This window comes from Anarhichas minor, unplaced genomic scaffold, assembly GCF_050575085.1.
Source record: "Anarhichas minor isolate MPS153535 unplaced genomic scaffold, ASM5057508v1 ptg000049l, whole genome shotgun sequence".
Taxonomy (NCBI): domain Eukaryota; kingdom Metazoa; phylum Chordata; class Actinopteri; order Perciformes; family Anarhichadidae; genus Anarhichas; species Anarhichas minor.
The window spans coordinates 1,854,969-1,915,916 of record NW_027466495.1 but is presented as its reverse complement, the minus strand read 5'-3'; the positions used below and the strand labels follow the sequence as shown (position 1 = coordinate 1,915,916).

Here is a 60,948-nt window from a genome sequence, read left to right as displayed (position 1 = left end):
ACATAGGTGAGGGTGTTGTATTTGAGACTAATGAAGACAAATGATAGTGCAGATTGCGGATCGGGTAAAAGTGCTGGAAGTGTGCATGGTACATTTCCTGGCCTTTGAAACTGAACGCATTCAGTTGTGAATTCTCTTAATGGCTTTCAGGGACATTTCCTCATCTATTTACACTTAAATGGAAATAAAGTTCTATGTTTTTTTTTCTGTATTATAAACTTACAGAGATCCGGCAAATAATTACTGATGACAACAAAGAGAAACAAATGGGAAATTTGACTACCATGACTTCCATTTACAAACTGCTCCATTTTTTTGTGATGAAATATTCTTAACTTTAGGTTAACTTATAGCGGTTCAGTTTCTGTACTACCTAGGTCACATATACAGGGGGTAGATTGTAACAGGTGTTCAAAGGTGGGGAGTTTTGTCACTGAATGTTGGATACGCCCTCCTTTTTTGTATTAATTTATTAGGTTTGTTTGTGGCATTTTGGCAGCTGATAGACTGGAAACATGGGTAAAACAGGGGAACGACAACAAAGGTTCCCAGTTGGAATCAAAGTAGGGACAGCGGTACGGTCGAAATCCCTCGAAAAGCCAGCTAGTGAACTTTGGAATATTCTATCACAGATGTATGTTGCCACAGGTCAAGAATGAACCTTCATGCTCAAGCTACAATTCTACAAAATAAAAGCTTATTTCATCATTTAGCAAGCCGTACAATGCAGCTGTATGTTCCTTTCTGGATTGTTCTTAAAAGCTTACAAGGCATTGGCCGCGTCATTATATCGCTAAATTTGCTTGAGAAAACAAACATATGACATGACTTTGATTATGAAGTCTACGGAAATGGAATTCACGGGGAATTTCTGGATCTTGGCAGGCAATGTAACATAGCAGGGATTCCACTACAGCCCACTTCACACAATGAGAGATCAGATGCACGGCTGCAAGGCTTCGCGAAAAGCTGTCTCTTTTATTGTGGGGATGCTATAACATTTTGAAGCACTACATGTTTGTCTTCAAGTTTTATAGATCTGATATTTTGTTGTTGCACTGAAGCGTTTCTTTGCTGAACGAGCTTAACTTGGAGAACAAAACATTTCTCACATTTAGTTAATTACGTGCATTTGTCAACTTGCTGCAAATTTCTAACAACAGTCAAAGCAGCTGAATGAAAGGCATGTTTTGAATGCTAATTGAATTGGAGTTTAACGGTTTGAAATATAAAGGGCGTTTTGCATTTACTTGAAAATTAGCTTTACAGATTCTGTTCACATGACTAAATGCTCATTTCTTTGGATGGGATCTCATTCATCTTGTTCCCCTTTTCTTCAGAACACGATGCATTCTGTTGAAATTGGTACACTGTTCTTTAAAGGACAGAAAATAAAAGCATACCCGTGATAATGCAGACACAACAGGGTGTACATTTTCAAGAAATGTGTGCCGTTCAGCCCGGGGGAATGAAACCTGTCAAGTCATGTGCAAGTGTCCTCTAATGATATAATGTGTCAGTAAGGCCCTGCAGCCACATCTGTTGGCTGCCTATCGACAAACAGAAATGTGCTGACTCTCTCACTTGCAAAAGAGCAACACTGCTTCTTCGGCCGATGTCTGTGTTTGTCCCAGAAGTCGTTAAATATATTCTCCGAGCAAGGTAGCAATTAAGCGATATTAATCCGATTTCATTGTCATAAACGATGATGGATGCTCTGTGGTTTTAAATTTGCCCGTAGGAAAGTAAATGAACATAGCAACATATCGGGAGCGCATAAATCAGTTTGGCTCCTCGCAAACATGTCCGTGCAAGTTTGATGGAAAGTTTTTTCCTTAAATACCCCCACAGCTTCGACCTGATGGATTCCTATGTTGGCTGCTGACACTTGTGTGATCTCTTTTGCTTTTGACATTCTCTCGGGCATACGCTGAGTGGATTTGCTCTTTAATCAAACAACACAGAGTGCTTCATAACAAGCAGAAGTGTTCATTCATCGTTGAGAAAGGATTGTCTTTTCTTGAGAGAAACTGTTCATATGCAGTTATTTTGTATTCGCATTTGACGACGTTGCAAAAATAGCTGCACATGTCTGATCCTGTATACGCACAATATGCGTTAGGTTTGATATTGTGTTTGGCTTTGTGTAGGTGTGATAGGTGTTTTAAAATTCCAACCACTGCCCCTCCCGACTCTGCATAAACTGATTCCTGTTTATATAAAATATTTTCCCCTGAGGTGCATTTGCAGAATAAGCCAGACTCAGGCATGTGTTGCTTCATCTTTTGGCGACAGGCAACATTGTCACCCAGTTGCATTTCTTTCTTGATTACCAATGTGACAGTCAACCAGATGCGTTTCAGATAGCCATCAATTGAATCCAGTCTGAGAGTCACCCACGGGTGCTTCTTTTTCGTCTTTTTCAATTTGCATTGACGTAACGGCCGCAGAGTACTGCGGATAAAAAGCGTTTGCGGGGGAAAGAAGTTTCTGTTCCCTCCTTGCCTGATTTTACAATGACTAGAGGACATGGTTACACCTGTTTTAAAGCCTGGAATCCACTCAGGAAGTAAAAAGCCAACAGAACTATCTGGCATCTGGGATCTCCAGGAAAAGCAGCAATGTGCAAACACTTTAACAGCACAAACAGACGTGGGCCACATTCCCTGGTCAGGGGCATGTAAACATGGTTTAAAGCACTGCTGAGGTGTTCAGCATGTTGTGGTCTCGTTTAGAGGCAACTGGAAGTCTTCATAAATCAAGCAGAGGGAGCAGGGTAGCTGCATTTAAAGTGCAGCACCTTAAGTACTGACACAGCAGTGGCCACAGAACAGGTTCATTTATAGCTGCTGTTAGATAAAAAAAGGAAAACATTGTTTAAAGTCACCTTTGGAATGTAGACCTTCATTGAGCTCCAGAACTAATACTCTTTTAAATTAATTGTCACAACTTTAAAATAAGCACGTTCAGGGCTCCCTTCAACTGTGGGAACGTGACTGTTTGGTACGGACCGTCTTTTACTATTCATGGGTCGGTCTGAGAATGCAACCTTGCAAGAATGTCCCCACAATCCTAACATCGCTCCCTCAGCAGTATGTGTTTGGCATCTTCAAGTCGATACTGGAGCGCTACGCCACAGATAAGATTATGGGGCAAAACAATGCCTTTAGGCTTCAGATCAAAAAGTTGCCCAATACGTAACTCCACACAGGTGGAATTTTAAGACTTCATCAAGCCTTTGTTGCAGAATGACAACAATTCTAGCTTAAGGTGAGATAATGGTTGTGTGATGCAAGTAGTGACTTGATAAGATGCCAGATCAAAGACTGCAGAAAGCTCTCTGGGACAACAGGCTTGAATATGTCATTTTAAAGCTCCAGATGAAGTATATCTCCCGCTGCAACACCACACATTACAATTCACAACAATTGCGGCCCAGTCTTAAATAGGGGTTAAAGCCTGGGTCGTAAATGTAGGATTGATAACAGGCTCTAAAAATGTCATCCTCAGAATAAAAAAAAAGGGAGCTCGGCATGAATCAAAAGTTAGACATCCAAGTCGAAGCCTGAGCAAGTACCACTCTTAGAAAAAGGTTATTCACGGGACGGCATTTCATTTGGCACTTGCTTCAATTTAATAGCGCAGGCCGGTTTGCTGAGCGAAGACAGAAAATGGGCTCAAATAACAGCGAGGGCCGGAGGCGTAAATGGGCTTTCATCACTGGCTCATTTCTCCATCCAACCTTAAAAATCAGTAGGATGGCTTTGTTTTTACACCAGCAATGAGAGATGGCAGTCAATAACACAGACCACTACAACATGTGGAACAAGCACATTGCAGTGTGTTTGCAAGACCTTTGGTTACGTTACAGTACTGTGTTTTTTTAGCCCCACTAGTGGCATGGCTCGAAGATTGTCGTTTTTTTCCTCCACTTAGGTTCTACACTTGTATATCTCGATAACTGTTTGACGGATTGCCTTCACATTTTGTACATACAGTCATGGTCCTGAGAGGATGAGGCCTGCTGACATTGGTGATCCCCAGACATTTTCATCTAGTACGTCCATGAGGTTGTTGTTGTTGTTTTTAACAAAATCTATCGGATGGATCTGGTACAGCTATCGTATATGTATCCAAAGGATGAATCCTAATAACTGAAGTGATCCCCTGACTTTGCATGTAGCACCACAAACCGCTCCAATATTCACTTCTCAAGTGAAATCTTTCAACATCTGTTTGATGGATTCACACTATATTTTGGTACTGATGTCATGGCTGAATGCTAATATGTAAGCATGCTAATATGCTAAACTAAGGCCACATCCACCTTTTAGCCCTGACTGAAACCTTTGTTCCAGCCGCATTGCAAAAGTTAGCGGGCAAGGCGCTGACTGTGGCCAATCAAATGAGCGCAAGTTCACATTCTTGTTCGATTACAGACGAGAGTTACGGAGTATGTTCTCATAAAATGTTCAGTTAAATGAGGTATTTGTATTGAGATGACGGAACCAGACTTGGCCTGCATCATTTGATTTCATGCTGTCCTGGCTCTATGCAGGTTTTCTGTCCATGAAAGCTGGTTCCACAGCCCTGCCTCCTTCCACAAGGTCAGACATGTGCAGCTCTCACGGGCAAACAAAGGTGATTCTTCCACCCTGGGTTCTGCAAACATTTTAAAGGGATGTGTCACCGCATTACTTTTCACACAGCTCATAAACGGATGATTACACACTCTGCCTTATCAGGCCTCAGCCGCGGTGATGTCATTTGAAGCTGTAACAGAAATGCAAACGTACGAAGGGAAACACATGAGGTGTGTTTAAGACAAGCGGTGGCCTTATGGTGAGGCCTCGTCCTGTTATCAGAGACAGTGTAGTTTACTGAGATGGGTCATTTAAAACTGTCTCGTGTGCCGTGATGTCAAGAGTCTGAGCGGAGTAGACTGTTTGTATTGCTAACATGTAATAACTGCAGTTAACGGGCTAAACACCAAACATTTAATGTCAGTGTTTGGTGTTCCCTCATCGAACATGTGCTCTGTTGTCTGTGCAAACACCAGCCTCAGCCCTCACAGTCAACTTTGTGCAAACACGCCAAAGGTGAGGCGGAAATCCGATCTCGCATGATGTCATCTTTGGTTAACTCCCAGCTCTATTTCAACAAGAACACAAGGAGTGTGTGCTGAGCTGTCACTATCCTCGTGATGGGGGACGATGTAAATCCTGATAACATTCAGCGACCTGCTTGCAAAGTAATGACTCTGGTATAAGTTTAAGATATGAAGAAGAAGGGAAGTATGTGTTGTTTTTTTTGGAAAACAGAATTGTCAGCATCTAAATGAAGGAGGGGAGTTATATATTTTTTTGTTTGTTTTGGAAACAAGACACCAGAGTGAGATATGTCAAACTAGAGCAAACAAATGAATACAAGCAGGGCTGGATACAATTTGACATGCAAAAGTTTAGTTTTTTTCGAGCTCCCTTTTCATTCTACTAGCAACAATTCCTCATTCTTAGTTTGAGTTGTAAGACTTGTCTATCAGTCTGAGGAAACATTTCCCTTAATGTTTACACACATTGTCTGTGGTTAGCACAAATCCTACTCCAATAAAGTTTAGTCACACGTACTAATCTTATAAAAACAAGCCGTTTTTCAATACATCTATTGAAGACAGAAATGGTCAGCTGTTGCCGCCAACAATCTCCACCCAATTAGTCAAGCAGTTACACCTCTGCCTTGACAGGAGGGACTGTGAAAGAGCAACTAGTATATGCTGACTCAAACAATGCACACAGAGTCCTCTGTGTGCGCCTGTGATGTGCTAATCTTTTTGACAGCTAATAAGTAAAGACTTGAGGCAACAGAGTGACAAGGTCAAATGATTGCCTCAGAAACCTTTTTTTTTTTTTTTACTGAGTACGTCTTTCCTTCAAAGCTGGTGAAGGGAAAGTGTTGTCTTGTAGAGCAGTGTGTTCATCAAGCAGCAATTTTCCGCCAATGCCACAGTGGAAATTTAATCATGTTTGCTTGTTTGTTTATGCAAAGGCAGGCTCGGAAAGGTGACCCTTTAAAGACGTCCCGGTCTCCAAGACAAAAAGTCACTCACCGTGTAAAGGAGATGTCTGATTATGCCCGACTCTTTTCCGTGACGTTGAAGAGTCCACAAGGCGGATCGGGTAGTCAGGAGGTGAATGTTGTTGTTTAACCAAGCATGTGTGCTCAAAGTTGCATGTGTTCTTGTCAGGGCAGGTTTGAGGATGGCAAAAAGATTTGAACACTGAGTTGGAAAAACAAATTTAAAAAAAACGCTCACTTTCCTCATACCGTCACGTATCAACTTTCCTCTGTGAGACTACTGACAAGAGTAAAATCTACAGCCATGCTGGTGGCTCTGTGAGCATGTGCTTAGAGGCACCAGCTAAATGTTCATGCAAGCATGGCAACACGCTCACAGTGGTGAGGCTAGCATGTAGATGTTTAGCAGGTATAATGTTTACAATGTTTTGCAGTTTAAGTTGGACAAAACGTCGGTGTTCTTCACGCGCCGTTGATCATGAATAGCTGTACGAAATACATGGCAATCCATCCGATAGTGGTTGAGATATCTCAGTCTAGACCAAAGCGGTTGACCAACTGACAGACATTGCCATCCCGAGGCAATGCTGCTAGCGTTGTTACAATTATTGTCAGTCATAACGCGACAGGATCAAAACTACAGTCACTTCGGGAATTTTTTCTGTCAGGTCCATTCTAGTCAGTTTAAGACTTAAGCAAAAAGCCCTTTTAACAGTTTAACCGGCTTGATGGCGTCCCATTTGGCATGTTTGCTGAGTCGCCATGGCCCAATCATCAACTAGGTTTCTGCTTGCTTAACCTCTATACAGCCAGTGTGGAGCTAGCATGAATCATGATGTATGAGTTTTAAAATGTTTGAACGGGCAGCGACAAACTTATCTCACAGGCTGCAACTAAAGCTGCGTGGTCGGACGCTTTAGTTGTGGAGTCGACATTTTGCATGGAGCCGGAGAGAAAAAAAGTGTCTTTGTTATAACTTTCGTTTATAAGATCAACAAAGAAGTCTTGTTCGTGGTAAAATCCCATGAAAATGTACAGAGAGGCCTGATTGACATCTTGATAATACAGTCTTTCAAAGTGATTTAGCTTTGGCGCCATTGACGTGGAACTTAACACCATCCGCCCACATTCAAGCCGAGCATGACGCAGCGGTAACATCCGATCTCACATCTAAAAGGCTTGTGCAGACATGTCTTGTGTGTAAACCAACCAGCGTCTCCTGAACCTGGAGGGAGGCCGGGTAACCTCGAAAGCCACAGGGGCCGTTAAAACAACAGGTGTCAGAGGAGAGCTCAGCTGTTGAGTGCAGGCGGCAGCTAGCTTGTGGTTTAGCTAGCAGCAGCTGCAGGTAGCTGTGTCGAGCATTGACCTCAGGGTGAAGGAGTCACCCAACTGTTGAGCATATGTACTTTGACTTTTAAAGAGTTCTTTTTTTTCGAACAGCCCACTGAATCTGAACAAACCACAGACCTCATTAGACACAGGGCTTCAAAGGTCTCCTGTGACCCCGTGTGATTAATTGGTGGCCCCCATGTTTGCTGTAAACCGACTTAAGACAAGGACTTCATGCATAGGACTCCACAAAAACCACCTGGCAGGCTGGCTGTGAAGCAGCTGTGCTTGGCAGTGTACAGACAGGTGGGACGCCATATATTAATGGGGAACTCTCTCTATCCAGGCTTTATTAAGTCTTAAGTGACAACACAAAGTCTATTCAAGCAAGTCCACATGTGCTGTTCCACATGGCCATATTATCCCATATCTGTAAATCTTTATCATGTGCATTTAGCGTCGACGCGTTTTAGCTTACTTAAAACCATTTGCCTTTCATATGAATGGGACCTACTGCGATAGTAAATTGCTTTAATCTCCTGGATGGAAAATATATTCATGTGATGTATGGTAGAAGTAATGTATACTGTACAAGCAGTTAGATTGAGTAACAGCTGGTGCGCTCGGAAAGTTGCCCTGCGTTTCACTATGCTCAACTGTTATTTATTTAAGAACTTTGTTTTTTCATATTTAAGTTTGTAGTCACTCTGCTGAGATTTAAGAGCTTGTTTTCTTTGAGGATTTAATTGTGTAAGGGTGAACAAAAAAGTGGAACACATTGATTGAATCCAAAGGTCACTTTTATTTAATTCAGTGTGAATAATATTCGACACTGTCACATTGACAGTGCTAGAGACACATAACATAAGGTGATAAGACGGAGAACAGACAACTTGCTCATAAACTAGACCACACAACACAAGCCTACTGACTTCAGGAACTACACACCAGATGACTTTGTTTCGGGTAAACAAAAAGGTCAAAATCAGCTCAGGTCCATTATATAGTAATTTGACTAATTAAACACGTCCACTCAAGCCTAGGTAGCAGGTCATTTTCTTTGCTTTGCACTTTCATGAAGGGAACATTAATTAATACTTTAAAAAAAATCAAAATACTGAGATAATACCTTATATATCGGCTTTAGCAGCACTATATTTCAGTGAGTAGGTCATACATACACGCAAAATTCCTCATCTTGTCAAATGTGCACTCAAACCACGCTTCTTAGTTTTAAGGATTTCACATCTTTCTGTGTATTTACAATATCCAGACTTCTGGCCATGAGCACCTAAAAATGCTCTATTGGCTACTCTCTCTAAAACAAGTTGATTAACACACCAGTTACAGCAGCATCGGCCTTTCAGGAAAATCAGCACGATGAACTGCCAACAGCAGTGCAATGTAAAAGACAAATAATGCTGTTATCAGCTAATACAGCCATTAGCTAAATTCTGCTTTTCTGTTAATTACCTCATCGGCATTTTCATGCTGTTTCATGCTCTAAATTTAGTGGGAGGTGACCCCTATAAGTAGATACAATTTGGCCTCTCCTCTATTCAGATTTTGCTCTTGTGTACTCTCTGTTGTAAAATAATGATCTCACAAGCCATTCATTTCTATACAGGAAACGGCAAAATACTTGAGCCACTATGTTCAGTGAATACTTCAATCCAGAGCCACGGAATGTAACTGAGTTGGACTATAATTCTAATACTATTTACAACCTCTTTGAGATTCATACAATGAATCAAACCACTGCATGGCAAACTATTTATGATTTCATGCACCTAGCTTTCATACTATTTTGGGTGACTGTTTCAGTGATAAAAGCAATTGTATTATGAGACGTACTGCACATAAGTCTACTGGCTGTAAGCTTACGTGGATCACAGTGTTCAAAGCTACATTAAGCTCCTCCATGATTATCAGAAAATGTTGTTCCTATTTCAGTGTACGTGTTGTCACAGATGAACATCTGGTGATTTTCGGAGAATCTGCCAGTCGTGAAATACTTGCCAGTTTGAGTAAGTTTCAGTCTCTATAGATGTAGATTAACATTGTGTTTGATAAGAAGTGTAAAAACAGTTGTGAGGATTGTGTGTGTTTATGGGTTATTGCATATGTGCGTCTATGATAGCACAGTGAGCGTGACGGTTCCTTTGGTCCTTTTCAGGATGCCAACGGCTTCTTCATGAGTGACGCCCTCCAGAGTCTGCCCGTTAACGGCCATTATTTGGTCCCCTCGCTTCAGGCGGCCGTCCTCCGCTGCTGCCCCCTAAGCGCACACATGCGAGTGGAGTTTTTTGCTTAATAACACACAATTTGTCAATCTTGCTAAATATAAAACAGAGATTTGTGCGACGTACCTTTCCAAAAACAGTTTTAACATAGATCGGCAAGTCTCCATGGGGGCTGCCGTACCCTCCGACTATACTGAAACCCAGTCCGTCTGGTCCTCTTTCCAGATTGATGGTCTTATACTGAGGTGGGCTGATGGAAAGACAGACAGTTAGGGAATATACTGACTACATTCCCTTCAACAAAAAGAAAGGGAAAGAAACGGCAATCATTTGAATGCAACTTAGACTGACTGACATTATAGTGGTAAGACAGATGTTACAACACAGTAAAATGTTCTTTCTGTGTAATAAACAGTTCATACCCGGGGTCATCCTGGAAGATGCAGCTGGGCGTGAGACCTCCAGCTGCTGCCTGCTCCTGAGAGGGACCCGTCACAGTGGTGTCACCGCCCGCTACCACCTACAGGTGCAAACAAACGCACACACTTTTATGGAATGGTAGACTTGCGACACAAAGACTGATAGCATGGTGGTAGTGCTGGATGAGGGAGACAAGCTTTATGGCACTTCAAAGTCCTCCGCTGGTAGCCTTCGACTGTTCTTTTCAGGTGGAAACTTGAACACAGATATAGTGAGCAATAAAGTACATGCTCACCTACAGGTTATCTAACTGTGTCTGCAGGTTTATCTCATTACAACAGAGAGGTGTATGTGAGTGTGTGTGTGTGTGTGTGCGCTTTGAGACCTGCAGCTGTATTGTGCCTGTGGCGTTCTTGAGCAGAGTGACAGCCTGTGAGTGGGTCATGCCTTCAGCAGAGGTTCCACAGATACTGACAATGCGGTCCCCAATCTGGAAAAGTGAGAGTTTAGTCAAATTTAAAAGGACACATGGGAGAAAAGCAACTTGGCACATTGAACGGTGAAGCAGGAACATCAGTGTTTGGGGTTGGAAACAATGATAACAACAATGAAAATCGAACAAAAGTTGGCTCTGTGACCTTTTTTCTGTAACAAACGGAAACTCAAAATGTTTCCCTTATTCCCTAAATCCAGAATGCATATGTATCACCACAGAAGTGCCATTTTAACGAAAGTCTGGACGACTCTGCACGATAACAGGATGTGGCTAATACTATTTGAAAATTGAATTCACCACGCCACACAAAAGCGAAACTACGCTTGTGTTCGGCTGAGTAATTTCATTATGTAGCGTTCTCGTCTCTCATTCTGGCTGAGAGGATAAAGCAGCGTGAATATACTATTCAATATTCCCCCCCCCCCATTTATTTCAATGAGCCCTTCTGTAGGCTTCATGATCTGAATGCAGGAGTGGGAGATTTATTATCCGCGTTAGCGATGGCTATTGTCCCCCTCCGGTCTGTGTCACACAGAGCTACAATTGTCAGTTTCTCTGTCATTTAACTGCGAAGTTCACTGCAAAGGGCTGTAGCTCTTGACCTTTAGGAGTCACACACTGAGTAAAGTGAGTGGGAATGAGATCGCTGTACGTAATTAAGATTCACATTAAATCCCACACGACAATGACTGGCATGCAAATTATTTCGTTTTGTATTCCGCTGGAAGCCGAATAAAGGTTACCGAGAGGGAGTGACGCAAATGTCGTACCTTGAGCTTCTGTGTCTGAGCAGCCAGGCCGACGGGGTTCATCATGGCGATAAAGATGGGGATATCACCCAGGGGGCTGCCCACGCCCCCCGCTATGCTGATACCCAGAGAATCACTGGGACCTTTAATGAACTGAACTGTTCTGGTGTCCTGGTGCTCTGGAGCTGTGAGAAAAGCAAACAGGCAAAAATGTTAGGAGGCCTTGTCCACAATTTACATAATTAATAGGACCTTTTGAGAAGACTTACAATCCGGACTCCGACTCAGTTTGTCATGGTCACCGGGAAGGTTCCCAGAGTCGGAACATGACAGAGAGGCCACCTTGGTGCTGCCTGTTTCACTCATCTGAAACACAGATATTCAGCGCTGTTGCTTGTTTTGTTTCAAAATCAAATATTCAATCAATCAAATATTATCCTTGAAAGCAGTGAAAATACAGTACCTGACTGCTTTGAGACAGCCTTCTTTCTGAGTGGAAGGGGCCTGCCTTGAACCTCCCTACATCCAGGTTTATAGGCCCCACACAGCACTATAACACAAGGCACAGTATTTTGACGACAGTCATCCAACAGTGTTAAAGCAGGGGTTGTCATTCACTAAGTATGCTTCCCTCTGAGGGCCAGTGCGACGGGTGTACCTTGAGCAGTGCAGCTACGGCCTCCTGAGTGGTCGACCTGACATCCTCACCATTGACTGAAATGATCTGGTCGCCCTGCATCAGGCGGCCGTCGGTGTCCACCAATCCTCCTTTCACAATATCGGACACAAACACTCCTGTGTCATTCCTGGGAGGAAAGGTTGAAAGGCAGACATGACAGTGAGATAACATGTGCTGTGAGAGTCGTCGTGTATTTTTCTCTTCTAGTTGACCGTAGCTGTATCGCACTGCTGACTCTCTTTGAGCATGTAATGGATAATACACTATTGATCCAGCACATTTTTTCCTGTGGACCTTTGCAGAAATGTGGCTTATGCTCCTTGGGAAGAAGCAGACTGCTGGTGAGATGGAATATTTAATAGCAAAGAGTGTGTTCACCCCCCCCCCCCCCCCAACTGTGACCTCGATAAATTTGTTTTCCATCTTGAATCCTGCATAATGCTTACTGTGGACACGTTGCAGTCGGGCACAAAAAGTGAGAAGCTATCACATATTATTTAATGACAAAACTTAATTTCCTCTTGTACGTGTATTGGTGACAGTTCTAAGAATCCTCCTTCGCAGTGATAGGTTACCCGAATCTAAGCTTCAACACCTTTGACAAACCGGTTGGTTTTGTCTCAGGAAAATACAGTTTGTTCTTGTTTGTCTAAAAGCAAAGACGAACATAGTCACAACATATTTGCTTGCTCTGAGCACTGACCTCTGGGACACTAAGTTAACTGCAGGGAAGATAAAATAGCTTGTGTCTTTTCCCCCCCAGAAGCACATCGCTACTGTTGACTTTGCATATCTAAAGTGCAAATCTCCACGTGGATAAAACGAACAAAAGCCGAGAAGCTGTGAAGCAAGGCGAACTGATCGTAGAATCCTGAGTGCCAGAGACTGTTGGCTGTCACAAGTCCTCACCACTAATTGCTAGCTCGCACTTTTCCATTTCAGCTGAGGGTTTTTCGGTTGTCTGTCACGTTGTTGCCTTTTCCATCCTGTTGAGCATTTTAGTTGTTTTTTCCCCTTGTGTAGCAAAACCATCATAGGCGAAGATTTACAACTACTGCTGTCCGAGCTGTTCAACCCATGACCCCTTTTTACCCTGCACTTTGACAAATCCAGAATAAAACCAGTTGTACACACACGTAACCACCAGTGCATATGCATGTGTGGTCTGTGTAAGCCATTCCTAAGGGTTTTCCCAGAGGTGAGATCTATCACCACACTCCACACACCTGTCAGTAACTGTCAGCATGTGGACCAGCAGGCCTTTTTCCCTCATGTGCTTTAACCCGTGAATGCTACTGCGAGCATAGAAGCCTCAGTGGAGTTTGTGTGTAAGACGGTTTCCAATTTGCCAGTGCTAGGAAAACTGGCAACGCTGGAGTCATGATCCCCGACTAGAGCCACTGAAACTGATCCCAGGGCTAATAAGAAGCTTTGCCGGTCCTCATTAGAGGGATCATAAGAGGTATTTAAAGTTTGAAGTGATGCAGAGAAAACACACACCTATTTCTGCTGACACATTTCTGTGATGTTTATTTATCATGTCAGCAATCCAGCCAGGCAACCATGAAATAGGATTTTAAAACATTATGGTTTATCACGTATTGGTAGATCTAACAAATCCTGCTGTGTTTGTGTGTGTGTGTACAAGATCTATCTCTACACCACCCACTTTCTAAATAGAGACAGCAATTACCTCTGATCCCATGATCTGCATTAAAAAAGAAGGTTTGTACAGTTAATGTCAAACTATGTTCCCTCTCAGATTACTAGTATGTTCGTAATATCACCAATACCATTTTATACATATATACTATTTATAGTTGTCGTCTGGCTGTACCGACTTTGATTCAAGAGACGAGCCAAATACAATATAATATCAAAATGACCAGCATTCTAGTACTGTCAGTAGTTTGCTACTAGATCTAATAATACATCTCTCTCACCTCCTTCCCACAATGCTCAGGCCCAAGCCCTGGCCGGGCTTCTTGTGGAGCTCCACAGTGAACGAGTCCCACAGGTCTTCCTCCTTGTACTGGGCCTCGTCCCTGTAGACCGCCAGCCGGACTCTCTGCGGGGTCTGCCGCAGCACGTTGATGGCTTCGTCGTGAGTGGCGTCGCGCAGGTCGATGCCGTTCACCTGTGACGAGAGAAAGGGAGGTTAGTATTGTAGCAGCGCCCTTTTCTTCTATTCCTGATATAATGCGAATGCAGCAGAGGGCTATAAAAAAAGTACTAACAGCCTAATTGAATGCTAAAACAGAATTTTCCTTAAACTGCTGTGGTTACATTTCTTCTTCAGCAACCCAAACTGCTGAGCTATCTGAACACTGGATCATAATATGACAGTGTTACAACACTTGGATTTAACTTAAGGGAAGCGGCCTTCCCACAGAAGTCTGGGAAAATCTTGAGTGTTCAGTTTAAGGATTTATGTCCATCTTATTTTACCACATTAAAGGGGGGGAAATGCCCCATTAGCGTTCACCATGGACATGCAAACGATTTTTTTCCTCCCCTAGCAGCAAATGGCATTGCTGAGGACTGGGAAACCACTCTTTTCACTTTTCCTCTCTGACCCTGTTTTCTAAACGCAACAGCTTGGCTCGAGGACAGAGATGAATATCAGAGGGCAATTAAATCAATCAAGTGTGTGCCTATGTGTGTGCGAGTGCATGCATGTGTGCTTTTCAATAAAGGTCTACTCATCGAGCTACCATAACAAAACTCCTGAGCTCCACCCCTGTCCTCCCTCTGTGACAAAGCATGAGGTGAAATGGAGGGCAAATCCAAGTTGAGCTGGGACACTTAGCTCGTCTCTCCATGTAATACATACACTCATACGAGCTGGTACTTTCCCCCGAGTTTTTACTCGGAATCAATTTATTCTTCAGTACTTGTCTCACAAACAATAAATAGTTTGGTTTGATCCTTTTTGTTGCAGCTTTCATATATATTTGAGATGTATATCAACAAATGTATCACACTATTTGATCCTTGACTGTACTTGGGAACCCTAGCTTTCATGTTTCAGATCCTCAGGCCGCCACGTCTCAAGTTATTGAAATGTGTTCAAGCCTCTTTTTAAATCTAGGTCATGTGTGATGCTCATTATACGGCACAGCACCTCCAGGATCTGGTCTCCTGCCCAGAGCCTGCCATCTTTTGAGGCTGCTCCCTCTTCATAAACTTCATGGATAATGATGGCCCCCTGGAGTGAGAGGGAAAAAAAAGAGAGCAAATGAGTACAGAATAGGAGAAGACGGTGAACAGAAACAGTTGGAGGTGAAGTGAGAGCAGTAATGATCTATTTGGGGGAAATGCGAGGCACACAGGACAGCAAATAATGGGGAAAGTAATTATATAAAGACCATGTGGGTAGAGAGAAAGGTATATTTTGTTTATAATTTGACAGCAGACAGTCATTATTTTGAATTCTCATTCTGAATGTGTATGTTCCTGACTCCGAGTGTGTTTTCTCTGCGTTCCAGTGTGTGTGTCATTTGGGGTTCAGAGGTTACATTCCAGGGCTGGATATTGTCTGCTGTGGCCGAGGCCAGACAAAGAGCTGCTCCCCCCCCAAGCCTGACTGAGCAGACAGAATAGATGGGTTGAGGAGAGGACGAGGAGGACGAGGACGAGGAGGACGGCTGTGACAACATAATTTCCTACATTCCTGAGCCGCCGTGGCTATTTTGAACCTGGGTTATACCGCCACCAAAGATTCTAAGTGGGTGGCATGGTGGGTGGTAACTCAAAAGTACAGTCACGTAACTTTTTTCAAGTTTTTACAAATTCACAGTATATTTCAAAAGGATTGTAAAAAGTGCAAATACGTATATATTAACCTTATTTTTGTTGTTGAATCAAATGTAAAAAATGAAGTCATACTTAACTCAAGGAATGTTTTTGGTCAAGTGATATACCCTCAAATAACATTAACATATCTATCTTTCATATTTTTTGTCACCTACCAGCAGGGTGTCACAGCCTCCCACAATGCTAAGGCCCAGGCCCGTGCGGCCCTTGGAGATGTCAATGGTGGTCTCACAGCCGGGGATGATGGGACAGGTCGTCGGGTCACAGGCCAGAGTGGAAGGGGTGGAGGAGCGACTCGGACCTACAATGGAGGAAGCATATAGTAAGCCAATTGATCCATTATTTATCTTCTCGAGTAAGAAGTCAAACTTCTTAATGCGGACTCACTAGTGACTGCTTCCGCCGGCGGTTGACTCGGGGTACTCGTGGTGGCACTAGGCATGCTGGGTCGGCTGGCAAAGACCTCATCCGAGCTATCCGCGTCCTGGCAGGTTGACTGGAGGAAAGAGAAGGAAGACAGGGTCTCATTTGTATAGAAAGTTAGCTTCACTGGACCTTTGGCTTTTCTCAGTAGATAATTGACTGAAAACACAGTGGAATTACTAATCAGGCTTGATCTTTACATCATGACTGTTTGAGGTCATTCTTGCGGACACAGCAGATTTGTAGAATGCTTGCCTTTAGAGGAAATACAACATGATGGTTACAGTTTATCTCCAGCCACACTACCTTTTCCAAAGTGTAGCCTGGCACTGATTCACCATTCACAGCTAAGAGTTTGTCCCCTGGTTTTACGCAGCCCTCCTGTATGAAGCAGATCACAGTTTTGATTAGAAATAAACTGTATAACGTACAGACTCACCATTAGCTGCAGTATGTACTACATACTTTGCCTGCGTCTCCTTTCACTTCAGATATACTCTGAATCTCAACTTCACTGTCGTTTTCCCCCTCCACATATGTGATGCCGATTCCGCCGTCCTCCTATTGGGGAAAAACAATAGTGCGTAAAAAGGGATTCTTTAATATACAGCATTTAGTACGGTACATATAAACACAGCATGCAGACTGACACATGGCTGTAGCGTGTGTTACATAATAGAGCTGCACCAGCTAACCAAAACAAGCATGACTGATGACAATCATCTCCAGAAAGAGAATTAGTCACAGCTTCCCCTTACATCCTTCACACTTCTAATCGTATGTTCCCAGCGGGGCCTTTTTGTGTTTGTGTGTTCGCATCAATGAGCTGCCCAGATGCTGCTGCTGAGTCATTCCCTGTCGCCTGACATACCATATGGACAGTCCCAAACTGGGGCTCCCATCAAAGTCTATTTTTTCACTCACTAGTGCAGTGCCCTTGGCCTGGGTTGTTGGTGCTTGCAGTGTGTTTTTGTGAGTTGCTGATAACCCGACCCCAGCTAGGACTGTACTACAGTCTCAGGGGAACGTTCGCTGTGGGGGTCCCACACTGAAAATTGTTTAATGAGAAGTACATTGAAGTAGGCTTCATTGTGCTGACAATGCTTCTCTTTCATTCTTCACTTAAAAGTACAAATTTGAATTCAGGACTTTTTCTGTGTGGTATTAATAGTTTTACTTTTAATAGTTAAATGTTTTCCCTTAGATTTTGATTACTTCTCTTACCACTGACAATACCAACGTTACCAACTAAATCCGGCCCTGATAACACACTTTCAGGTCAGGGGTTAGTCGACTACCCGCTGCGGACGGCATACTGGACTGTCTGCAGGGGGCCTTGAAGCTCCGCCCCCCCCGCTGCTTTATTCACAGTTTTGCACCTAATTCAAAAAAGTACTCCTTGGGATCCCGAGCAAAACACTAAGTTGTGAAGTAGATCGGAGGAGCAGTTCTCGGGGTATGCGGAGATCAAACAGAAAGACAGACAGACATTCCTTGCTTTATAGTTAGGTTTCTTTTTAAAGGGCCGGTTAACTGGGATCACAACAAAACAAGTTTTCCAAATTACCACTTGTTGTATGTAGTCGGGCAGATGTTTTCAGTTCAATAGGTACGATTTTTGCGATATCCCCGGTGACACTTGTTATTGGTGGTGCTCACAGTATTGAAGAATGACATTAAAAAAACAACTCTGTATCATCCACAGACTTCACTGTAAGCAGTTTTCTGTGGGAATTATGTTCCGGAGAGACGCGTTGCTGCGAGTTTTTGAAATGGGATATTTTTCAATCTAAATAGCTTGGCAAATACAACTGTAAAAATATCCGCATGAGTAGTAAGTAGACACCACAAGGGGTCAAATTATCTTCCCCTTTCTATTTTTTTGGGTGAACTGAACTTTTATGTCCTATTGGAACAGCTCTTCTCCCATTCATGTGTTGTTTTGGTTACTCACCCTTTTATTTGACAATCTTTGCTCTTGGCTGGCAGCTTGTCAGACTTGACTGCTCCTGTATGACCCCCCCCCCCCCCCCCCCCCCTCTTTCTCTGTCATACCCCATTGACCTTTTTTGTGTACATCCTCCCTCATTATAGCATTGCTTCCTCTCTATTATTGTCTTTATTTTGGTTTTTCAAAAGACCATGGTTGCCCTATGTGTGTGTGTGTGATATGTACACGGGGGGTCCAGTGTATCTCACCTTCAGCTTTATGCTGTGATGCACATATTTTGAAGTATCGGCATCACCATTAGCAGCAGTCGCTCCGAGCTGTGAGGAGACAGGCAGTAGTTGATACAGTGGAATTTGTGTTTGTGTCTGCTGGCTGGTGGGAGTACAGTACTGAGTGTGTGGCTTTTGATTGTCCCGGGAGTTACACAGAGGCTTGGGAGAATGGGAACTCCAGGACCACACAAAGAGACTTTTAGGAGCAAACATACATGAAAACAACTCTGGCGCAAAAAGTAAAATACACAAAGGGTACATCAAAAGCAATTATAATGGTTTGTGTGAGAGTTCCATTGCATGTTACGCAGATGGAACTCCACTCCCTAACATCTCCATAATCTTTGTCCGTTGCGGTGTTTTGTGCGTGTGTGTGTGTGTGGCCATGAGTGCAGTGTTACCTCAGTGTGGGGCTCCACTGTGTCTCCCTCGGGTTCTCTCACAGGTCCCACAGCCATCTGGTTCAGCGCCTCCGCGCTCCTGTTCCAAAGAGTCATAAACTCGCGTAAATCGCGGCTCCTCGGCTTTGTGACAGCGGAGCCGTGATTTACGTGGGCCGATCACAGTGTCTGTTTCCAGGGGTCAGGAAAGGGATGTGAGCTTAAGTAGAAGGTTAAGTAGACTGATTTTGGGAGAGGACTCTTTTAAGGAAGGGTCAAGGGTCAAATGTGGCTGACTCTGTGCTGTTGTGTCAGCTGCAATACTTCATACTCAACTGCGTAAGCCATACTAATCTTTATAATGTACTGTTTTTGCAGTTAATGTACAATAAATGAGCATTCACTGTTTTATTTTAACAGGAACATATACATATTCTTTTTTTAATACATTGTTTAGTTGTTCCAGAAGCTATGAAAGCAGGGAGTAAATCATTGCTTTCATATGTAAATGTCACCTTGATTTAAGGCTTTCAAACATTTATATATATATAAATCTTGACATATGTATTGTAATAACATTTAATGGATTACTGGGGGAAAACACGGTTTAAGCAAATATATACGCTTCTTCTTTTTTGATATGTGCATGAGGAAGACTCTGTTCTCCACCTTCAGTTGCATCCTTCTGTTGAGTTACAATAGCTCCCTCTATTGAATTTTGAATAAAATTACAATAGACTTGAACATTTTCAGGTCAGCTGTCTGACAATGACATGTAGTTGCTGTTGCCATGGAAGTGTATTCATCGAGGCTTTAATAGGAAGAAAATGGGTTTAAATACCTGACAAAGATGATTTTGACTTGGGATGGAGAGCTCTTGATTATGGAGGACGCATTCTGGTGACTGTGGCCATAAAGGACTTGCCCATTGATCTGACAGGATACAAAAACATAGAATTATAGACACTTGTTCTCCAAGAGCAAATGTGTGATACAAAGCACTACTAAAAGCCATACATCAGAAATGTATATATGTTATAGATTATATATCTTAAAGGGGTCACATATCCTGCAAACTTCGTTTACACACCCACTTGAGTTGAGAACCGCAGTCAATACACTTCTTACCTCCAGCAGCTCGTCCCCCACTGCCATACGACCGTCCCTGCCGGCCGCCCCGTTGGGGTCTATTCCCACCACGAACACGCTCATGCGAGAGCGGTCCCTGTTCCCCGCCAGGCTGAGGCCCAGGCCCGTCTTGCCTTTCTCCAGCTCAATCATGTGTAGGACACCCGGGAGGCTGCCATAGCGCTGGATTATGTTCTCTGAAAGAGGCGGGTGAAGTCGTAGCAAGACAGATGTAAGCTGACAACGCTGCTGAACAGCGCCAGAATTGTTTCGAGCCTGAACTTCCATATCAGTTTCTGTCTTGTTGCTCAGAAAGAGAGGGCATGTGTTTGGATTGGGGGAGATTGGGTTTTGTGCAAAGGCACAACATGTGAATGGTGAAAGTGTTAAATGTCAGACTGCTGAGTTTCTATCTCTTTGTCTCAATCTTGTCTGCATTGTTATCCCTCCATTTCTCACTCCAGTCCCCCCTTCTTTCTCTCCCCTGTCTCTGGTGTGTTAGATAGCCCCTGTTCAGACCAATGGGATCCTGTTGTTCTGGGCTCCCTGCCACTGTTGGACCATCAGTCCTGTACTAATCTCCACAACTCACCTCCCCAGGCCCAACCTCATCAATCTTATCCCCGCAGGATGGGAACACACTTTCACGCACACACATTCGCCACAGTCCCAGGTGTTCAGAGGCTGGAAGTCTGTCCTTTATGCTGGTTGCCTGAGTTGAATAGGACCGACTGTGTGACCCGTTCTCCTTGAAGCGGAGACTTCATCCTACAGTTGACATTCGAGTGTCTGCAAGATGCTAATGAGTCCTTCAGGTTTTGCTGAGGTACAACCACCTCAAGCGAGTGAGTCTGTGCTGTTTTTATTGCAGACTCTGGATGAATTCATGAGCAGGCGAGAAACAAAATGTACCTTGGAGGACCTCTAGTGGCAGCTAGGCGATACCGCATGCATAACGTAAGTACATTTAAATGCTTTCGGTCTACATTAATGGATACTATTTAGGTAGAACTTCCAGGAGTATACATATATAGTATATATATACCCACACCTTCCTCACAAGTCACATTCCCACCAAGAAGTCATGCAAAGCAGGATTTACTTATAATAGACCATTGTGAAATTAAATAGACAAAAATGTAACACAATAAATGTTTTCACTGTTGTTCCAAACAGAATATATAATTTAACCCCAAGAAAACAGAAACTGAACTCACTCCAATTGTATCCAAACTCGTCCTGCACCTCCTCCTCCTCCTCTTCCTCCACCTCCTCCTCCACCTCCTCCTCCTCATTCTCCTGCTCTGCCTCAGCAGGTCTGCCAGGAATCTCTGTCAGCGTGTCTGTATCAGTCTCTCCCACATGGGGCACCACTGGCAGGAAGAGGACAGGGCTGCTGGGAGATGCCTTCGCCGCGTCACGCTTCACAGGCTGTCGCGCCACAGATGGGAGTTGAAAAACGGGTTTATTAGTGAACGGTAAAGAGAGAGAAGAAGGTTGTGTCTTTGTTCTTTAAGTTTGAATCAGCTTGATATGAGGTTTACAGAAATATAGGAAGGCGACATGAGCGCCGGTGATGGAATCAATAGAAGTCATTTGCTTGGTTTAGATAAACAGCTTCATCGCTCTCAGCAGGATATTAGCTGTAGGCTGAAAATTAATTATGGGATATGGTCCCAAATAGATGCCAGAGGCTCAAATCAGAATTAGGTTAATTGGAAAATAGCTTTATTTATAGTATAATTGTGCTTACTAAGTCAAAAATGCGACATTTAATGACTTCATTATTACTGATGTAATTACTTATCATCAAATTAGTACTAAAAATCAAATATTCACCAATCATATGTTCACTTACCTGAAAAACAAGAACAACAAATCAGACTTGATCACTAAAAAAAAAAAATCTCTAATTTGTTTTTGTCATTTTATTGAGGTGAGTATCAATTCTGTTGTCTTTTAAAAGGAAGTAATAAAATGCAAAAGACAAAAAGGTCAGAACATGTTCTGATTTCACAAAAAAATGCACAAAGGACATCAGACGGCGAGAGATGTTAGGATATGTAGGAGTGTATGCGGGTACAGCATGGCAGAATATATTCAGCGCATGAACTGTGTCACGCCAAATCGACATATCTGCACGAGCATACACAGAAAGGGAAAGTGGAAAGCACAACACAGAGACCCACAAACCTTAAACGGGGTAGGAGTGAAAGGGTTAGTTGGGGAGAGGCGGAGGAAAAGTCTACTGTGACTGTAACCCTCCTACGGAGAAGAGACAAAGGGCAACAACTTTAGAAGACAGCACATTTCTGACGGATACCTACATCTATTGACAGACATATTGAGTTCTTGGCGAAAAGTTGGACGCAAGTGCTGTTGATGTGATCAAACCTGATTCCGAGTGTGGTGAGCAACACTTTTCCCCAAAGTTGACAAGTGGAACAAGGACAAATACAAAACACTGATTCAAGTTGTCAGTGGAGGGTAATTGAAAACACCAACCTTGTCCTTGTTGTCCCTCGTCTTAGCTGCAGCTCTCTCCTCACTGGAGTCTGTTACCGATGACTGCGGGCGTATAAGTCAGACACGAAGGTAAATCCCTCCACTCTACATCACTCACGATAAGCAAATTCATTTGGGTCACGTATTATGGAGAGCATATTCATAACACCATACAGCGGAGGATACAGAAACGTGTTTAAATCTCATTAATATTAATGAGTTCATACAAAGTCAAAAGTGTTCTGAATGAATAAAATCTGGACCATATGCTGTATCATCAAAAAACCATCTGTTTAGAAATGATACTACTGAAGAAAAAGCCACTTTCTTTTAAATAAAGAAAAACATGAAGAACTTATTTCTTAAAAAACGAAACGGGAAAAAAAAAGTCTTGGCAAAACCATAATCGCTCGCACAAACACACACACAACCAGGCCAACATATTGATGCGTTGAGTGAAAGAGCTTATCCAACTCCACATGACTATCCAAGCTTGAACATTTCTCTGCAATGATTGAGTTTAAAGGACTTTGCCAAAAAAGTCTGGCATTTAAAAAACAACAACGATATTGCAGTTTACAGTTCTTCACATTACACTGTCTTATCAAGTTGTCTTCTTTACACCGGCAGTGAGACACTCGGGAGAATGTTTGAGGGATAATTGACGAAAAAATTGGACCTTGAAAAGCTGGGTACAGGAGAAAAATAAGATTCACTAATAGTAAAAGCTTCGACTAGGATTTCACTTTGTGTTTGTAAAAGGAGGACGCAGCAAAGCACCAGAAGGAGAGGTAGACATAAGGCAACATACGCTAACAGATGAGGGAAAGGTATCGATTCAAAATAGGAATACACACCACACACACACACACACACACACATAAAGTTTAGGATCGTAATTGTTATGTCTGGCAGCACAGGTTTATACAGAAATGCAAGTGAGAAAAAACAAGTGATCCATTTTCTAAGTCCCTTCTAAATAGTTTTCTCCCGTGTGTTTATGACTTAAGAATAGGAGAAAAAAAGGTTTTGCCAGGATAGTCTTTTTAAGTTCCCAATTTTTCTATATTTTTGGTTTCAGTTATGAAAAATGGCGGAAAAAAAAGGTTTTGCAATTTTATTTGGGCTGTAGAAGCTGAAGTGCACCACTATCCCATGTAAATAGGACTAACAGCATTCCTGTTTTCTTGTGTTTAGAGTGCATGGAGAAATAAAAACACTTTCAAAAAAACTTTCACCTGTTTCACACGTGAAGAAAAGGTGGCCTTTTCTTCACCTGCTCTTAAGACAAACACAAGAGAGCAAGCTATTTAGATCTGACTTAAAAACAGATCCCCAGAAATAGTTTTCCCACTTGTCTCTCAGGGCTTCCATATGGTTTACCATAAAGGAAAATAAAAGGTTTGGCATTTGGAACAATTAACATGAAATGTGTTCCAACTCATGGCTATCATGACAATGAATGAAATGCCCCTCGGTGGTAAACCTGCATGCAGACTGAAACTGAATTCCTTTTAATGTTTTAACTCTAGACTCCACACAAACGCTTCTTCTCTCATGTCAAGCAGCTCATTGTTAACACCATTTTAACAAGTCAAAGCAGTACAGTTCAAGTGAAAGACATACTCGTACACAAGCAGGCAGACGTAGACATGGGGAAGCTTTCTAACCTGAGGGAGGGCGGGTGCTAAGTAGGTTTGATTAGTGCAGCAAAGGCTTGACCCGCGGTGGCTATTTAGCTGCAGAAAGGGCAGCGGCGGCCTCTAAGAGCAACACACAGGACCAACAAGCTGACAACATGACGAATATTTAATATGACGGCTGAGCCTTTGTGACAAAATTGAATCGGAGGCCACTCGGGAGGAAAAAAAAAAAAAGAAGAGAGGGCGGAGTGTGTTTGGAGGACAGAGGCACCTCGGGTTTTATTTAAATGAGTAACCATTAAAGCGAGCGGCTTCCTTGAGGACAGCTATTCCTCCACATCAAAAAAAAAATCAGAGCAAAGCCGCTTTCTCTGAAATACTTTAACAAAATGTTTCGAAGATTCCTCCAGGCTACGTTGAGATTATTCACTGCTTACAAGAGAAGGATTTGAAACTTAAAGGGAGACAGCATGGATGTGCTATTATACTCTCTTGGTGGACCCCAGTGGCTGCATTTAAAAGCGGCATTACTGACCTGCCTACAGCACTTAGAGGTATCGTCCAATCAAAATAATATATTTTTTAAACTGTCCAGGCCATCGTTGTGCATTTTAGTGGAGCTGCAACTCAATATCGGTGACTTTATAGTCAATTGAAAAGATGTCTTCTTCCTATATTTGTTGGGTTGAAGCAGTCTCGAGCACATTTTGAGGTACAAATGATTTCCTTATTTGCTTTTTCTATTGTTTACTTGATGAGTTCCTTTATAAAATATGGAGATGCAAGTTCAATAACCTATAATAGTCTGAAAGTGTATTGAATGTCAACATTACACACTGTCAGCACAGAGGTTTTCTAAAAAGAAACAACGTGTTATTGCCGTGACAAAATAGATTTAAACATTTGCTCCGACCTTTTGATGAAAAACTAAACTGTGGGCCGTGTCATTGTTATGGTTTAGTAACTCTGTGATGGAAAACTAAATAGGATGTCTGCGTCTCCCGCGGTTCTTTTTCTTTCCTCCCGGAAGGAACCTCCAATTCTACTTTGTCTTCATTTCCGTCAATACACATATTATGTGCGTATCAAAGTCAAAGATGCAGTTAAAAAGAAAGACTCAGCGAACAGTTTGAGGGACGGAACGAAAGCGGAGGCAGGAGAGATAATGCAACAAAAGATTAACTGTGATGGATAGAGAGCTGATGCAACAGAAAATGAGAGGCAAAAAGAGGGAGACAGATTACCTGACATGTGCGATGTGGCATGCATGTGAAAGAGGTGGTGTGTTTCTCTACGGCAGGCGATGGGGCTCGGTTATATATTGACCCGGGCTGAGAAAGCAGTGCGGAGGAACATATAGATGCAGGTTTGAGGCAACTCATAATGTAGTCAAAATGAAGTATGAACAGTGAACATAAGGAGATGCACTCATTTGTTTTCTTGCTGCATATTAGATTAGATTCCATTCTCATGTATCCTAAAGAAGAAGCTGCAGCCGGCAGACGGCTAGCTTAACTTATCATAAAGACTGGAAATACAGCTAACGCTAGCTTTGCCCTGTCCAAAGGTAACAAAACCTGCTGGGTTATCATGTAAATGTGTGAGCTTTATATAATTATTGCTAAAATTCCTGTTGTTGTTATTAGAAAAAATATTGATTATATCTGCTTCAAGATATTTTTAGAGTCCCCACCGTTGAGTATGATTCTCCTTTTTAACACGACTTCTTCCCCCTCTTCATGTCTTTCCTCTCCATGTGCTACATTACATTACGAGTTGCTACAAGGCTTTAATGAGTGACCAGAATGTTAAGGAAAGCAAGTGGGAATATCTCATAGATCACAATGCAAGTGATTGACTATGAGAGATCTGACACTGGAGCCAAACCAATTAGAGACCCAGCGGGAAACTACTTAGTCACGCTTTAAAAGCCCGAGGGCACTTTCAAACAACAAACGATGTTGATACGCTTTCAATGAGTGTCGCAATTAGAGACCAAAACTTGCTAATATATTTAATATGTCACACAGGGTTTGTTTTTGCACTCATAAAAGATTTCAAAATGGCATTTAACAATCAAACGCAAAACGGGAACTACAGGGGTTGTGTCTTTTTACATTGTGGTTTTTGAAAGTGTCCTAAATGGGCTTTGCGGATTACGTGAAGATGGAAAAGGAAATTGTGACCTTTAGATTATTTACTATCAATTGGTGTTGACGCTATTATAGAGACTTACCCTGGGCCTGTGGATAATACTCTGGACCAAGAAGGACACAGGGTTGCCTGCCCTGCGTATGGCCTCCACTGCCTCCTCGTGACTAGCATCTCTTAGATCTGCTCCATCCACCTGACACAAATTTTAGGGAACAATATGAGTTTTCAGGATTTCAAACCCTCCTCAAGGTTTTGTGGTTCTCTCAAATGACTGCACATTAATCAAATACGTTATATAAGTCATTTGTCCGAAAGGAAAGCTTTCTGATTGATTACAATCTAACTCTCACTTTCATCTGAAATTTTCCTTTACCTCTATGATTCTGTCTCCGGTCTTCAGGGTCCCGTTCTGTCCAGCAGGACTGTCCTCCAGGATGTGCTTGATAAAAATGCCCCTCATCACCTCTCCATTGCTCAGCCGGCTGCCCATCCCTCTGCCCCCGACAATACTGATACCCAAGGACTTGCCTGGCGCTCGGAAGAGCTCCACTCTGAGGAAGGTACGCAGGCTAGAATTTTTAAACATTTTTGCTCTTCAAAACTGTGCCGTAAACTTTTTTTGTATGCTGGACAGAAAATACGATTTTTAGTTTATTTTTGTGTCAACGCTTCAAACTTGAGCAATCATTCTTTCATATAAAGTTCTGCAAAACATGTCTGTCTTCGACATATTCACAAAATTAGATTAGATGCGTAAATAGAGTGGGCACTCACTTCCTAGGTTGGTTCCAGTTGCTATAAGCGGCACTCTCCTCTCCCTCGCCATCTTCCCGCTCAGGGAGGCTCGGAATATCTCTAGATCGACAAAAATGGAAGGAAAAAGTTTGGTAAAATTCTAAAGAAAGCTCGAGGGACAAAAACACTCGTCGTGCTATGTAGCAATGTTTTTTACAAGTGGGTCACTGTTTTATTTCATGCTAAACCACTGATGAGCTGGTGGTAGCGGTAACACGTAGAGAAGCTTAGCTTAGCAAACATGCATGAAAACTTTGCACCGTCAAAAAACTGGCTTTGCATTGTTTTTGGAAAAAAAGGAAATAACGCTTGTTTGTAAGACCTCACGGATACAAACAGAGTACAAACAAATTCAGGTCGGAAAATATTGATGATCCTGGATTTGTGCGTGAAATGTTCGTATGCACGTTGTTTGTGCGTACACACTGTTTGGAGCCCAATGTGCTTTGGTCGCTGAATGGAAACATAAGTGGTTTATTTACAAGGAATCTCAACAGGGCACATTCTAAGGTGACCTGTTTCTAAGTGTAATCGCATAATAACACAAGTTACTGAGGTCGAACATGAGGACATACTTTGGATCTGCTCCTGGGACTGGAGCCGTTTCACAGAAGAGATCCTCTTCAGCCGGCTCTCGGCTGGCCTTGTACTCCTCCAGATACTCTGCTGGAACATATGTAATGCTGAACACACACACACACACACACACACACACACAAGCACAGACACACACACACACAAATAAGTCGAACATTTCTAAAAGCAAACGACTTTCCATCACCTTCCTTAGTGGCAATTATGCCTCTGTTCACTAAACCATCATGGTAATTTGACCCAAAAAAGAGAAGAACTGGCGTTCAAGTGTAAACAGGTATTAAAGCACTCAAACTACCCCCTCTTTCACTGAACAAAAGAGCTTCTTTTAAATCTGCTTATTTACATTCAGAAACGTACTTCAAAACAGATGTTTACCTTCATAAATGTCTGAGCAAATCAAGTCTTCTATCACCTTCTGTGTAATGAACATGTGTCAAATCGGAAAGGCATATCCATCATAGATTCATGGGCAGATTACTAATTTGTGTTAAGAAATGAACCAAAAGAGAGCTGACAAAATCTGACACCCATTTAAAGTCCCATTTCCAAACAATTCAGAGTGAAGTTGATTCTGAAGGGCACATTTAAAGTGAAGCTGACAGATCTTTTTAACATGACAGCATGCAGACAGAGAGGAAAACCAATCCCAGTGAAATAATGAAATGTGATGAGTCACTTTAGAGACAACGTCACAGCGTGCAGCGAGAGACATGGCGGAGCTTAAATACCAACGGTGAAGAGAAAAACAGTGAGTTAAAGAGCGAGTGTTAAATGGTAAGAGAGATGACTGAACATGTTAGTCACAGAAATCAAAAATGATTACGCTATGTTATGCAGCACGTTGAGTCGGTAAGTGGTGCAGTCGATCAAGATTTATCCAGATATTATTTTGACTAAATGTGTTTTATATATATATGTGTGATTTTAAATAAATGTTGGTTAATACACAGTGCAGTGGTCAACATAATCAAAATGTGAATCAGCCAATCGGAATGACATTCAGAACCACATCTTCATCAATTACACTTTGCTGTTCTCATTGTTTTGACACTCTAAATGGAGCTGGCTCTCTAATTCTGCGTCTGGATAAAGCTCTTTAACAGACTGCAATGAAGCCTGTCGGCAGATGGAGACAATGAGAGGAAGGAAACCGGAGATGGCAGCTTCTTGCCGAAAAGAAACACCACCAAGTGTGGAAGTTAGTCATACTCACACATAAAATGGGCACAGATCGTCCTCAGGTGCACAAGCAGATCTAGAATGTGAAGAGTTGGCTTTTATGCACCGGGGCTAACAAACCGTCAAGTTCAGTTCAGCAAGCAGAACTTGTGAAACAACACATCCCAATTTTCTTGTGGAAACAGCAACTCTTTTAATGCAAAATCTGACTTTTGCTGTGTGCATATTCAACTACAATATCATATGCTTTAATTACATCAACATGTATTGTTTGTAAGGCTTAGCAATTAAAGGGGACATAATCAGGTTCATACTTGTATTTTGGGTTTCTACTCGAACATGTTTACATGCTTTAATGTTCAACTGTTCATCTGAATATACCTGTATTCACCCTATGTCTGAAACACTTCGTGCCTGTCTCTTTAAGCCGCACTCCCAAATAAGCCCAGGCTGCCCTGAGTGGCTTGCAAACGTATTTCTCAAGCCGTTGGTGGAGATATTCTAATGAGCCTGCAATTAACATAGGAAGGGGAGCCAAAACATAATAGTTTGTTTGAATTATATGTTTTCTGATCGAGGCAGCCCACAATAAAACTGTTGGTTTTTGTCTTATTTCACAGTTTGTGGGTTGGTAGGCAATCCAGATGCCCAGATGTATGTGCACAAGCACTGAAAAGAAAGTATTTCATGTCCCCTTTTAAGCAATACTGATGTAATTGAGGTTGGACCTTGAGGTATACCTGTTTGGGAAAAATACTGGGCAGCTCTACCAGTTTCTAGAGTTATACCAACACTAAATATCTCACCAGCATTCATTTTTCAAAAGCAAAGACCAACTTCACAAGACCTTGCTCGTTCACAACCAACTAAATTATGTTTGCAATGCAGAAAATTGAAAACTCAGGCACTAAAAGTTGGCACAGACTGCTAAGTACGATTTGTTTTTTTCTTTCTCAGATTTCTAATTGCTAATACAAACTGGTACAACAATATTGTATCCCTGTAGCAAGGGTGTTAAACAACTGCATTGTGAAGAGGAATGCATTTTGCAGTGTACTGTGAATCAGAAAACAATGATGAAATCAGACCAGCAGAATTTAGGGGTCAGTGACAATCAAACTAAAAAGGTAATGGTCTTTAAATCACAGTTGTATCTACAATCATCTACTTCCTTTCAATAATACAGTATATGTGTAAACATGTGTGGCCACTGCTTTCTAATCATAGGCTCTTACCCCAGGTCTGGTCCAATGAGAGAGTGTCGTCTAAGCATGGCGCGAGCCTGAGCGTTGGTCATGCTGGCTGTGGGCTCTCCGTTGATTGCCAGGATGAGATCACCGACACCCAGGCGTCCGTCACGGCTAATGGACCCACCGTGGATTATACTGCGGATCAGCATTCCCAAACCGTCTTTCATGGCGCTCACGGTCATCCCTTTGAGGTATGTTATAAGAAACTGTTACACACTAATACATTTGAATTTGGATTATGATAAACAGTTTAAAGATTTAACATTGAAGGACAATCACTGATAAATGAGCTCTCTTAAAACCACAATGCCACCAATAGACATGTCAGGACTAACTGTTATTATAGATAAGAAGGTCCCCGTACTTAAAATGAATCTGATTCACAATATTGTTATCAATTCGGAAACATGAAAGCTTCCTCTTATCTCAGCAAATTATCCTAGAAACGGTCATATTATTCACAAATATGGGTTTCAATTTATTCTCAGTGGAGTGACTTCAGAGTGTGGCACTATAGTCTGAGACTAGTCTATCTCAAACCTTCTAACTCCCTTGCATGGTGTAAAGGGATTCCTTTGCAAATATCATAAGAAATAAGATCATGTGTTCTATTTAGGAGTGGAATTTGGTTCCACACAGTAAAAAGATTAGAAATACAAAACCCAAAAGTATTACGTGGACATTTTGAATTCAGTATGAAGTAGAAACCTTAATACTAAAAAAGCAAAATGAGGCACGTCTTTCAACGAGGCACTGAGAATTACAAACAGTGTCTTCATAACACCTTCATGTCGAAGCTAAAACTTAGTATTCTCTGAGCCGGTAGCAGCCCCGTGGGTAGGTTTTTGAAATGGAAATACACTGGATAGCAATGAAATTACCCTTTCAGGCTGAAAAAAAAAAATCGTTTTTGTCATTTTGCTTCAAATCTGGCATTTAGAAAAATATGACGCAAAAGTAAAGGCCAAATGCACCTTTCAAGACCAGCAACCTCATTTACACTTCTGTGAAGGATGAGGGGGGGAAATAAATAAAAGAACAAATCAAAAGAATGTGAAGAAATTAACACAAACCTAGGCTGGAGTTGCCCTTGACAACTGTGATCGTCCTTTCAAAATTGCTCCCCGAGGTCAGTGCTTCCTTGTCACCGGCTTCTGCTGATTCTTTCACACCGGTCTCCTCGCCCTTGAGGGTGATAATTCAACACGGTTATTCATAAAAGTAAATTAAAATGTTAGGCCGGATTCCAAACAAAGCAGAGGGGTCTCTAGAGCAAAAAGGTAGGTGGCAGCTGATTGGCTGTGGGAATGAGCTGCAAACAAACTTAGAAGTTAGCGTTTCTAATGTTTGAAAGGAGCCTCACGTCTGACTGGGAGAGAGAGGTTAGATGTTTCCTTCAGAAATATTTCAAAGATCAGGGATGATTATTAAGTCGTGTTTGGAATGCACCTCGACATATCTGTGATCACAGCATGCCGATCAATTATACTCATTCATCAGTCTAACAGGATACTCATTGCTCATCTTATTATTTCCTACAAGCTTATTATACATGAACTCCTCCAGATCTATAGTTTGTTATTAGACGATTATTTTACCTTCATCAAGAGCTTTATATCTCCGAAATCTTCAAAAGACATGGTTGGCTCCTGCTGATAGTGAAGAGACTCCACGGGTTCATCTGGGACAGGCGATCTTGTCCCTATTTCAGCAAACGGGCCGTATGAGTTTGAGCTCTCCGCTGGTTCTTCTTGGGTCGAGTGCTGTGCCAGGAACTGATCAGAACTGCTCAATATGGCATTAAAAGTCGGGGTATGACCTCTCAAGCTCGGCGGAGTGAAAGAGGCCGACTTCTCCGGGGAGAACGCTTGTGTGTCGTCCGGCGCTGCAAAGCAGGGACGCTCATCCAACAAGTCCAGGTGAGCTGTCAGCTAGGGTAAAACAAAGCATAGCAGCTGAATGAACGTTCCGCTGTGATAGATAGACAATTGCCCAACAGGGGGAATTCATCTTGCTCAGTCGCCATCCCGCCCTCCTTGTAATGAGCCATAGAAAAGTCATCAGTGGCCAATAGAGAGCAGCGGAAATTACTGGTGATCTTCAGCTTGCCGTGCACAAAATGTGGTTTTATTGTAACAGCATTTAAGACTATATTAGAACCAGATTGAGTAGTGATGAATCTCAGCCACCACTTCCCTTTGGGAGCCAGAAGAGAAGTATAAATCTTTAGAAAAAAAAAAGGTAAAATATGCAAATACGCAGTACAAGTGGGGCTTAATAAAGCAGACAGGAGAAAAGTAGAGTAGAACAAGAAATAGGATGATTCATTTTAATAAGGTAGTGCTATACATCTGGGGTGAACTGGTCTGTCACAACTAAAGGTATTCAGCTATTCCTGTACAGCAAGTACGAAAATAGTAAAGACATTTACAGGCAAGAGTTTTATTTGTATATGTATAAGTTAGGAATCACTGTATTATAGTATAGTGTCTATAGTATATGGTATGTCTATAGCAGTGGTGTATAGTAACAAAGTAGAAATACTTCGTTACTGTACTTAAGTCGTTTTTTTGGATATCTGTACTTTACTTTACTGTTTATATTTCTGTTGACTTTTACTTTTACTTCACTACATTTTGCAAAGAAAACTGATACTTTGACTCCGATACATTTCCCCTGAAACCTTCGTTACTCGCTACAAAATCAAATCTATCTTTAGAAACAAAATGAATCATGAGACCAGCGTCGGGGACTGTGGTGGAACAGAGACTGCAAGCAAGCAGGTTTGGTGAATCAGTGGTCCTAGCTTGCAGGTTAAATCATTGGTTAATCACGTTAATGCGCAAAACAAGCGCTCTCAAAGCCGCGGTGTTTAGATTCCCAGTGATGCCCAGGATGCTATATGCTATAGCTAGCGAGCGACTACACGAGTAGAATTCCACACAGGACGGGTGGGATGAGGAGAGGTGGATGGGTCCAACAAACACTGGTGTTTCCTCCAGGAGGCCGCAGTTTGTGCCGTGTGTGAAACGAGAAGCCAATGTTGATTTATTTGTGACGTGACTTCCGTACTTAAGCAACGCCACTTCCGTAGATATTTTAACGCAAACCACGATCTTTTCCTAAACCTAACTAAGTAGTTTCATCGCTTAAACATTAGTTGTTTCCTGTGAAGATGGACGTTTATTTTGAAAAGACAGTATGCATGTAACAAGCGAAAACAGACTCATGTTGCTGGACTTTTGCAGGAAAAGTGAGGAGTAACTTTTCGTAAGATATCAATAAAACGGGGATGAATTTATATCATTGTATAAAGAGAGTGACATGAGAAGATCAATCTCATGTCTGTAAGTTAAATCAGCTCTAATCACTCTTTTAAAGTGATTAGTGACTCGTCTAAAACATTTAAAAAAGGAATAACTTCAATAGAATCATTCTATACACTGTAGCTTCTTTACATTCTACATTCTATTAGAATGTAGAATGTAAACATTCTACATTCTACATTCTATTAGAATGTAGAATGTAAAGAAGCTACATTGTAGCTTCTTTACATTCTACATTCTAATAGAATGTAAAGAAGCTACATTGTATTAGAATTGTCTTTTGAAGATGAACAGGACATTTTTCAGTTTCAAGCAATGACTGGGTTGTTACTTTCGGTGCTGCTTTAGTATTGATCATGTTTTGATATTTGAGTCATTTTGTGGATGATCAGATGGAGTTATGATGGTAGCAGTCGCCCAATTGCAGATTCAGCTTGAGCAAAACCTTTGCCTATTGTGTTCAAATCAGGCCCGTAGGAGTTTACAAGGCAGGTGTCCTTTCTCTAAACACTGACCTGATGCATCAAGTGGATATTTTTTGCTGAACATAATATTATGCATTTGCCCTCTACATCCTCTAGTCGGAATGAGGATACTTATAAACGCACTGTTACAACTCCTTCATAGTGTCATATTGCTTTTCGGAGAATTATGATGATAAATTCATCGTAGATGCAAAAGTATACTTATGTACAATATATTATGTTGAACATTGTTGCTCCTGGATGGATCACAGCCAACCCAATTATTGTCAACACAGCTCCATGTCCTTGGTCATGGTGCCACAGCACTTAAAAGAATAAACTTCATAATTCTCAAAATTCTGACCCTTTGCTTTTTTATTAACAGCATTTACTTGTACTTTTACTTTCAATACTTAAGTACATTTAATATCAGAAAATTACTTTTGATACTTAAGTCCAATAAATATCAGATACTTTAAGACTTTTACTCAAGTAGTATTCTAATAGGTGACTTTTACTTTTACTGGAGTCATTTTCCAGTAAGGTATCTTTACTTTTACTCAAGTATGGCTTTTGGGTACTGTATACACCACTGGTCTATAGTATTTAAATGTGTAAATCCCATGACTATACTGTATGTACAAGTCAATTTATAGCATGCAGAGATATTTAACAGTTTCCTAAAACACTCCTTGAGCATCTCTAAAAATTAATTACACATGACATGAAGTCATTACCATAAAAACTATTCAAACATTAAACTTTCACTTTCACACTCAAGGCGTACCCAGATAAAGCTTAAGATGCCATTAAATCCATGACTTTTTTTCTAAATTTCTTTAAAAATTAAAATATTTCATAGTATGAAATTATATTATTGGTCTGGTTTGGTCTGGGAAATGTATCTAATTGGTTGTTTCAAAAGGGCACAGTCTTATAGGGAGAAATTACACTAGAGTGCCTTTTAGTAGACTTCAAATATATTTTTCTATGGTCTTGAACAGAACAACCAATGCACGAGCACATGGATGAGTCTCTTCAAAGTAGTTCCAAGTAGCAGAGCTGTAATCTATCGCCATCACTGGTTTAATGACAGTGTCTTGGACCCCGACTTGGTGGACTCACTCATTTGACCTTTAACAAACAGTTGACCTTTATACAGTAGGTGTGGACCTGAAAGAAGAAATCATTCACATTCCTCAGAAAATATCACCTTAGATACTGTCAAGCAAGTCTGAAAAAAAAAGCTGGTACCACCATTTGCTGTCACTGTCGTCCCTCTAAAATGTATCAACAGACTTGTTGCCTCTCTCTCTTGAGCTTTAGGCGAAGAAACGGTTCATCTTCACAAGAAGACTGAGCTGTCTGACCTCATACAAACATTTTAAACCGGTTTTGTGCAATCCCCCAGCACTATAAAATGCCCCACGTTGTCCTGGCCCATGTCGATTCCTCTATGCTGCCCCATATAACAACAAATAATGTTGTTTCTGCCTTACCAAAGAGAAAATGAACACTTCTCCTGACATTTTGACTCTCGCTAGCAAAACAAAAGAAAGAAAAATGACTACATGCTGTATTGTATAGCTATGGTGAAAAAGGGGCAATTACTGTTGCAGCACCATTTAATGAAATAAGAGGATGATTTCAAGCTGTGCTTTCGGTTTCAGTTGTGGATTTCCTGTGCTTGCTTACCTTGGGCGTGGATGAGTGCAGGTAATCCAGGTCTGCGCTGCAGCTGCTACCATGAAGAGCAATCATGGATGCCTGGAAAGTGTCGTCCTCTGTCCCAGAGTAAGTAAGATCTAACACCTTTTCGTCAGACAGGTCCGCTTCGCAGGTGTCAATCTGTGATAACGAATGGAAGTAGCGTAACCAACGGGGGACACTCGACGGGCCTTAAATATTGATCAATTTGGTGGACTATCTAAGCACAGACAACTTCTCCAGCTACAAAATACAACATATAGGTATCCCTTAATTAATCCCTTAATCTATTTGTCAGGATAATGCTTATATAAGACAACTCTATGCATGACTACAAAACAAACAGACCTCTCTTGGTAAAATTAGGCAGAAGCAAATATCACATGTTTTCCCAAAAGCTAACTAACCAATGCAGGCTCTGCTCGGTAAACGATGCCCTCAGTCAGTCCTTCTTCCTCTCCTTCTTCAACCCAAATATTTATGAAGTCAAATGAATGGATGGTGGATGATGAAGTAATTTCCTGCTCACCATATGGGTGTGGAGAGTGGGAATATCCACATATTCCCTAGGAAAGTGGAGAAATTCTTTCAGTGTCTCCAAGCTTCATTGTAATTAGATTTTTGATTTTATTTATTTTTGTGACCAAATCAAGTACAAATAAATTAGTATGAAATGAAAATGGTGTTAGATGTTAGAAGTTACTCAGATTTGAATACACTTATTCTGGAGTTTAATATTGATCTTGGTGCACAAGTGTTCAAACAGAGAAATAGCTCATAACGGCACATTCATGACTCTTTGAATTACTTCTTAAAATAAAGTGTGTTTTCTTTCGTGTTAGCTCCTGATATTGATTTTGTAAAGCATGCAGCCTGGGTAGATATAAGAAAACCAAGAATGCACACTGTCAGACTCAATTTTGAGAGGCAATACCCCCAATACACCCCTCAGAGGTACATTCCACGTCCTGCAGGAGAGTTGGATTATTCCACATATAGGCTTCCTACAGCTCTGTAATCCAGCTAACCTTGGCAGCCCAGATGTCTCACTGTGTAGACTCAATACAGGAGAAATGTAGCTCTAAAGCTGGAAAAATGCAGTTTTGCAGAGAGAAACATCCCGTACGAAGAGTACAGGGGGCCTGGAGCGATGAACCGACCGACCCAATATTTTGACAGGTGCCCGAGTGTGTTTAAGTGTACAAGAGGGTATGTGTTCTTGGAAAATTCAATAACATAATATATGAAACAAAGGGCGCAGAGCATTTCAGGCTGGTCGCCTCCTCTGAATGAGCAGCGGGTGGAATGCTACACCATGCAGCCAACCTCCACTCTTTTTTTCCTGGATGAAAAATGCATGCCCTCGTAAGCTGAACCCTCACAACTAGATCCTGAGTCACATGATATAGAGACAACCTGACTCACAACCTCGCATACACACAGTGAAGAATCCCCGACATGCTGAAAGATTTACCAAAACGACAAAAACGCAACATGTATAAAACTTGAAGTAACCCCAACAGATACATACAAATACAAAATACTATGTTTAATGCTTACAGGCAGTGGCTTGGCAACTCCTATCTGGACCTTGCCGAGGTTGGCTCCCTTCAGGGCCTGGACAGCGTCCTCCAGGTTGGCGTTCTCTAGGTTGGTGGCGTTAACATACATGAGTCGGTCTCCTGGCAACAGTCTGCCATCCTGTTCGGCCACACCGCTGGGAACCAGAGAGCGAATGACGATCACCGTCTTGGCGGGGTCCAGTGGGTCCTATGGCAAGTCCGGTCCGGTAAAATGAACAAGAAGGTAAACTATCACAGCCTTTATTACAGGGAATTAAATTTATTTGTTGAGTAATATAACTTCCACAAGGAATACAAAGGCCTAAATAAGTAAGGTTAGCGTGATACAGTATGTTCTTTCTGTGGAGATACTTGCATGACTGTCAGAAGAAGCATTTAAATGTGGATGAAAAAAAAAACAATACTCCAAGATATAAAAAATGTCATAAGAGTATGAATTTAAACGTTACGTAAACGTTACGTATCGCTTTCCTTGAGACGGAATTTACTGCTCCATATGTTTATGATGGAAATAAATACAACAGCATATATACATGTACAAATACTTTGTTGTAAAATAGTAACAAATACAACATCTATAAAAGTACCAATACGTTGGTGTTACAACTATAAATCCCAGGAAGATTTCCCACCTGGTAGTCCAGAATGCTGAATCCCAATCCCCCTTCTCCCTTTTCAAGCTCGATGTTCTGGATCTCCAATTCCCACATAGCCAAAGAAGATCCTATCGTCTCCGCTGTCACATTATCCCGTGCCGCTGCCGCTACATTCACCTCTGAGTCTTCAGCAACCAGTACGCTGCTCTGGTCTATTTGTTTCTGCAGAGCAAAATCCCAAAATCTCTATGTAACAGCATGCCTTCGTCACTTTAACTCCCAACCCCATAGACCGCTACCCTCTAGTTGTGTCTCTGGCTCAGGTTACTGGCAGCAGATAAAAGGGAAATATCTTTGGGATGCCAGGGCCTTAGTAGTACATTATCACAGATAAAGCTGGAAAGATGAAAACCCCGTCCCCAAAGGGAAGCCGCTTTTGATGTCTCATATCTCCAGCAAATGTTGCTGGCTACTGCTGCTGCTGCTGAGGTTTCACTAGAATTGGTCTTAATAAACTTTCAGCCTCCCCTGTGTATTGTTACGTCTTTATCCATCATCGTTGACAATGTGGAAAGCCAATGGAGCGATTGACACATCGGCTAAGCTAATAACAGTTGATGGGTTATAACGGAGGAGGACTGCAGGAGTATTGCTCCTCAATCATATTCCCTTGTTAATATGCAGAGGCGGGGAAACATTTTTCATGATTCACATGACTGCATTTCGAGAAGGATGCAGGGAGTTTCCGTACCTACTAATAAGCATCATCTGCTGCAATACCCCGCACGATTATAGCCATGAGCTCATTCAGTCACTTGCTCAACGTTTCTTTCTTAACATAACAATATTTGACACATTCTATGTCATGATGCGTTATGAAATTTCAAAAAATGTACATTTTAAAAAGTAATACATAGGAGTACATTTGCTGTAGTTCAGCAGTGCAAATGCAGTACCTTTAATTGTGATGTTGTTGACAAAGTCTCTGATTCTGGTTGGACAGCATCCATGTCAGTCTGCAGGTGAGGGGCGGGCCTACAGCATGTCATGTTTACGCAAAGTGGAAGCTCCTTCAAGATTCTGACTACTTCCTTGTGGGTTTCACCAATCAGGGATAAACCATTGACCTACAAAAGGAGAGGCTAATATTAGCTTCATTCAAAACTTGGTTCAGTAGCAATGGTTTTTAAAGCAGCGTTGATTGATTTTTTTAATTTTTCTTGTCAGCAAACCGTTGCCTGTTTACACATCCAGCAGGCACTGAGCAACATTGGCATTCATATGGAGGCATGTCTCTGGCCACCTTTTAGCTCAGGTATGTGTATTTGTATTATATCAAAGTAACGTATCAGTGTTAATGGCAAAAAATGGCAAATGCAATATGAAAAGGTCTACACTGTTGATAATGAAATGCTCTCTTTCATTTCGGGGCTGCACACCTCAAGCAGTTCATCTCCACTGAACAGCTTGCCACAGCGACCAACGGGTCCCTCAGGTAGAACAGAGCGGATGTAATGATGCCCACTGTTGGCTTCTAGACTGATGCCCAGCCCACTGTTCTCACTAAACTTCTCCACCTGTGCCACCTGTTAGGGAAACAAGAAGTCACATTTCAGCCAGCATATGAAACAAATTGTATTAATGACTCAATTCATTTTGTTTGTCGACTAAGGTCATCCTTCTTTTTAAGATGCCAGTTTTGAGCTGTTTACCATTATGAAGCAAATGCTCTGAAACCAAGTTCTGGCAAGTACATATCTGATGGATGAGAGAAAAGAATTCACTTTGAAAAATAAACTTACAACAACTTCATTACTTGGACCCAGAATTTCTTGCCACTTCTTCATGAGATCCTCCTCTTCAAAGGGTGTTAGCTCCATCCCTTGGATAACAAGACAAAAGTATGAATACACAAAACAACATCAAAGGCAAGTTTGCCATCAACGATTCGACAGCCAGCAAAGCGAAATACATTTCGAACTATTTGCAAAGTACTTATGTTGACTTCAAGATCAGACCTTCTGAAACAAAAACTTTTCATCTCGGGATTACCTCACCGTGTGTTTTGCTAGTCAGTGTGTTCCTGACGACCGTAACCCTTATCTGTCGGACGTGTGCCCAGTATCTCTGCTGGTGTACTTAAAGAGGAATCCCTGCCTCCGAGCCCCTACCATGTTTGTCTTCTGTAAGCTGATCCGCGGCTGGGCTGACATCAGATCCTTCACTCTTCGTCTGGGGCGGCTTTTCATCTGCGGTGACTGTAAAACACACAATGAATAGTGAGACAGACGGAAGTGGGCAAGCGACACAGACACATGACAGTAGAGACAGCCACTTGAAAAAAACATCTATTTTCCACTAACAGCATATTTCAAATACTGTCTTTATATTTGATACTACTTTATTCTTCCAAAATAGTTTGAGCATCTCCTACTCTTTTTATAATGACGATCACCCACCTAACTAATTTCCTTATTGGTCTGAAGAAGGGTTACGTGCTCTTGCTGATGTTATCCATAATGGCTGATTCTAAACGTTCCAGTACTTCAAACATCTGTTTAATGACCCTGGTACTTTTTTTTTTTACAACTTATTGCCACGGTTTATGTCTTTGGAGTTCCACAGGGCACCAAAGTGGTCGCCCATGAAATGACGACCCATGCGCCCGAGAAAGCCACGGTTTACACTGTTCATCGGCACCGTTTAAGTGCGAACATAAAAACTAATGCTAGCTCATGGTACGCAAGAAGGAGCTCAACAACCTTAACACTGACTTGACAACAATTTAAGTGTGTCATTAATTCATTTTGTTAATCCCAACCATTAAATGACCCGTTCCAACTTTCATCAAACTTGTGATACCATGCCCAGTAAATTAGCTCAAATATGTTCTTACTCACCAAACTATTCTGTGTTTATAACAAGGGAGCTCCAGGGACATAACATCATATATGCTACTGATGTAGTCCTTTTTATTATCTGTAATACTCAAAAGTGCTGGTTTCACAGCAGCCAAGACAATCCTGACCCTCTCGGTCTTGTCGGCTTCTGGCTGCTAGTTTTTCTGCAGGTTTTTTGGGCTAGAACTTCCTGTTGCCAGATCGAATCACTTTCACGCTCCATCTATCACTATTGGCACAACTCATGCAAGTTGCTTTTCCTGCTTCTGTAGTGGCCTGGAGGTCCTGTCAGGACTGGGGACGAGAATCTTTCTGTTTACTCTCTTGTCTGTCTTGTTTAATGGAAACATCGTAAATAATGCGAGGGGGAAAAAAAAGCCATTTTAAAAAGAAGTACATGATAGATACCAGCACACACATGCAGACCTCAGTTGTAACTCAATTGTCAATGTCTTAGCTGTGTGGATACCCTGTCAAACGTTGGGCATCACATGCTGATTTATTATTGGATATAGTTCAGGGTCGAAACAACATGATGGAAAGCTTTGGGTTCTTTCTTTAGAAATGTGGTTGTTGGGTCAGTTCAGCCTGTGCAGTATAACAACGAATGAGACGGGTAGGATCTGACAGGAATTGTTTGATTATGTGTTTACATGTCTGAGAGAATAGTTTTGTCCTCTTAGCCTTTGTCAGTGATAATTACTAATGAGTGCATTTCACTTTCTTAGGAAGGGAAGATGGCCAATGATGTGGGCATACTCATTACATTGCTATTATTAAGAGGAGTCCTCTAACAGGCAAAACGTAATCGGGTTTTTTTCAGTATTAAGATCGGTGTCAAATATTCAATCAAAAATATTAACAAATATATACGTCTGTCAAAAAATAAAGACACCTGCTGCATATTCAGTAGAAGGCCACTTTTCTCATTCTCTAATAAATCACAATGTTGACATCAATTTGGACTCCCTTTCAGTGCAACTCAAGTCAGTGTTTTTATATGCAGCAGGAAAATATTCTGTTTCTGTATTTTAACTATATTGATAAAAGTGACGGAAATTTCCATTTGGAGTCACTCGTTACTGCATCATAAAACCTCCTGTCTGAGACACATTTGCATATCAAATGACAACTTCTTTTTGACAGGGTGATGAGCAACAGGGAATGGGTTTTTCGTCTGTCCTCATTAAATTTCTCTCACTTCATCCTTCCTACCTTGAGCAGCCTCCTCGGCCTTGTTCTTCTCCAGCTCCAGCTCCATCATGACGACAGTGGTGGTGGAAGGGGGCAGGACGGTGACAACGGGGGCCACATTAGGGGGGATCTCCTCAGGCCTGAAGCCCCGCTGGATCAGCTTAAGGTGGACTGTCTGGCCTGTGTGTCTGAGCACTTCCACTGCCTGCTGATTGGTGTATCCCTGGATGTTTACGCAATCCACCTGCAGAGGGCGATCATTTGTGAGCCCATGGATTAAACAAGGGCCTGAACAGCTTGTGCTGACATTGTGAGTGTGAATCGACATTTATATTCTTGTTTGATAGAAGTGGAAGAGTAGAAACCGAGTGCACACATGAGGCGCACATGAACACCAATACACCACTGCAGACAAGAGTTTGTGAGAACTTTAGAAAACAAAGGGCAACGTCAACTCGTGTTTCAAATGATGCAAGAAATTACACTTCGTTGTTAATGTCCTGAAGTAATGAAATGAAAAAACTGAATTGCTCAGTGTGCTAATTCAAGTCTTATATTCAGTCACGGGGGGAAAAAAAACACTTTTATGAATCAGTTAATTGTGAATTAGTCATTATGCATCTCAGAATTTCCCTCCATTGATTAAATGTGATTACTATAATAGATTATATTAAACATTCACTGCATTTGTTGCCTCATGCCACTGAAGACAGAGAAAATACTAATAGCTGCAAAGAGCATAATTGATACTTACAGCTATTATCTGGTCTCCAACATGAATACGGCCATCTTGATCTACGGCACTGTCTTTTGTTATGCTCTTAACAAAAATGCCAGAGGGCTCTGAGGAGTCAGACCAAGAACAGAAAAATTTAAGAGATGGAAGAACATAACCATGAATCATGACATTAGGAGCCGAGGAGAAAAAGCAAACAGATGTTTCATTTGATGTTCAAAGTCAGGGTTAGTGAGCATGTTTAAATATCACAGTACACAACTCGTAAAAAATGACGTGATGAACCCAGTGCACTTGAGCTAACCTTGAAAAACATAGACTTTTAATAATGCAAGGCCATTCAATAGTCAATTCAATAAATATCACAGCTTTAATAACAGGCTGTCTGTGGTCCCATTGTATTGTAGCTTATTGCTACATTTTATAAAAGTGAAAATATGAAGTCTGCGATTCACTCAAAAACAATCAGCTGTTAAAAAAATGCTGAAACACTCTGTAGACCTGGATGTTAATACCGGGTTCATCACAACCAGCAACCGCTTTCATATTCCACGCTTGATCCAGTGATTATAGGCGAGAATGAATTCATCATTGCAACTTATACGAGTATTTAGTGAAGCGCGGAGGCAATTAAACTCCAATATGACACTTTAATTGAAAGGGTCATCTACTCTGAAAAGGGAAGGCTGCCATTTCTCACCTGCATTTTTATCTCCAACATAGCCAGCAATAGTGATCCCCAGTCCCTGGGTGTTCTTGGTAAGGCTCACATCAAATGCTTCGTCCTCCTCTTCCTCGTAGCCCTGTGAAAAAGATGAATGGTAAGGGACAGGTCAACATCCACTGATAACAAGATGAAAGTAAAGGATGATACATTTGACAACAGTAGAAAAGCAAATCATGGCATCTGACTGCACCACATGGGCAGCAAAATACCTTTTTTTCAGCGCTCTGAACCTGTTCACAGCTAATATGTGCAATACAAAGGGTATGATGTCAGTCCTATAGTGAGTCACTACATTTTATTCATGTTTAAATAGGGTTGAGCACTGAGTAGCCATGAAATCGCTGCTTTTGAAACATCTGCTCTGCGGTGTGTGAGTCACAGGCAACCTGCTATTTCTTCAATTCCATTCATTCAGGGCCGTCGAGGTCAGAGAGGATAGAACTGGAGATGACAGACCTGAACTTGAGCTCTGAATCGTCATCTTGACTATTTGTTACAGAGCAACTGCTTTCTGACCACTTACTATACTGATACTCCAAATATTTCAACCAATTTCAATGTGACACATTTTCCACATTGTAAGAATTTGAATCAATTTTCTGCCGTCTTTTTGGTTCTTACCTGTTCATTGACAGTGGGGAGCACCACGGGCATGACAGCAGAGAGGGAGGGGTTCTCATCCACAGGACCCCTGGTAACCACCAGCTTCACCCTGTCACCACACTGCCTGAGGACCTGGGCCACCTGCTCGCTGCCCATGCCGTACAGGTCAGTGTCTCCGATCCTCAGGATGTGGTCCCCACTGCGCAGGCGGCCATCCTGCGGTAGAAAAAAAGTATGTTTTCTGACTTAGTCTGTGTAGCTTCAATAGAACCCATAATGACACTATCGCTACCAAACAAAAGACAAGAGTGACAGTTAATTATGTGCTTGCTTGCAATTCTCATTATACCTAACTGACAAGAGCCATCTCTCTGGAACATTGAAAGTGTCATAAAATACAAAAAAAAAAGCCATTTTATGGCAAACACTGTATAAACAACTATTAACAAGGCTCAACACTCTGAAAGCAAATTCCCAAAGAAAGTAGGGAGGCATTAATGCAATCACCTGATCAGCTATGCCTCCAGGAAGGATGGTTTTGACAATAACCCCAGTGGTCTTTCCTCCCACAATACCGAAGCCAAGTCCAGTGCCATCGTTAACCAGCTCAATCGTTTCCAAGTGCTGCCACTAGGCGTAGCAAAAGACAAGAATCAATAAAGCGAAAGAATTCTGTTTGCGCAATTTTTGTTTTCAATATTTGCAAGTTGGGGGCGTGCAAATGCAAGTTTTTATTCATGACATTCGTGTGAGAGTGTATCTTTACCGCACTGGAGCTGGCTGACAGCGTACTGGCAGCCGAGGGCGTGCGGGACACCGCAGGACTGACCAGCTGAGGTATTGGTCCTCTAGCCACAGCGAGCTGCACCCTCTCTGGCGCACTCTGCAGGATTCCTATAGCCTGCTGGTGGGTCACTCTCTGGTCCAGGAGCTGGCCGTTGATGGCTAGGATCTGGTCAGCTTCTTTGAGCTTCCCATCACTGTGGGGGGGAAAGTAGCATGGAGTGTCGCAGTGAGGGAGAGAGAGGGGTATGGTACGCTAAATGGTGTCAAAGCCTCTGATATCTAATTATTTCATATTATGTTCTTATTTGAGTAACATTAATGTAATGAAAGGTTTGAATTTGAAGAAAACATCTCAAAGTCACAGACTTCGCAAAAAATAATTTAAAAAAAGTTGTAAAAACTTCATTTTCATTTCTAGTAAAATAGGCCATTTTGAAATATTCCAGAACATCTGTATAAGTCCCCGACTGTCTGAAATTAACTTCTCAAATCTTTAATTCTTCAACAAATGGCCAAAATGTTGAAACATTTTCTGGAATGTTGACTTCGTCAGGATACGATTTTAATCTTTGAAGAATGGAATGTTGGGTCTCACATACCAGTCAGCCACACTTCCTGGTTGAATTTCCTGGATGAAGATGCCGAGCTCTCCTCGGTTCTCGCTCTTTAGGCCCACCACGCTGAAGCCGAGACCTCCTGATTCTGGCTTTTGTAGGTCCACTTGAGTCACGCAGCGCCCCTGGGTCGTACACACACACACACACACATATATATATACACATACAGTATCCATACAATTTGGCTCTGTGCTGATTCACTGAAGCATCAAAGCTGCAGGCTGCCTTTAGAAGTCTATTTGAAGTGCCTCAAGAGAAAAGAACGCAGTGTGCAGCCTGTACTTCTCCTCTTTCACTGTCTTCGGATATTTGGTTTGAGTGAAGAAAGACCTAATCAAGAAAATCTACCTGCTTAGAGATGAGGTGCTGACTTTTGTGTGTGTGTTAAAATGAACTGCACAATGATTGCTTTGGCTTTACAGTCGTCCATACCTGCGCCATGGCGTTAACAAGCTGTTCAAATTCGTCACATGAGGTCTTGCCATTGATGAGTGTAGAAGCTGATACGTCTGAGATGGCAACATGGCCGCCATTGGGTTTGACTGCTGCATCGTGATCGCTGAGGTCACTCCCACTCGATACTGGGACACTCTCCTGGAAAAAGTAAACACGGAGTGTGTCACGTTGGAAATTGCAGGTGTGTCACTGACTTATTATTCTAATATGCATTTTCAACTAAATAACTAAATATAAATGTGATGTTGTCGGTTGAATTTCAGCAAAAATGCACCTGCAGAGAGCAGCAATTACTGGCGATAATCCAGCCAAAGACAGTTAAAAGCCCACCAAAAATCATCATGATTTATTCCTCCTGTGGACGTAAGCATTCAGCAAGTTTAATTTGAGACACCAAAACGCTGAAGTCCGGGTGTCTAAACCACTGGGATGACGGATAGTTTGTTATCCCACAATGATTAGCTGGATCTATGGCAGCCTAATCCTTCAGGGTATAATGGCTCTTAGCTGATGTTCCAACAATCACTAGTAGGCTCCAAATACAATATTTCTATGATGGTGGGGGGGAAAGCATCACTGGCCATCTGGATGCCTTACCAGGCTTTGCTTTTAATTACTGCAATGACTTTACTTGTGTGACAGATGAATTACATGAACGAGACAACTACATAAAACCGGGTTTTTTCAATTTCATTAGCCAAAGGGCATAATGTTTATGGCCATCTGAACTGGATTTAAAAGGACGGATATAGCACACAGCGATCATTTCATAAACACTCCATTTGGCATATGGCATCGCCGAGCTAAAGCTGTCCTTGTGAACTGCCGCATTTGCCTTTTGGGAAGTTGACTGCACAAGTTTCAGCTTCGGGAGCATGTACTGTAAATTATGCCTCCTTTAAATACAGTCCCTGCAGTCCCTGTCCTGTCCAAACTGCATTGGACAGGACACATTAGTGCTGCGACTGCAAACACAACCCTATGGGTCGAGCTAACGCAGCATAGCATGCTGCTAAGTTGCTGTCCTCATGCACGAGCTTTGTTAGCTGGGGCCTGGCTAAGAGGATTAAAGTTCCAGTTTGGTTCTTGCACATTTAAGAAATTGTTTCTGCCCCACTTCATACAGTGGCCTCTTTCTCATTGGAGAGCGGGGCCTGGTCGCCATAGCGACATGGGCTGTGCAAGGCCTAACTAGCAGAGCCAGAAGACAGACAGAGTGTGTGTGTGTGGCTCTTGTCTCACAACAAAACACACCCTCTCTCCAAATTGGTTCTGCTTAAGGGGGACAAACAAGTGCAGTTGGGTTTGGAAGCTCTATAAAAACATAATGCTGGCTTGTTGCAGATTCTGAGATGTGTCTCTTTATCGTTTTTAAACAACATGGAATCGGTCCATTCCAAAATCTGAAGGGAATTTGTGATGAATGGCTGCTTGATAAATGTTGCTTAGTGAAACAAACGCATGCATCAGCAAACACAGACTCACACACACGCGCACATACAGTAGGCGGAATGTACCTCTTTTGAAATAAGCTGAATCACCAGCACACAAAAATGCCAGCACGGCCTTTATAATCTAAATTCCACAAGGGGTAAAAAAGCTCGAGCATCCCTGCCTCCCACTGCATAGCTGAAATATTTTCGTCTGTATTTCTGAAACGCTTACCCTGGCCCCTTTCCACTGTGACTTAAGAGCTCTTTCCCTCCACTCAAATGTTCTATTCTCCATGGAGAGAATCAGCTTGAAAAAGAGTTCCTGACTTAGACCAAGTATCTCTGCTCGTGCACCCATATTATTTCTGGCTCGTGTGAACCCTGACAGCAATTTGGCCACAGCAGCAACACTATTGGGGATGGGGGATTTAAGGGGGTGGGGGGTGAGCCAAAAACAGAATCAGTGAGGTCACCCAGGGAACGGGAAGAGATAAAGGCACTGGCAATTGTGGAGGGCATTGAAAATATTATGTATAATACAGGTAATGCAACGGTTTAAGTTTGTTTACATTGTATGCAAGACTCCAGCACTTGTCGACACCAACACAAGAGCTATGCCTGTCACTTTATATTACCCCTGCCTCAGCCCCAGCTCATCCAACATCATGATAATAAAAAATAGACGGACAAGCTCTTATTCATCATTAAACATGACCACTTCTGTTTATATTACTTCTGTGCTAGCAAAGTATGATGCTGCCATCTGGCATTTTGGCCATTTGTACTCATATACTGACGACGCAGAACTCTAAATGACCATAACCTTCCACGGGGCCTTGGAACCCTGGGAACCCGGCATCACTCATTTGTATGCAGCATTGTCATTCTAATTGAACATGTTCACAGTCTCAAAGGCCCGGTGAGGCTTAAAACAATGAATACTGCATTGTTTGTTAAAACTTGTAATAGATTAAATAGTCCTGTAGTCGTGCTTATTGGATTATTATGAATACCTGGACAAAAAGTGCATACCATGACATCATTTTCAGTTTACCTGGTCTCTGAGATGCTGGACAGACTTCTGCAAGGCCAGGATCTGGTGGAAGAGGGGGCTCTGGAGCACTGATTTGAGCAGGCTGAGCTTCTCCTCGGTGGGCACCTCCCCCCGCTCCTTCAGTTTGGCCTGGAGACGCTCCACCGCCTGCAAGGCACGCTGTGTATCTGCAAGCCATCGCATATTTCAGTGACAGCACCGGCCGGATCGAAGGAGTGGACGCGGGGAGAAGCAGGCGTGGTGGAGATAGAGGTGGAGAGAGGTGATGAGGACAGAGGCTTTTTCAGTTCATGGGCAGAGATAGTGAGACCGGGAGGGGTGTTTGGACATAGGCACATGTATTCATTTAAATTTAATTTATTTTGAATAAGATATACCATATTCCATTTTAACATATGTCTTTATGTTTACAATGACATGTAAATAAGGTGGAAGGAGGAAATCGCATCGCATCACGTATGTCTTCAGCATAGAAATGTTTCCTTTTTTTTTGCCTTGAGGGTCAATGGTGGGTTTCACGGGAGCATTGAATGGGTATCGGCAGTAAAAGAAAAAAGAACCAGACCCCTCCACCGATTGCTTGCTGGACCCAGCATAAGCCCCACAATGGAGCAACTCCAGAGTGGCTTGTTAGTGTGGACGGGCCAGCCCAACGTCATCTGGAGAAAAATAAAGCAATTTCCGAAGCTCACCAACGGTGACTAACACCTAATAGGGCGTGCACAAGGTCCGAAGCACTTTTTGCACTTAGAAGCTTTGTTGTTCGAACAAAGGACGTAAACAAGCCAATAACACTGGGGTCTCAGCGAGTTGTTTTTTTTCTTCTGCTCGCCACTTGTCCTGTATCATTTTCATTGCCCCCACCTCAGTTAGCATAATGAAGAGCCGCCCCCCCCCCCCCCCGAGCATGCCATGTATGTGTGTGTCCATCTGTTTGCATTTGCGTGCGTTCCAAAAGACAGGGTGGTCCTGGAGCAGAGCATAAGTCCTAGTTGGAGTCATTGAAAAAGTATCACATTTCATATTGAATTCTGTACTTTCAAATACACTTTATTTTTAGTATGAGGTAAAACTTCAATAGAAATAATTTTAAACTGAGATTAAATTTTTTTAAATGCCTTTGAGGTCCTATCCTTGGTCATATTGTCCACCTATGTAACAATATATGCAAACACTGTTTCTTTCAAAAACTCTATTTCTTTATATTTTTAATTCAATCACCTTTTCTTCCTGTAAAACAAAAATATGACGTGTGCTTATGTAAGCTAGTACCTCCAATTTCAACCAATAATATCATGACTTCCCTCCATTGATCAATTTGTAACTGTTTAGCGGAAAGGGAGGTGTGTGTGGAGCAAGGGCTGGGCGATATGGCCAAAACCCTCCATCACCATAGTAAGTCATTTCATAACGGTATCTGTCACGATATAGCATGTTTTCAGGTAAAGCCTATTTTGTAATGCTTGACAAATGAAAACTACTGATTATGTTCTCATTTAATTAACAATTTAATGAACATAACTGTTTTGAGTGAAATTATAGAGAAAGAAATAATATTTCCAGCTCTACACTGAGTGTTTATATGCATGCAGACAAATACATAGTAATCAGATTAAGGAAACAAGTGTATTGAAGTGAGTTTTATCTGATTTTCTGAGAAATTTGAGTTAGTACGTGCTTATTATTATCACTTTAGATGACATAATTCACAATATCTTGATAAAGGATTTCATCACAATACAATTCCATTGAAAGTTGATCATTATCATATTGAATTATTGCTATGTGACGCCACAGTCATCTGTACTCTTGGTTGGACATACAGTAAGTATATGGTCAACATGCCAGTCTTGAGAGTGAACACTGATTGTAGCTTTAAACAAAAGAAGCTGGCAAGCACCAATTTAGCTCCATGTTTGACAGTTGGGACACATACATCTCTATGGGGACAAACAAACAATCAAGTATATGGCAACATAATCCGATATGGCAGCATTGGCGGTCCCCCACGCCTTGAACTGAATCCAGTGCCTCTTAACTCTGGTTGAGAGAAACTCACAGCAGAAGCCAAAACACGGATGCTGAGCCAACAAAGATGGACACCCGATTGACAAAACTAAACCCTTCTCCAAGAAAAACACTTATCTAAGAAATTAAGATTCAAATATATAAAAGGCACAGTTAGTGTGTGGAGGCAATATTTCATGTTTGTCGAGTTTATTATGGTTGCGATGAATCTTAAATAAGTTGAGTATTTGGTATAAAAAAGTGATTACTTACCCATTGTTTCTATCATATTTTGAACTCCAGTTGAATGCGGTTTCTCCCCATCAACAGCAATTTCAAACGTACCCCTTTTTCAAGGCCTGCAAAGAACAACACATTGTTTTAGGTCTTTTTCTTTCAGCTAGGATGGATAATGTACTTTAGAAACCTTTTTTGGGATATTTGTTGGAATTCTTATTATAGACCGACAGTAATCAATGCATTCAAAGCTCTAACATATAATGTAATAAGCCCATAAATGTGTGCTTACTCTTGCTGGTTTCGCCAATGTTGCCAACACCAGCTTTAACAACCAGACAACTGAATAGCAAGCCATAAATTCCTTTTTTGTATACTTCCACAACACACTTGATCCAAACAGGAAGTAAGAGCTGGAGAGCTCATTCTCCTCTGAACCAGCCTCTTGGAAACCTCTCTACTCGAAAAAGTCGACATGAAAGAGAAAATGGATTTATTTCCATTCCATCAGGGCCATATTTATCTCTTAAAAATGCTTCATCATAACATCACAGAGTAACCATTGTGCTGAAGAACTGTAGGCTATTTACTCAGTCCACAGCGCAATGGTGTAGCCTGTCTGTTTAAGCACACATCTACTGTAGGTTGTTCGTGTCCGTATATTTGACTAATGCTCTTATTGATGGATCATCAATTTGTAATTTACATTCATTCAGTGCACTTTGGCAGTAGTGGTATGCACGACATGTCTGCTGCCAGTCAGCAGTCTTTTAAGACCCTACTTGCGTGATAGCAGTGCAGCAACAATAATTTTTTTTTATCATATATTAATCTGCGGATTATTTTCTCAATTAATCAACTAATTGTGTTATCTACCAAATGTCAGAAAATAGTAAAAAATGCCCATAAGAATTCCCCACAGACCACGGTGACCATGACGTCACCCATTGGTTGGTGGAGCACAGTTTTGATTTATATGATGTAATAAATCAAGTGAGAAGTAGGGTCATTTTATCGTAGACTTCTACAGAGTCAGACTTCTTTTTGCAAGTCCAGAGATTTTTTTTCTTCTTACAATCAAAGTTTATATGGACTTTTATCTTTTGTACTATTTGGCTCAAAATATATATAAGATATATTGAAGGTCCTCATTCTTTCATGACCCACCGTAACGTCATACATCTGATTTATATACTGTGCGACAGTTCAGTAGACTATACACGTAAACATGTTGCCATTTAATTACTTGTGGTGCACGTATTTGTCACATGCTTGAATCAGAGAAGAATCAGTGAAGCATCACACCTTTGAAGACAAATGATAACGTATGAAGGTGTTTTTGTCATGGCCATCAACTCCCATCTTAGGAACGTCACACTCGACTAGTAGTGGCTTTGTTACAAGCATGACATGACTCTGGGAGACATTACACGATTAAAGGAGATTGGTAAGACAATTAAAAGCCATATATAGAATAGCTACAGTACATGTGGCAACAGGATCACCACAGCACTGGTTTGTTTATGTTGTAAGCGTGGTATGTGGCCGCTGTGTATGTTATTTATCCAACAACTATGAATTAATAGGATGCATTTGTTGTACTGGTGTAAAAAATAAACGTAGTTTTGATTAATTCATACAGGCTAATGCTTCAATTGTGGTCTTGGGCTTTAGCAGTCTGTCTATGTAAGTGGGTTTATATGTTTTCTTATGCTATTACAGTAATATGGCTTTAATAATTATAGGTGTTGCTTTCAGGGACCTCTAACACATTGTCCTTTCAAATGTATTGGAGGTATATGGTTCATATTCTTAAGCAAGGACAGAAGTGATTCACTCTTTAGGTTGCACATATCCAGTTGCTTGTAATGATTCACAGAAGGCCTACGGAACTAATTAGCTCCTGTTACACGGTGGACTTCAACCAAAAATAACAACAACGGGAGCTTTACGGCGGCATTTATCCTCCGAAAATAGTCGTTGGTGAAGTCATGCGTGAGCTTTGCGGTGGCCACAAATAGCTAATAACGGCGTTGTCACGTTATCGTGCAGCTCTTCTCCAAAACAATAGGAAACGGCGGCCGAGAACGTATACCCATTTAACATGTATTAATCTGAATAAAGCGCTTGCTTCGATAGAAGTATGTGTAAATCCAGTCAGGTATTGCTCGTATTTTTGAATAAAGTCGCCAAAGCGTTCGGGACAATCCGCTTTTCTCAACTCCTCCTCCTCCTTCCCATCTCATCCAGGGAGCACAGCAACAGGCTTCCGAGAGGGAGACGGTGAAGAAGTTGCACAGTATTGCTGGTTTTGGGTTTGCAAAAAAAAAACGCCCACGGTGGTTACTTACAGGGGCGGGATATAGTTTCAGTTTGAAAAGAAACACTAAAAGCTATTTTAATCCCGTCTTTCTTGTTTTAGTACACCACCGCGACAACAGGCGTCTCCGAATATTTCCCCTCTCATTAGCAACATTGTAGCTTGCAAAACGACTCTTGCCGAAGCTGAAGTTGTTGTTGTATTTAAAAAAAAAAAAAATCTTCAATAACATTTCCTCGAGCGAAACATGTCAGAAAATAGCCACTTACATGAGTGTGGAGCGTTTACCGTCCCGGCCGCCGGTATCCTATCCTCTTGTTGTCCTGCGGCTAACGGCGCACTGCCACTGACTGGGGCTTAAAGATGGGGCGTAGTGTAACTCGATCCTCTATGGACATTTTCGGCGATAGCGGAGCACAGAGCGCTGAGCTGGGACAGAAGCGCCGCTTGCTGGTGGCCCAAGGCCTGAGACGTTGGGCCTGTGTGCCAGCTCCAGTGCTGAACAAGGCCATGCTTGTCAATGCTTTTCCCAAACTGGAATGTTTTAACTAACGTGGATATTGGATGTTTGTGATCAAATTTATTTAATATTCAGAGCAGATTTTTTTTTCCACCTATAGTGCTGAAGGATAGTAAATATCACTGCGGAGTTTCTCACAGTCTCTCCATCTCTGCTTTCTACCTAATGCACATCAGTGTCTTTTAATTTGCACAGCTCAGTTTAAGCACAAGCAGTAATAAACTGAGATATAAACATCTAACTTGTATACCTGTCACCAAGACTGCTGGTTTACCAAATGGCTTACTTCCCCATGGCCCAAGGCACCCAGGGGCCCTAGATGAAATATTGTAGTCAGCAGTGTGCACTTAAAAGGTACTCTGTGCAATATTTAGAGCATTGATATATAGCAGCAAACTGGCCGTGCGTGTCTGTTAGTGAACGTGAGTGCATGTGTGCATGCCCCACCGGTTGGCTTGCGTCCACCGCTCAGCCCCTGCGCTCATGCAGCGGTTTCAAGCTGATAAAACCGACCGAACCCACCCTCCGGTTTCCCCTCAGGTTAACACAGTTAGCTCTGTAAGCAGTGTTCTGCTGTAGTTTGCACTGTTGGCACTGATGGATTGGTGAATTTCATTAAAGTTAACCTTTTAAGGATAACTTTTTAACACGCAGGTTTGTAAGACAAAATGTCAAAACCATGCTGTTTTGTCAAAGGTAACTGAATTAAGTCCTTGAAAAGATAGCATTTGAGGACACTTGGCCTGAGTAACCCATAAGTGTCACGGATGGAGTAGTGCACTGTTTATACACCCTTGAGCAAAATATCATGGTCTGTATCTTAAATATAGGCCTATTATAAAGGACGAATAATACAGCTTTCATTCTTTTTAGACATACTGGAGTCATGAAGGGCAAATAAGTAAGAAAGCAGACCTGAATTCTACACTCTTGGTCTATTACAAACATTGCTGCAGGGTATCCATTCTTGGCAGAATCGACACAAACTGGTGTTGTGATTCAGATTCAATCAGCATCTGATTAACACCATCGTTGGTGAATCAGGCCCATGGGTCGGGCAAGCTTCGTGTGGTGCATTCTGATCATATACTCATTTACACATTTAGTTTATCTATAGACCACACACCAAATACTGTAATACCGTACAAGTAAGATACCATTAATACTCCCACATCTCGAACACAGTTAATGCTGACACCCACAGCAGTACGCGTAAGAGACTAATAGGCATTCAAGTGCAATAAGCAATATATGGTGTGATTTTGATTCCAAGAGGAAAGGAGAGTATTTTTAGGCCCAGGAAGCACCTTGGAAAAGGACACAGCATCCTGATAGAACCAGAATTCTCTGCCTGTGTCCTGTTTACAGGATTATGCACTCCATTTCAGGCGGCAATGCGCCATGCTTATCAAATTTGATATGAGCTGTTACTCGAAATGAAATGTATCAAATGCCCACTGGGATAGAGGCTGTTGCCTGTTAAGACATGACTCAGATCCAAAAGCACCAAAATAGCAATGCTCTGATTATATTTGCATTGTTGTTCCCGTCACTGTAAAGCGAAAGAGAAGGTCTGTGTCGCAGGTATTGGTTGGTCAGGTAGATGCCACCGAGCTGTTGATCTGCCCTATGACCCTGAAGAACTTTCAGCTTTCATGGATCAAGACCCCCAGAGGGGAGCAAGGAAGGTCACTGTGTAAGAAGTCATTCCAACAAGGGAGAAAGGGATTCAAGCTGCTTTCAGAGAGCTGATACTGACTAAATCCCTTCACCATTTCTATCTTTACTTCTACCTCCCTCTTATCCACCCTAAAACTCCCCTCGTACTTTGACAATAAGCCACTTTTGTGTGGGAGGTCTGACTCAGCCAAACGGTAAAAGAGACAAGAGATTGAAACAAGAAAGAGAGGAAGAAAAAAAAAAAGAAAAAAGATCTCAGCTCGGTGCTATAGGCAGCCTCAGCGTTTTGTATTTGTATGCCTGCCTATCACGAGCCCTCAGCAACAGCCATTGTTTGAGACCGCTTAGTGACACCAGATCTGTGGTAACTGGATGCAAATCTGCTCATTCTTAGGTGGAGGTTTTCATTTCATTTGTTCATTTCATTAACCTTTTTAAATGGACCAATTCAGCCTAAGTTAAAGCGGAAGCCGAATAGGTCAATTGGTGTATTTTGTGTCAGAGAATACACCAATTTACCTGATATGTGGCGGCCACTGTGAGATGTTGTCCATGACTACAGGTGGAACTAATAACATTAACGAAGGCACTGCCCCGCTTAGTATAGCGCACCCAAACAGCAAGCTGTCATCGTCAATGCTATTAGAAACACCTGTGTTTGACAGGTCAAAATGAACGGTCTACAGATAGCTGACACACAGTTATTTACGTGGCTGAGCTCATGCTGCTTGATAGCAATTTAGTGTGCCGACTGATAGCGCAAGTGATTAATCAAGGTCACAATGGTTTAGCAATAACATGTTTTGCAATCACCTCTTCAGTGAAACTGACATCACTGCTTGAAAAACCACACATTTTCTTCAAAGGATCTCACTTTTCACACATCGTACTTTATTGGATCCCAGTTGGGTGTATGACGTCATGAGGTGCTGTAAAGAAATGCCCTGAAGGAATCACCATATTGGCAGAGTGAAAGCTGGCATTGTCTTGCCTGTCTTGATGTATTGCCAATAAATCCATCCACATTCAGATAGCCTTTGGAAGTGTAACATCCCATAAGATGTTATGATTAGTAGTTTTCATACAATAAGGCGAGAGAGAGAGAATGCTATATAAATATAAAATAGAAATTGTTTTTCGCTGCGGCCCATTTCATGCCCATTCGGACATGAAAATAAAATCCATTGTACACATTTTGCGATAACTGCTGAAGTGGTAACCTTCAGTTTCCTCTGGTGTTTGGCCATAATGCAGAACTGAACTCTCCGATATATAGTACAAGTATGAAAGCTGGGTTTGCAGGACAAAGGACCCGGATAGCACATGGAAAGCCTTGTAGAATATTTGACTGTTTTCCTTATTTTTTCCAGAAATGTTCAAATTAAAGAGCCCAACATACAATGGAAAAGGTATAGCCTCTCCTAAACGCGATAGCACACAAAAGAAGCATTGATGAGTGAAAGCAAGTGGGGGGAAAAAAATAAAAAATGTCTCATAAATGCATTTCAGACTTCACTGTATAATGAATAGAAGTGTGGTGTGAGTAAGTGTGATTGGGGTCAATTGGCGTCAATGCGTGAGAGTTGGCAGCTGTGCGATTGCTTGCTATAGGTCGTTGATTGTTAACCTGGCATGGTAGCTTATTATGAACCATTTCTTTTTGCCTCCATCTTCTTTTCAAGTTTCTGTAACATCACAATCAGAAGAAAATTACAACCTGTATCATGCACTTGAAAGAGCTTTTAGAAGCAGTTACCTGACCTCCGTATATATCTGACAGCCACAATTAGGGCCCTGAAGCGCGGAATGTCCCACCAAGCCAATTGCTTATTAATTGCACTACTGAGTCACAACAGGGTGAGGTGAGCAGCAGCAGTGAGGATAAATAATAACAGCGTTTGCAAAGGTTGGGAAAAAAAAATCGGATGAATGAAATGTCAGCTCATTCTTTAAATGTAAGTGTTGTCATTGCTGAGGGAAGAAAACATCATATTTTTGTTCATCTACATAATAAGGCAGTTGTTGTGCCTCTCTTGTATCCATTATATAGACATTTAGAACTGCATTGATGATTACATTCGACTCGCATATCTATAGCATCTGTTTTTGTCAAAGATAAATTGCAAGCCAGACTTTGACAAACGCCGCAGGTCATTTAACTACACTTACTGCTGTTTTTTGAAGACGCATTCTGTTTCCTCAAAGACTTTTGGCTGCAACACAATATATTTCAGTGAGCTGCAAATTAAAACAAGAAGGATGTGTAAACCTGTTTCCCACATTTCTTTTTATCGGCCGAACAAAGACGGGGACTGCAAATGGAATCAGCCAAATTTGAATGTTTTGTTTTCATGTACCTATATTTATCTCTTTTTTTTTTTTTACATTACTCTATATCTTCAGAAAATGATTAATTGTTGCAAAATAACATTTTCACATTGTTCTTTCTTTGCCCAAAACAAGTAGTGTGATATCACATCATGCAGCCATCCTTTATTGGTTGCATGTAGAAACAATAGCATACAATATTACATATAGGCACAGCAGAGCTAAACACTAACATGCTGGTTTACCTTCTGGGTTTAGCATGTTAGCATGCTAACATTTACCAATTAGCAATAAACACAAAATACAGCTAAAGCTGATGGGAATGTCCTTAGTTTAGGACAAATTCAAAGGTTTATATAATGATGGCGATAAGGTGACACAAATTCAAAAGAGGTGGAACACAGTGAGTGTAAAAACAAAATATATATACAAGCAGGAAGCACCTTTCAGTAGTTCCATATGATTTTGTCACATGGTAAATGGGACCAGACCTAAGCAATCATAGATTTTGTTCTTATTATAAATGCTTTTATTGTTTCTGTTTTTACCATGTAAAGTGTCTTTGAGTGCCTTTTAAATAAATAAAATGCATTATTATTATTATTATTTCGACAGCCAGTTGACTTTAGGGCTGTACGGACACAATACATGAAGGCGGTGATATTATTGTTGAAGCAGAAATAGATTTCACTAATTAGATCAGCTATAATATAAGTGTTTTCTTTGGTTTGTTTTCTTCAAATCATCATCATCATAGAATACATTTACGAAGGCACAGACATATCAGAGTAATTGTAAGGGCATAAACGTTTTCAGCACCATTCAGAGCCACATGTTCTGAATTCACAGCACCTGCACCATGTAACAGCCAGCTGTTCAATCAATGTCTGTGCGCCTGAGGTGGTGAGATACATGTAGCTACTTGTTCTCAAGTAACTTTTTTTATGTACATTTTTTTTTTTACTCTCTCTTGAGTGGGTTTTCTAGAGAAGAATCACTACATTGGACGGAGTCACCTTGTATTTATAATTGTATGCATGCGTGATTCGTTAAGCGCCAGCTGGTCCCAGGTCTGCTGGCGCTCTGTGGTCCTACCGCGGCCGCGCCTCCACATGACTCCGTTCAGAGCAGCATGGGTGAAGCCACAGCAGGAGAAAGCGTTGACGTTACGGCTGTCAAGCTGTGCTAGCGGCCAGAATTTGCAGATGGTTTTCACAGCGCGCAGTGCACCGGGCTCCGCTAGTCTGCAGCCAGTAGAGAACCGCGCTGACAGAGAACAGTAAGTGAATGTGTTGTGTTAATGCTAATCATTTATATATAAACACTGCTGTCAAGTCAGCAGACACTTAAATTTGAGTGCGCCTATATGCTGGAATTCACGGTAAACGCATTCAAACGGCACAGATCGGGAGCGAGCGCTTTGCCAAGTTAGTGGAAAGATTAACGTGAGACAACATCCGATTTTCAAAATAGGATGTCAACAAAGCGTATACAAATTGCATTTGTGGAAATGAGATTAAATGAATTATATTAACATTAGGTATAAAACATAAAGGGAAAATTGTGAACTGAATTGTGTCTTTATTCTTTGATTTGAGGGTTGCTGGAAAGATAATGAAATTAATATCTGACTTACTGATATATATATATATATATCTATGTGTGTTCAGGACATTTCTGACCACATCCAAACAAAAATCAAACATGTTAACTGTACCAATTAAGATATGTTATGAAGTACAAACCGTGGACTGAAATTGCACCTTCAAATAGCTAATTTCTGAAATGTTTAAGGTGCTATGAAAATATTCTTGTCAATATTTCCATACAATGACTCATGTATATGTGTTCAGGACATCTTTGACTCTACACAGGCTGACAATCAGACATTTGTACTGTACCAATTAAGAGATATTTCAAAGTAAAAGTCATACTTTTGTTACGAGAAAATATCTAATAACTGAATATTTGAAGTGTCATAAAAAGTATTTTCTCAATAATTGCAGACAGTGACTGATGTATATGTGTCCAAGGCATTGTTGACTCCACCCATACTGAAAATCAGACATTTTTACTGTACTAATTAGTAAATATTTCAAAGTAAAGTCATATGCGTCTTGCTCATTGGTGTACCCGATGAAGAGAGACACTTTTTATTATATATATATTTTTTACTTTTTATTTCATGTCGACATGACTGATACGTCCTCTCGTCAACGTTAAGCAGTGAACACACCTGGATCTAACAGACATTTAACAATGAAACAGCACAGCGTTATCTTCCAATAAGGAGTCATCCTTATGTGAGACACTTTGAGAAAGATAAGAGACTGATTTAAGCCTCTTCTCTCATCCCATTTTCTTCATGTGATTGGAGACCTGGATGTGATCTGTGGCTGTTCGTGACAGCCAGCGGAAAGGAGCTGTTCCTGTGTCTGGTGGTTTTGGCGTACAGTGCTCGTATATTAGTATACTAATAAATATTCTAATAATTTAATATTTTGAGATCACACTTGAGACATGCAGACTGGTAATATCGTTGTGGGGCTCTGATGGCAACTAAGGAGAGCAAACTAAAACCAGCTTGTTAAAATTCAGGACAGACTGTGGATCTAAGTAGCCCTTTTTTTCACAGAACACATCTTGACTTGTCACAGTAGAGAAAGCACAGGTGTAAATAATGGAATTATTAATGGCTCAATTCAATTTAGCTGCTTTGATTCCAGGCCCTTGGTATTGCGCGTGTTGGCTCACTGCCACTCTCAATGGAACACCTGAATGGAACAGAGCCGTCGTTAGTGTTAATAGTAACACCTGTGCTTTTCCTGCAATGACATATCAAAATATCTGCTGTGAAAAGGCCCTTTGGTAATGTAATGTCTTTTTCTCGGTACACATCCAGCAGACGCGGAGCAACATTAGCATTTGTGTTGGAGTCGTATTTCTGGTCACCGAAATGTCCAATATTCACTCTCCTTTTAGGTCTGTTCCCCTGAGGAAAATATCCGGCCATTTTACCCCCGAAAGCTCGAGTATGCTAACGCTAATTGCAAAATTTGTCTGATGTGTAGTTCTGGGAAGGTAATATTCGCTTCCAGTCAATTTTTAGACTTTGAAACAGCTGGCTTCTGTGGCTGTAATTACTGCACAAGCACAGAAAGTTGCCCATAAATTCATAAATTCAAGTTGCTAATACATGCACGTAATTGTGCAGAAGAGGCTTAGCTTTGTTCAGTGGCAGCTGACATTAGCGAGCTAACACAACTAACTAAAGAGTTAAGTTATAGTTGAAGTCCTTCAGCATTCTGGAAATGCACTCATTATTTCGTTTTACCCCTAGAGTTTATGAAAATAAATTGATTCCACTGTGTGTGGTTGTTGAATATGTTAGCTGGAGCTTAAATACAATTAATCTAGCTTAGCTAACACTTATAAAAGGCTGGAAGCAGGGAGAAACTGCTAGTGTGGCTCTCTCTAAGGTTAAAAAATAAGCTAATGAATTAACACGTATCTAATTTATTTAATTCGTACACACATAATCATGTAGAAATTACACTGTTTGATTCTAGGAGGAATTTCGTGATGTA

At 41.5% G+C, this 60,948-nt stretch overlaps 1 protein-coding gene across 2 annotated transcripts; it reads right to left on the bottom strand.

Moving 5' to 3' along the window:
* Window positions 1-8,196: 8,196 nt before the first annotated feature.
* mpdz (multiple PDZ domain crumbs cell polarity complex component) lies at window positions 8,197-53,528 on the bottom strand. 2 transcript variants are annotated; one of them, XM_076112429.1, is made up of 47 exons: window positions 53,103-53,528; window positions 50,550-50,635; window positions 48,270-48,436; window positions 45,759-45,920; window positions 45,309-45,448; window positions 44,690-44,903; window positions 44,431-44,553; window positions 43,942-44,139; window positions 43,294-43,396; window positions 42,612-42,700; window positions 41,879-42,101; window positions 39,935-40,021; window positions 39,566-39,645; window positions 39,203-39,349; window positions 38,720-38,890; window positions 37,800-37,985; window positions 37,145-37,354; window positions 35,992-36,150; window positions 35,573-35,725; window positions 31,686-32,018; window positions 31,161-31,272; window positions 30,073-30,271; window positions 28,872-28,913; window positions 27,637-27,744; window positions 27,041-27,121; window positions 26,640-26,817; window positions 26,349-26,459; window positions 22,470-22,532; window positions 21,182-21,395; window positions 19,965-20,161; window positions 19,678-19,769; window positions 18,858-18,936; window positions 18,433-18,501; window positions 16,699-16,794; window positions 16,540-16,614; window positions 16,198-16,306; window positions 15,966-16,111; window positions 15,119-15,202; window positions 13,938-14,131; window positions 11,974-12,121; window positions 11,779-11,865; window positions 11,585-11,681; window positions 11,337-11,500; window positions 10,456-10,560; window positions 10,073-10,170; window positions 9,777-9,900; window positions 8,197-9,685 (listed from the first exon to the last, which is right to left on the bottom strand). In XM_076112429.1, the coding sequence occupies exons 2-47, from the start codon at window positions 50,563-50,565 to the stop codon at window positions 9,539-9,541; spliced, it is 6,180 nt and encodes a 2,059-aa protein (XP_075968544.1). In that variant the 5' UTR covers window positions 50,566-50,635; window positions 53,103-53,528; the 3' UTR covers window positions 8,197-9,538. The 2 variants fall into 2 exon arrangements, with proteins under 2 accessions (XP_075968544.1, XP_075968545.1); XM_076112430.1 differs by lacking the exon at window positions 35,992-36,150.
* Between the last annotated feature and the right edge of the window lie 7,420 nt (window positions 53,529-60,948).

What these genes read in the sequence shown, in the direction of transcription:
- mpdz (XM_076112429.1), bottom strand. An exon ending in CTCATTGGACCAGACCTGGG is followed by an intron (nt 28,914 to 30,072) that starts GTAAGAGCCTAT and finishes TTCACATTCTAG; the next exon opens with ATCTGCTTGTGCACCTGAGG. An exon ending in GTATTATCCACAGGCCCAGG is followed by an intron (nt 22,533 to 26,348) that starts GTAAGTCTCTAT and finishes ATACGCCCGCAG; the next exon opens with TCATCGGTAACAGACTCCAG.